General features: G+C 36.7%; 3 protein-coding genes across 4 annotated transcripts in view; all 3 read right to left on the bottom strand.

The window, feature by feature from the left end:
• Window positions 1–3,967: 3,967 nt before the first annotated feature.
• On the bottom strand, window positions 3,968–15,197 carry wdr93 (WD repeat domain 93). Its single transcript, XM_073836490.1, has 15 exons — window positions 14,940–15,197; window positions 14,646–14,847; window positions 14,470–14,534; window positions 14,291–14,369; window positions 14,112–14,185; window positions 13,873–13,957; window positions 13,603–13,792; window positions 11,574–11,644; window positions 11,385–11,465; window positions 11,116–11,247; window positions 10,751–10,958; window positions 9,630–9,690; window positions 9,268–9,424; window positions 8,749–8,938; window positions 3,968–4,043 (listed from the first exon to the last, which is right to left on the bottom strand). Exons 1-15 carry the CDS (start codon window positions 15,195–15,197, stop codon window positions 3,968–3,970), a joined length of 1,929 nt encoding a protein of 642 aa, XP_073692591.1.
• A 1,534-nt stretch (window positions 15,198–16,731) lies between these two features.
• myzap (myocardial zonula adherens protein) lies at window positions 16,732–36,170 on the bottom strand. Of its 2 annotated transcripts, none has more exons than XM_073836976.1 (14): window positions 35,734–36,170; window positions 34,848–34,922; window positions 28,472–28,567; window positions 26,078–26,236; window positions 25,849–25,941; window positions 24,022–24,135; window positions 23,649–23,801; window positions 21,069–21,194; window positions 20,575–20,703; window positions 20,399–20,493; window positions 19,178–19,283; window positions 18,562–18,645; window positions 18,156–18,217; window positions 16,732–18,067 (listed from the first exon to the last, which is right to left on the bottom strand). In XM_073836976.1, exons 1-14 carry the CDS (start codon window positions 35,800–35,802, stop codon window positions 17,719–17,721), a joined length of 1,710 nt encoding a protein of 569 aa, XP_073693077.1. In that variant the 5' UTR covers window positions 35,803–36,170; the 3' UTR covers window positions 16,732–17,718. The 2 variants fall into 2 exon arrangements, with proteins under 2 accessions (XP_073693077.1, XP_073693075.1); XM_073836974.1 differs by having other exon boundaries at window positions 18,156–18,262; window positions 35,734–36,169.
• Window positions 36,171–47,672: 11,502 nt separating this feature from the next.
• Window positions 47,673–64,447, bottom strand: part of cgnl1 (cingulin-like 1) — a 41,622-nt gene continuing 24,847 nt past the window's right edge. The window contains exons 9-19 of the mRNA XM_073836973.1: window positions 61,055–61,261; window positions 60,634–60,738; window positions 59,364–59,516; window positions 58,524–58,694; window positions 55,013–55,171; window positions 54,817–54,906; window positions 51,626–51,709; window positions 51,351–51,475; window positions 51,148–51,256; window positions 50,823–50,986; window positions 47,673–48,927 (exon numbers count right to left, since the gene is read on the bottom strand). Coding sequence (XP_073693074.1) covers window positions 48,777–48,927; window positions 50,823–50,986; window positions 51,148–51,256; window positions 51,351–51,475; window positions 51,626–51,709; window positions 54,817–54,906; window positions 55,013–55,171; window positions 58,524–58,694; window positions 59,364–59,516; window positions 60,634–60,738; window positions 61,055–61,261 — 1,518 coding nt within the window. The 3' untranslated portion in view covers window positions 47,673–48,776. The remainder of the gene's footprint in view (window positions 48,928–50,822; window positions 50,987–51,147; window positions 51,257–51,350; window positions 51,476–51,625; window positions 51,710–54,816; window positions 54,907–55,012; window positions 55,172–58,523; window positions 58,695–59,363; window positions 59,517–60,633; window positions 60,739–61,054; window positions 61,262–64,447) is intronic.

Raw genomic sequence — 64,447 nt, 5'->3', positions numbered from 1 at the left:
TTATTTATTATGCAGCTGCCTTTTAAACTCCCTATATTTTTCAAGACGTCTTGCTTTTCGATTTATTATAAAATTACTAGTATAATAAATTGTAGTACTTTTACCGTCCTTAAGTATATAGCATAGCAAGTGCAGAAAATCATTAAGCTCACACACAAATAGCCTATAAGGGTGAATTATTTAAATACTAATATATAGTTCACTACAAATGCATTAAATAATTGTGGTATAATAATTAAATAATGCACTCAATATGAATCGATAGGAATATGAAATATTTAATAAAATTTAATAACTACATCTTTTAAGTTTTATCTTGAACTGTAAAATCTATTGAATAGCCTATATTTAACCAATACTTTAATAACCATATATATATATATATATTTACTTGTTACCGCTGTAGTTTTGTTACTCTAAATTTAGTCTGACTCATTTAAGCTCTTTTTTTTTTGACATCAGCTTGTCAGATGTTTGTCCGGTTATTACTGCCAATCATAGCAATGAATCGTGCATATTTAGCCGATTTACTCGCCTATTTTTTTAACGGTATACATGGACGTTTGGTCCTCTTAGACAAACAACACTTTTCCTCGATTGTGAGTGGATTATGTAGAGAAAACGAACAAAGTACGCTCATATTACTGCACAGTACAGTTGACCAGAAATGACTTGCTGGCTTGACTAAACAAGGAAGTAATCCGTGCATATGGTCAATTAATAGCGAAATCAGAAGAAATGAAAATATGCTTCAATTTAGTAGATATACTTCGGGAAGGGTCAACAGATTGTTATAGGGTGTTATTTCAATTTCTTAGAGAAATAATGTATTTGAGCACAGAGGACCCAGACTGCTGTTTCGCGTGTCACTATTAGATCGGGAGGGAGAATCAGAAATAACTGTGAACATTATTATTTTAAATAAATAACAGTGACATTCATTCATGTGTCATAAATGTTTGTATTTATAAACAACTCTGATGAAATGTTTTGGCTTCACTTTTCAGGACTCTTACGGCACACTTGGTTCACATTCATTCAGCTATTTTTGGCCCAGAGACATTGTATTAGATGACTTCAAATAGAAGATTACCAGTAATTTACTGGTAATGTTACAATTTATCATACCGGTAAATTGGCAAAAAAAACTAATTTACCGATATTTTTTAAAAGGTCCTGTTCGCACATGATCTCTTAACAGTAATTTACAGATAATTATGTGTGAAAGGGGATGGGTTTTCATAAGTAATGTTTCACAAAAATTTTATTTATTGTAATTAGTAAATTCATATTGGCTAATGAGGTAATTTTTTTGCACGCTAAGCCTTGAGAGGCCATACGATAAAAGTCAATGGGTTCCAGCAATGTTTTGGAGTTTTATTATACAGACTAACAGTATGATTTTTTAAAAATAAATTAATATTTTTTTTAGCAAGGACATGTTAATTAATGTTAATGCAGTAAAACATTTTCATTTTTGCAAATAAATGCTTTTTATGCATCAAAGAATCCTGAAAAAGATGTTCAGTACCTTGCAAAAGTATTCATACCCCTTTATTTTTTCAAGTTTTATGTTGCTGCCTTATGTTAAATTGCTTTAAATTACTTTTTTCCCCACATCAATCTACACTCCATACCTCAAAATGACAAAGCAAAAACGGAATTGTCACTTTGGTAATTTATTAAAAAAATAAAATAAAATAAGTGCATTGCATAAGTATTCATATTCTTAATTAAATTGCTCAGTTTGGCCAGGAGGCCAGCTCTAAGAAGAGTCCAGGTTGTTTCAGACTTCTTCCATGAAGGGTAATGGAGTCTACATGCTTCTCCTTCAATGCAGCAGAATTTTTTCTGAACTCTTCCCCAGATGTGTGGCTTGATGCAATCTTGGTTCTGGGTTCTACAGGCAGTTTTTTTTTTTTCACCTCAGGGCTTGGTTTTTGCTCTGTTATGTATTTTCAACTGTTAGACCTTTTATTTATTAAATCATACCCATTCAATATCATTTGCCACAGGTTAACTTCATTCAAAGTGTAGTAACATCTGCAAGCAGTATGAATGCTCCTGAGCTAAATTTCAACTGCCTAGATAAAGGGTATGAATACTTATGTAATGGAATCATTTAAGTTTTTTTTATTTTTAATACATTTGCAAAGATGTTAAAACCTCTTTTTTGCTTTGCCATCATGGTTTATGCCCAGCAAGCAATAGTCGTCATTTCACCGTCTGGGTTAACTATAAACCCGATATAGTCCGGCTATGTGTAACCCACTTCCAGCCCAAATAACCTTGAATTTGGTTGCATGCCATTTTTTAGCAAAATAACTAGTTAGATATATGAAATTCCATCCTGTAAGCAAACGCAGCAGCGTTTACAAGGTTTTATGGTTTCATTTTTTTTTTTTAAATTGATGACTAGTCTAATATTGGGATATGTTTAGACGTCTATTAAATTTTCACTGACAGCCCAAATACAAACTTGTTTTAGCCTAGACGTCTGGGCTGTTTTTTCATGGCTATTAGACGTCTTTTAGACCAAAAATTGCTTGCTGGGTGCAGTGCAGAATGATTTGAGAAAAAGTCATTTAAAGCAGTTTAACATAAGTCAGCAACACAACAAAGTGTGAAAAAATGAAGGGGTATGAATAATCAAGGTCTCTGTATCCTGGTATCCACAGAAATGTTTCCTGTGCATCAAATCAGCATATTGACGGTATGAAATTCAGCTTTGCCACAGTAATTAATTACATTTTATATACTAACAGTAGACAACTATTTTAAATTGTAATACTATTTCACAGTGTTAGTGTTTTAGTGCATTTTTGATCAAATAAATGCAACCTTGGTGAGCAAAAAATTATACCAAGGTTAAACGTTTTGAAGGTCCTTCTTATTAATTGATATATTTGTATACTTGTGTTTCAATAGTAACCATTTTGAGAAGAGAACAAATATTTCAAAACTTTCTGAAAATACAATATGAGAATTAACTGTACAATTACTAGATGTGTACCTTGGAAATTATACAATTGGCATACATACATTTTTAAGACGTTTCCAACTCTAACTGATACTGAACTAATTCTGTAGAATGGGCCATATACGGAATTGTGTTCACTTGACCATAAGATAACTACTGGAACTGAGCTGTGTTGGTTCAAAATCTTATTAGAGAATCTCCACAAATAAAGACAAATTGAGCAATTGCTATTCAAAGGTTTGTTTCTTGATCAAGATAGGTTCACACTCACACAGAAGCAAAGCCTCCCAAAAGAGAGCCAAAGGAGGGAGGGATTTCCTTCACTTTATATCTCTTTGCACACCCACGGTTACAAACTAAGAACAGCTGGTGTTCACATATAAGGAGAGAAAGACAGAAAAACATCTCTATACATCATACCTTCTAGACATCCTCTGCCTTTATTTTAGGCCCCCCTAAGGCGCCGGATAGTCCCCAATCGCTCCCTACAGGCTCGGAGGCCCCCCTTGCAGAGGAGTCTGATGTTGTTTTTCCACTATCTCTAACATACATTACACAAGTGTATACCATATAAGCATGCAGAAAACCGCCCCCTATGAATTTTCACCAACAGCTGTAAATGGTGAAAAAAAAAATTGCTAAAATCAAGTCATAATAAGCTTAATCAAATGCACAGATTACTCATGCATATGTAAACATACATTAGGACATGTGCATATATAAACACATTTACACTGGCTTGGCTTCATGCAGAAGAGCTCCTTGTGAAAACTGACATAACCTCCTTATAACCCCGAAACTGAAATTAATTTAAAACGTACTTTGTTCAAATTTTTTTTACATCAAAAATAAAAATGTACCGTTTTCTCTGGCTGACTGATGAGTGAATGCAAGCATGCATTTGATCCACATTAACACAGAAAAAAGAAAATGCACTCTCCGTTTGTCAGCATGGCATGTCTGGATCTCTCTGTAGTGGGTGAAGCTTCATTTAATATCTTGCTTCGAAAGCTGCTCCCATTTGAAAGACTGATTTCTGTTCCTCTCTTTCCAAGAGTCAGCTCTGCACACACAAAGACATTACGCATGTAAAGTATACACTGTGTTTTAAGTTACAGGTCATATCAGGGTTTACATGGACACTTCTATCGGAATGAATTAATTCTGTTTGAATCCGAACGTATTTACTTGAACGCTAAATAAAGTGACTGATATGCGCGTTTATATGTCACAAGCTTCTGATCGGGTTTAATCTATTGACATGCGCACACTGGAATGCATATACAGAGTTTCCCGCTGTTGTCGCGTACTGTTTTAAAAAGCACACTTTTCACACATTTATACTTCGGGTCTTAATAGACCTTTTTCACAGAAACCGGAAATACGCAATCGCAGGGTATGCAGACTTCCTGTGTAATGTCAACACAGCAGAAAGCCGGGTAATTTAAAATTAAAATGGAGAGAGTCTACACAACTTCCCTCGCTGATTTGTCAAAGATAACTTTTGCAGACGTGTAGGAAAACTCCGTCACAAAGAGGAACAAATTGGATAAAGGATATACGTTTTTCCACTAAGAGTTTATCCGCGTTTATACACGCTTAACGTACGTAAAAAATGACCAGAAAACCCCAAATTTCTGTCATACCTTACTTGGAACAAACACTAACTACTATCAAAAGAACGAGCCCTTATTCCACAGATAAAGTGCATAATATCACGTTAAGCGTTTTCTCCCCCATAGAAGCCCATTATAAGGAAACAGCTTGGTTTATTAACTTACCTTAACAGCGACCAGGGAAGACCAAACTTCTGTTAAATTTCACTTAAAATAAACACTTGCTGCTCTCAAAAGAACGAGCTCTCATTCAGCATATAAAGTGATCGCGCCCCATAGAAGTCTATTATACAAAAAAAAAAAAGCTTAACGTGGCTTAAAATTTTACTTATAATAAACACTTTCTGCTGTCAAAATAATTAGCTCTTATTGAGCATATAAAGTGAATAATATAAAGTGAATAATATCACGCTTTTCTCCCTATAGAACTCCATTAAGGAAAAAGCTTAACATTGTTTGTTATAATGGACTTCTATGGGGCGCGCACTTTATATGCTGAATAAGAGCTCGTTCTTTTGACAGCAGCAAGTATTTATTATAAGTCAAATTTAACATACGTTTGGTTTTCCCTGGTCGCTGTTGAGGTACGTAAACCACGTTAAGCTGTTTCCTTATAATGGGCTTCTATGGGGGAGAAAACGCTTAACGTGATATTATTCACTTTATATGTGGAATAAGGGCTCGTTCTTTTGATAGTAGTTAATGTTTGTTCCACGTAAGGTCTGACAGAAACTTGCGGTTTCCTGGTCGTTTTTTACATACATTAAGCCACGTTAAGCGTTTTTCACGTTGTTTAACTGGTTACCGGCATACCGGGGCGGAAATGGGTTTACACAGCAATTACGTATTTCCGGCGCAAAATACGGAAGTTGTGAGAAAGGTCTATTAGACGACGACCAGCACATGCACTGTTGTGATGTGCTGCTCACTTCAGAAAGCAAAAGTGCCCCTTTCCGCACCCAAACGTCGTCTGTTGATGAATCCTAAACAAGGACTGGTGGGACGTTGTGCTGCAGAATTTTAGAATGAAACTAATTTTATCAAGTACGACACTTTATTCAACAGGAACTCTTATCATGCACGTCTAGACTAAAATCACTTCACACTCCAGCAGGACTCATGAGGTGGCGATATGCACCTAAAAGCTGGTATGCAAGTCGCCATTAAGCCCAAAGATTTAGAAGGAAGGACAGCTCGTTCCACGCATAGACATATGCGTCGGTTGTTTAGACTAGAAGGTTACTAGAAGGTTATGCTGCGTTCCAGGCAGGTTTTTAAGCTCGTAATTCACGACTTCAAATCACGACTCACGACTTTGTAGCGTTCCAGGCAAGTCACCCCAAACTGCCTGAGCGCATTTATTATTATTACATTATTATTAATTTGTTTGCAACGTTATATTGTTCTAAAGTCTATTTTTTCACTGTGTACCACTTGCATAAACACCGTACCCGTAGGTGCTGACATAGAGGTTTTGCGGGCTATGTCACGTCAGAACTCGGAACTGGGAGTACATCGATTTAGTACGAGTTCACGAGAGGGAAGTCACGGGTTTGACTGCCGTTCGGTTGAACTTTCACGGGTAGGTTGGAAAAACACGAGTAACGGGTTGCCTGGAACGCGGCATTAGACTACAGGTCTGGCTACTGGGCATGCGCACATCAATCTAACGTTTTTTTAAGCTGTATCCCTTCAAGCCACAACCACCCCTACACATTTTTGCTACACTGCACATGCGCAGTACTTTCCAGTTTCGGGTTGCAGTCCGATCAAGCGTTTACAAGTCCACTCGTTTGGATTACAAAAGGAATAAACCACCCCGTATCTGATCGAAATTTCAAACGGAACTGGACAATTCAATCCGACTGACGTGGTTACATGTGTGCAAAGCGGTGAGACTGATTTTGAAATTCCAATTTATATTTTGGATTTTGGGTAAAGTCTTTGATTGCAAGTATGGGATCTGGAAATAGCAAACCTACTGTTTATTTAGACGTTCTGGACAGTCCAATTTATGAAGAAATGAAAAGGAAATATGGGGAAGATATTGTAGATGTGGTACCAGAATGGATAGAAGATCATGGGTTCCCTAAAAGAGGCACATTCAGCGTATTAACCTTAAACAAAGTGAAAGATCGTTTGGAGAAATATGAATGTAGGATGAGAAGTAAGGAAAAGCTGACGAATAAACAGAAAGATGGGTTTCAAAGACATAAGAGAGTTATGAGTCTGTGGTTGGAAGAAGCAGAACGACGGGAAAGAAAACAGCTGTTTAAGGAAATGCCATACAAGGAAGAGAAAGGAACAGGTGATGCTTATCAGAATTCTTCTGCAAATCCTTTTAGAGAACTGCAGAGTGCTAAGGTGTATCACAACCTCGACTCTTGGCCCCACCAACCACCTCCATCGTATAGTCCACCAGAAACACTGCCGCTACGCCAAAACCAAACCCAAGAACTCAGACCTGCAAGTCAGGAAGCAGCAACCATCTCAAACAGCAGCACTCCACTCATAATCACCATGCACTCTTGTAAGATACTACAGGTGGAAAGAGGAACTGAAACAACTCATGAGAGACAAGCCGTGACAACGAGGAAGATAAAGGCAGTACAGAAGATTGAACCAGATGATTTGGATGAGGAAGGCCCAGGGTACGGAGAGGTCCAAGTTGCAAGACCCAACAAATCCATCATGGTGTTCCGCCCATGGCCAGAGGAAGACTTAAAAGAAGCCATGTCTCATCTGACCCACCCCAAAGACTCAGGAGTCAAATTCGCTACTGAATTACTGTTCTTCTGCCAGGAATTCAGCCCCACCATGCAGGAACTCAAACGTCTTCTCTTGCTCAAATTGGGCGCAACAGAGTGGCAAAAAATTAAACCACACTTTCCAGCCATCAATTTTGCCAGAATACATGTGGAATGGGCTCACGATGACAACAGACTATATCGAAACACGGTGGAACTTTTGTGTCAGCATGTTAAAAATGCATTTCCAGTCAAAGTGGACATTGCAAAGATTACCTCTTGCATACAGGGTAAGGATGAGTCTGTGCAGGACTATTTTGAGCGACTGTATGAGACCTTCAGTAAGTACAGCGGAATAGCAGAACCAGCAAATGCTGGTGACCAACCTAGCATTTGGGAATCATACATGCACAGCTATTTTCTGAAGGGACTGAGACCTGAACTGGGTGCTGCAGTAAAATGGAGCTGCATTGGATGGGATGAGGCCAGGCTGGACACCATCAGAAAGCATGCAATCCACGCAGAGGAACAACACATAGAGAAAGAGAAGAAGAAAAAGGAAAAAACTAGGAAAGAATTGCACATTGTCCTGGCCATTTTACAAGCTATGCAGGGGAGTGCAGGCCAACCGAGAGGCAGAGGAACCAACAACAGAGGTCATGGACGCGGACACAGGAGAAGCAGAGGACGTGGAATGCCGAAAACTGATTTGGATATTTGTTTCCACTGTGGAGAGAAAGGACATTGGAGGAATGAATGCCCCAGCTACTGAATAAAGCTGAGGTGACTCTAGTTTCTATATTGTATATTCTCTATTTTCCCTATCTATATGCATAGGCTTTAGTCTTTCCTCTTTGTACATGGCTAAAACTTCTTTAAAACAGCATTCCTTTAACAGGGGAGTGGCTGTGATCGGTTAACTAATCTAAGAAGATACTGTTAAAGACACTGTTACTGTTAGGTCAAGGGCAATCCTTGGACTTATCATTATAAAAGTATGTTTGTACTGATTGTGCTGAAATGCCTTCTGTCTTTCTTACTACAGAGCTTCTGTGTGTTGCATTGATCATTATTCAAGTATTAAAAGGCCAAAGACAAATCCCGACTGGTTTTTCACTCTCTGTCTGACATTTAATAACAGATTTAGAATTTTTCCACAGCAGAAGTAACAACAAATAATGACACAGAGGACCAAATCACTTTCAAATCACATTTTTCCAGCCATTCAGTACAGTTCAACATAAATCTTTTTTAGTCCTATCCTATTTATTAGTCCTAATAATTTAACACTTCATGAACAGCATTTATGTCACATTGGGTCTCATTTACTAAAAACTATGTACAAAAAGATTCTCAAAATTTGTTCTTACTTCTACTGTTAAATACTGAACTACATTTCACCAACCTTTCCTGAAGGTAAAGGTTGCAGGCCTCCTCCAAATCTAAGATTGTGCCTCTGGTCTCTTTTTCACTTACAGCTGAACTTGTGATACGGTATGAATCCATCAATGTGTTTTCTGAAAAGCTGAAGATGAAGAGAGAGCTCTCTTCCTCTTTCCAATCAGTCACCTTCACCAAAGGTGTTTTTCTGTCACCTAAAAAAATCAATTGTGTCACCATAAACACAATCCTTCTCCAGCTGTCACTCAATAAATAACAAATAATAATAAAATTGTGTCACCTTTGATGCATTGCATCACAACTTAAACAGCGTAAGACGTCATTCACACAAAACAATGAAAAAAATTGAATGAAAAATTTTTAAAAAGTATTTTTTTTAATTCTTTTAACTTGAACTCTGGGTTTTTAGAAAATGCTATGTAAAGCATAGTGCAACAGTCAAACATGTCCGTCTGGATGTTAAACAAAACAATAGAAAAGCAGCAAAGTGGAATGCATAAAGGTGCATTTGTCTGAAGTTTACCTGTAATATATAGCTTTTTTTGTACTGGCTCAAGCAGGCACACAGGTTCCCTGAGTGAGCCCAGCACATGAGTTAAAGGCAGATTTAAGGTAAATACTGGAGCTCCATCTTCTGTTTCCCATATGGATACTTCCCCATTTCTCTGCATCAACAAAACCTATAAACAACTTGAGGAATTAGTGATACATTTACATGCATGTTCTTGCCAGTTACTTTTTTTAATAAAGTGATCTTGAACTAAAGCAAACTACAAATGCAAACAAAGTACCTGTTGCAACCATATATGTACAGTACAGATGAAAGCATTTAATCCATAAGGTAACATGTCAGATACAGAATTATGTTGCAAAATTGTACTATACCAGACACTTCAGGAAGGGCACAGGTTCAGCAACAGTGACAGAACTGCCTGGGCCTGCAGGTCTGATTTGAGACAGTTATTGTATTTATTTCAGTCATGTCAGGGTTTAGCATGTTAATGGATATGACAATGTTAACATATTTGGTTGTGGTGGGCAAGATCTAAAATACAGTTGAAGTTGTTGGTGAAAAATCCATAAGGGTGATTTTTCCATACTTATATGTGATATATGTTGTAAGGAGTGGGAAAGACAACAGGTGGTAATGTGCTGAGCAGACTTTTCTGAGGGGGGCCTCCAGGCTGGAAAGTTATTCGTAAGCTTGAGAGGACAGGGCGCTGTATCTGTTTGACTGTGAACATTTCTTGATCAAGAAATAAACCTTTGAAAAATACTTCAGGTCCCAAAAATTCTTTTTTCAGAATTTTTGTGTATTTGATCCTTTTCCAACAATAACTGCATGACTATTACAGAAGGTTCAAATGTTCACTGATGCTCCAGAAGGAAAAAACATGCATTAAGAGCCAGGGGCGTAAACTTTTGAACAGAATGAAAATGTGTACATTTTTCGTATTTTTCCTAAATATTATATTTTTACATTTAGTACTGCCCTTCAGAAGATCTTTAAATCTTCAAAAAATGCTCTTAATGCATTGTGTTTCCTGTGCTGAAAAACCAAAGAATTAATGGGAACTGAAGGATTTTGAAGAAAAACAGCAGGCAGCAACTTCTCAGGACAAACAAGGGACCCATGAACAACTAAATGTATGTAAACCTTTGAATGGAGTCGTTTTCATAAATTCAACTATTATTTTCTCTTGCGGATTATACATAAACATCTTTTGTGTGAAATATCTTATTCAGGTCAATACTAAATAAAAAATAACATGCATTTTGTATGATCCCTCTTATTTTGGTAAAATACTTAACATTTTGCAGATTTTACAAGGTGTATGTAAACTTTTGACTTCAACTGTACATGCCAAAAAATACTACTGTAAGATATGCTGCTGCTATATTCAAAGGCATACACAGTACCAGCTTACAACACACACTGAACTATTAGATATTTATTCACCTAATTCAGTATTTTTAAAACCATTATAACTGTGCTTATTTAGTACCTTTCAATAAGTGCAACAGTGCATGTGTCTCTTCCTCTGCCCACTGTCACACTGTAGCATGTCCCATTTCTGCAAGTGAGCACTAACTGTAGTGAGGGTAAAAAGGGACCCTGAAAGAGCGAAGTGACTGGCAAGTGACTCTGCAAAAGAAGCTTCATCTTGCAAATGGCGCCATCTCCTGGGATCACAATATTGGCATATGGACACCCTGCAACACCAGAAGACAATCAAGGGTAAGATTCTTCACATTGTATTTGGCTATATATCATGATTTATCTATATATCATTATATATCATTATCATCGAGAAACACACAATATTTCATAAATAATATGTTTAATAACTAAATACTAAAGCAAACTTACCAAAACGTCGGTCCCATATAGTAACCTGCTGACCTTCAAGCCCCAGAACAATGAACCGTGTGCAAGTGCTGATGGCAGAGCAGAGGATTTCTTGAGAATTGGGCCACAAAGCATCTGGTCTGGGTTCACTGTCTGATCCAGAAACAGATCAAAAATACAATGAATAATATAATTAATAAAAAAATATAAATATAATTTATAAACATGACTAACAAATGTGTGCTTGTAATGTTAATATACTGTTTTTTCTTTCTTAATGGCAAGAGTACCCTTCTCTTTAGGGGTCTTCAGAAGATACTGTAAGAGATTGTGACTGCCATTCCACCACAGGCACACAGCGATGGGAATATCTTCAAAGATAATTTGAATTAAATTGTGATCACACACCATTACAGGCTATATTTATCACTGAAAAGCATACTGTACATGTGAAATTATCTTTTGAGTTCATGACTCACTTCTAACTGCCTTCGCTTCCCCAGGCATTGAATGAAACCCTTCACGCAGTAAGAAATGACAAGTGCAGTTGCTGTAAGGAAAAAAACGAATTTGTAGTCTGAAAAAAATAACTTCTTAACAAAATATGCTGCACTCTGCACACTTTGCCAAATATTTAAAAATATAATCTGTTCTGCTGCTCCCTGTAACTTGTTAATTCATTTAATAATTTTTGTTAAGACATGGATGCAAATTAACTAAATAAAAAGAAGGCAACGAATTAGTACAAAGTGTATTCTCAGAGGTATTGTTGACACTTTCTGTTGGTTGTAAAAATTGATTTTTTGTTACCTCTATATAATGTGAAGATATTCATATAATTAGTGTTAGTGTGCAGTCGTGGCCAAAAGTTTTGAGAATGACAAATATTAGTTTTCACAAAGTTTGCTGCTAAACTGCTTTTAGATCTTTGTTTCAGTTGTTTCTGTGATGTACTGAAATATAATTACAAGCACTTCATACGTTTCAAAGGCTTTTATCGACAATTACATGACATTTATGCAAAGAGTCAGTATTTGCAGTGTTGGCCCTTCTTTTTCAGGACCTCTGAAATTCGACTGGGCATGCTCTCAATCAACTTCTGGGCCAAATCCTGACGGATAGCAACCCATTCTTTCATAATCACTTCTTGGAGTTTGTCAGAATTAGTGGGTTTTTGTTTGTCCACCCGCCTCTTGAGGATTGACCACAAGTTTTCAATGGGATTAAGATCTGGGGAGTTTCCAGGCCATGGACCCAAAATTTCAACGTTTTGGTCCCCGAGCCACTTAGTTATCACTTTTGCCTTATGGCACGGTGCTCCATCATGCTGGAAAATGCATTGTTCTTTACCAAACTGTTGTTGGATTGTTGGAAGAAGTTGCTGTTGGAGGGTGTTTTGGTACCATTCTTTATTCATGGCTGTGTTTTTGGGCAAAATTGTGAGTGAGCCCACTCCCTTGGATGAGAAGCAACCCCACACATGAATGGTCTCAGGATGCTTTACTGTTGGCATGACACAGGACTGATGTAGCGCTCACCTTTTCTTCTCCGGACAAGCCTTTTTCCAGATGCCCCAAACAATCGGAAAGAGGCTTCATCGGAGAATATGACTTTGCCCCAGTCCTCAGCAGTCCATTCGCCATACTTTTTGCAGAAGATCAATCTGTCCCTGATGTTTTTTTTTTGGAGAGAAGTGGCTTCTTTGATGCCCTTCTTGACACCAGGCCATCTTCCAAAAGTCTTGGCCTCACTGTGCGTGCAGATGCGCTCACACCTGCCTGCTGCCATTCCTGAGCAAGCTCTGCACTGGTGGCACTCCGATCCCGCAGCTGAATCCTTTTTAGGAGACGATCCTGGCACTTGCTGGACTTTCTTGGATGCCCTGAAGCCTTCTTAACAAGAATTGAACCTCTTTCCTTGAAGTTCTTGATGATCCTATAAATTGTTGATTTAGGTGCAATCTTAGTAGCCACAATATCCTTGCCTGTGAAGCCATTTTTATGCAACGCAATGATGGCTGCACGCGTTTCTTTGCAGGTCACCATGGTTAACAATGGGAGAACAATGATTTTAAGCATCTCCTTCCTTTTAACATGTCAAGTCTGCCATTCTAACCCAATCAGCCTGACATAATGATCTCCAGCCTTGTGCTCGTCAACATTCTCACCTGAGTTAACAAGACGATTACTGAAATGATCTCAGCAGGTCCTTTAATGACAGCAATGAAATGCAGTGGAATTTTTTTTTCGGGATTAAGTTAATTTTCATGGCAAAGAAGGACTAGGCAATTCATCTGATCACTCTTCATAACATTCTGGAGTATATGCAAATTGCTATTATAAAAACTTAAGCAGCAACTTTTCCAATTTCCAATATTTATGTAATTCTCAAAACTTTTGTCCACGACTGTAGATAAAGTGCCAAAATACTTCTTGGGATTACTGTACTGTACTACATACCTCCTGAATCAAGTAAAATATGACTTCAAATATTCTTAATCAAGCCTACCTTGGACCTTGTGCTTTTTGCTGTGGGGGTGTCACAGAGCTGGAGCTGAGGTACTTCATAAACATTCTCCTAAATGCTGCATCTTGGTTTTCCCATTGACGACTACTAATGAGGTGATTTTGGCCTGAGCCTATTATAGTGCCTTCCTCCGTCTTCAGTAGGACCTCAGATGGACTTTTCAGAGAGGTTCCTTGACGATAGGACAGTAAACGAAAGTCATAACAAACTTCTAAAACAAACGTTTTAGCAGCATTGTTTTAAACTAGATACCTGAAGGAATTTCTGGAGGTTTGATCTTCATGAGTAAGACTATTGGAGACAATTTGGCTTCTGTGGACTGTGGGGTTTGTGTAGCCTACAGAAAAGATGGCAAAATATGATCATCTCATTACAGTAATTTAGTAAATTGTGAATATTTAAACCATGTTAACATTTGTTTAAAACATAAATACAGGAAACAAGAATATATGGTATGGAGTATATAACTTTTCAACGCAACTAACAGTTACCTGTTTGGTTTCCAGCTCTTTGAGCCACACATCTTGTGGAAAGCGATAAACTTCCAGCCAAACAGAGCCACTAGCTTCAATGAGAATATACAACGATATCATTAATGATTTAGTAGGGCTCACAGCTAATCGTATTTTTAGTTTTATAATACATTTCTATAGTTTAATAGGAAATTTACATGTCATGACTGCAGCTCCAAAGTGCCCATTTCTAGACACTTCAAATTTTGCGCAGATGTTTCTTTGGTTTATATCTTCCTGTGAGAAATGTAACACAATGTAGTTATTTTAACATATATTAACAATAGAAAACCATCTACACATAAAACAAGGTCTTAAAACGGTACTAAGAACTCACAGTTTCATTGATGACTTTTACTAAATAAATATTCTCCATGTGATGCACAAGAAGCCGTGCAATACCTTATGTGACAGAGAAGAAAATTAATATGTATAATAAAATACAGAAAATATAAAATCAGTCGTTTTTCATGTAAATTATCTAAAAATATCTCCCACTCTCTGTAAAATTACCCATGTCATCCACTGTGCATAAGAGGTGTGTGGCATTTCCCAGAGAGGCACAAGAGATGCTGGTAAGCTCCACTCTTTCATCCTGCCACGTTCTTACAGAGGTGAGAGTGGATGTACTGATGACTGACAGACCATGAGTGTGACCCAGAAACAGGTATAGTCCATCATCAGAGCACACAATACTATTAGTTCTACCTGGAAGCTAAAAACAAAAAATCATATGTAAATAAGCATTTTGGACAAATCCATTAAAGGAATATGATGAGGCCAATTGAATGTACGTATTAAACATACCTTCATTTCTTTAGTAGCACTCAGCACAGGAATTTGTTTTGCTGCTTGTTCTTCCCTCTTGATCTTCTCCTGCTCTGATATTACTTCCCATGTACTGTCAACAAGGTTATTTAACAGTTTATTGATCACTTTCGCAGACTCGGGCAGATTATTATCAGGCTGCTGCAGATCTGTAAAATAAGTCACTTCATCGTCTTCACGGCTGCTGTAATCTGAAGGCTCTGGGATCTCCAAACCTCTTCTGACATTTCCAGCCATCTTGTGTTATTTCTGAAGGGGGAAAAAATATGAAACTGAACTGCAGAATTTTTTTGGGCAGACCATATTTATACACACACATATATCTACATATAAATATGTCAGCATATACAAAAAGGACCTGAGAAAAACATGGTGTTGATGGTGGACATATTTTGTAAACTTCCTACCATAAATATATCAAAACTTAATTTTTGATTAGTAATATGCATTGCTAAGAACTTAACTTGGACAACTTTAAAGATGATTTTCTGAGGATTTTGATTTTTCTGCGCCCTCAGATTCCAGATTTTTAAATAGTTGTATCTCGGCCAAATATTGTCCTATCCTAACAAACCATACAATAATGGAAAGTTTTTCAAATTAAAAAAAAAAAAACCTTATGAATGGTTTTGTTGTCCAGGGTCACATATTATGTCCCATAATACCATGATATTGTTGATATTAGATAAACAAAAATGGTGTACTGGTGTAATCAAACAATATCATGTTATATATACAATAAGTGATACACCATGGCATCTCCACATTCACAATATCAACAAAAAATGAATAAAAATCTAGCAGCAAGTACATTTTGCTTTAGTTTCAGGACTTTTTCGGGGACCTTCAGGACCGATTCGGACCTCTTGACCTCCATACAAAAAAAAAAAGGTAATAGAAAGGTTGAAATCTGATGATTTAGGTGGCCAATGAGATATTTTTGTGAATACTTAATATATATTCCTATTTTAACACAACAGCGATCTGAATAGATAACAATATATTATAAACTTTATAAACAAAACCGCTCACCGATGACGCGCTAGTGGAGTTCTTCCGTAATGTTAGGTTGTCATAACAACAAACGTCCACGGTTGCTGTGAGTTTGGGCGGTGCATGCGGACTCTTCCAGTGGGATAAGCACAACCGTTTTTTTAATAGGCCTAATATTGACTGGTTCAGATCTAAAAATAGAAAATAATAAGTATATACCCGAGCATCTTACAAAATACATCTTACATTAAAGTATTGATATATTTTTTTATGTCAGTCTTCATTGAACAAAAATGACATTCGTGTTACTAGTGACAATGAAGTTTCATACACACTGAGCAGCACCCACTCTATATGTCCACCCACCTGCTGATTGATGGAATAGAGCATGTTTTCCCATAGAGCTCCATATTCAGTGTGTTTACTCAACACTGCCTCCAGCACCACGAAATTTACGTAAGAACGGGCGCTGCCATTTGTAAATTGGTTTTAACTGGTCGCAGCTGGTCAGCAGGCTGGTTTTAGATGGGTTTTGGTCACTTAAGCTGGGAGACCAGCTAAGACCAGCCAACCAGCCTATGCTGGTATTAGCTTTTTTTTTTTTTTTTCCAGGTTAGTACATTTAATGTATCAAGCTTCCAGTTTCATCTGCATACAGCTATTTTAGCTGTACAAAGCAGCTCTTTTTGCTGCTTGATATTGCAAACTGGTGTGTCTTACCAAGTTATTTTAATGCTTATCTTTGTAGTGAAAACAGTTTTACCGTTTATCTCACAAGTTGTCGGTTTGGACATTGTATTTTATTGAACAACATACCCAGTTATTTGTAAATACAGTGCTCAGTGAGTGAAAAATATTAATACCAAATGTAGTTTATAAACCTTAATTTGCAGTCATCATAAAAGATGATGTGATTTTGGCAAAAAAAAAAAAAAAAAGTGCATTAACGCTGCGAACAATCCACTGCTTCCTCGCAGAAGTCTTCACTATGTGCATGGGTAATGCACTCTGGTCTAGAACAATGGGGCTTTACCAATATCTTTCTTAACTGGAATTCTGAATGTTTTGTGTCTTAAAAATCAGGTAAACTGGGAGGTGTTTCATAAAACAAGTTTACCAAATAAGCCAGGCTTATTTCAGTTAGTCTGAACTAATTTGGCTCAAAATAAGTCAGACTAACTGAAATAAGCCTGTCTTATTTGGCAAGCTTGTTTTATGAAACACCCCCTGGAGTCTTTGCATCAGTAACTCCAAGGGGAAAAGTGCAAGAGAGAGTATAAGACCACTAATGTCAACAACTCTCTTAGTACAAATAAAAATAAACATTTATACACATGAATACACATAGAAGCAAAAACAACAACAACACAAGTACTGAGCTTTGATCACAGTTACAGCTACCATAATTCCTTTTCTGAAAAAAACAACAACAACAACAACCCTCATATATAGAGCCTATTAAGTTCTTTATATGACAAAATAATATTTGGTGTAATACACTTTAGAAAATAATCTATGGTCTCAGAACATGGAAATATGGTCTCAGAAATGGGAAATATAAATAGATAATAGTAAAATATAGAAAGCTATCAGATAAAATCACTAGGTTTTTGGTAAACAAAGCAAAATAGAGTGCATCAATATATACTACTAAAATAAGTTATTCACAGATCAGTAGGTTATTTACATATACTGTAATGTTACATAAACAACAATACTTTATGTTTCACAAGCTTCTGCCACTGCCATTTCAGGAAAACGTCATTCACTCAATGCTCATTTTAGAGCTCATCTCCATCAGCTTCATAAAAGGAGTGTAGATCTGTGACGGGCTGGTTCTGGCTCTAGGAGTGGTGGTAGAGGACAGTTCTGAGGCTGCTGGAGATTTGGAGTCCCCATCTTCACGGCTGGTCTGAACATAGCTTGAAGATACAGGTGCAGTTTGTGTGGTACTGGTTGTAGTTTCTTGTGTATTCAGTACACTGGAGCGCAACATTGTGCTGTACTGACCAGGACTGTATTTAAGAAGACTATAGTTCAGTCTGCTAGGGGATCTTGGGGTTGATGGGATAGGGCTGGGCTGGACAGGTGCGGCGTACGGCGGCTCCTCAGATCTATGAACACAGGAGACCATGTGGGTAAAGGCATGGCCTCGAAAGCAGTTTTAAATTTCATATGGCAAGGTGATCTTGCACTCATTACCTAATGGGAAGGTCACAGCCAACTCCGATGTCCCTGGTGACTACTTTAGCCTGAGATGCTTTCTGTATAGACATAAAATACTTCAACTTGTCTTCTAACTCATTATTCTAGGAAAAGAAGCAAAAGCAAAGGACAGAGTCAGACCATAGGCATGGGAAATCAAGTAGAGAATTCATTTCACAGACATATAAAGAGGACACTGGACAAAGACGGATTCGGTTTAGGTGTGTGAAAAATCTGAATGACAACCAAAGGGACTCGAAGAGCCCAGCTGACAGAATAGCAATTGATTCAGGAACATCCGCATCCAGCGTGCTTATTCCAACCAATCTGTGGCTTTCTAGATTGGTAAAGATGAAGGCATGCAAAAAATCACATCTTGCTACATGGAAACAGTTGTTCTTACCTCACACTCCACAATGGCAATCCTGTCCAGCAGCTCAGAAATGAACATATCCTTCTGTGCAACTTTTGCTCTCAATGTTTCAACCTGCAGAATTGATTGTTTAGAATTAGAAGGATTAAAGGGATAGTTCACCCAAAAATGAAAATTCTGTCAATAATTACTGACCCCTATGTCATTCCAAACCTGTAATACCTTCGTTCATCTTCAGAACACAAATTAATGTATTTTTGATTAAATCCGAGAGCTTTCTGACCCTATATAGACAGCAACACAGCTACCACGTTCAAGGCCAAGGAGTGCAGTAAGGACATTGTTAAACTAGTCCATGTGACATCAGTGGTTCAACCTTAATTTAATGAAGCTACAACAATACTTTTTGTGCACAAATAACAGTTTCTTCTCTTTACCTTTAGTCTTTGATGCACAAAGGTCTTACGGGTTTCGAACGCCATGAGGGTGGGTAATTAATGACAGAAGTTTAATTTTTGGGTAAACTATCCCTTTAAATTACAATAATCATGTCATGACTTCATGAAAGTACATTTTGGTTTTGGTGTATTTTGTGTACATGGTATTCTCTTCATTAACAAAATGAACAGTCTCTGTAAATCCTCACCTCCTCTATCATGGACTTGACCTTCCTCTGTTGAGAGAACACCATGTCGTTGAGATGCTTTATTCGCTCTCTCAGCTCTGTTGCTTCCGCTTTCAGCTGCTCGGACCTTAGAAAGAACATGTTGCTTAGGAAAGATACAATATATGCAATAAAACACTAAAATACAATTATAGCATAAGTACTACTGGGAGCTTTTTTCTCTGAGGGGACAAAATTAAAACATTTTTAAGAGGGGAAAAACAAACCTAAAATCATGATTAATCATTACTAACAGGAACAATGGTAAACCTAAATATTTTTTCATACCCAATCTCCAAAATAATGTAGAAACAACAAAGACAGTATTTTAAAACCATTTTTTTATTACACTAAATAATATAAATGAAGGCCTGTATTACTGATACTAATACTGATTATTAATTTTTGTATTTTAGTATTATTCTTTTTCTTCCTATAATTAGTAATTGTAATTTTTTAGATTAAAATTAGTAATTATAATTAGTAATTATAACATTTTTTTATTTATCATTTATTAACAATTACATAACATTAAAAACATTGAAACAACTTTACATTTAAATGATTAGTTCACTTCCAGGAAAAAAATCCTAATAATTTAGGATTATTATTACTCAGTCCCATGTCATCTAAGTAGTCATGTCTTTCTTTTTTCAGTCAAAAAGAAATTAAGTTTTCTGAGGGAAAACATTCTAGGATTTACACAATCTAGGCTCTACACAATCCTAGCCAAGGAATAAGGGTTTTGAAACTGCAATTTTGATCTTCAACCCGTTGGCCACCACTGAAGTCCACTATATGGAGAAACATTCCTGAATGTTTTCTTAAAAAACCTTAATTTATTTTCAACCGAAGAAAGAAAGACATGAATATCTTGAATGACATAGGGGTGAGGTAAATTATCAGGGAATTTCCATTCTGGAAGTGAACTAATCCTTTAAGATGAACCTTAAAGAATATTATAAAGAATAATAAATATCACATTTTGCCTTTTATACAGTGTGTTTTGTGATGTTTCTTTCTCTGTCAAATCTCTATACTATTTTTCTTAGCCCTTATTTAACTATTACTATACTGTATTACAGTTATGGTATCTGGTTATTATAGTTCTTTAGCTGTCCACTAAAACTCAAATTAAAGAATCATCTCCACTGGTTTCAGCTGCAAACTTATTATAGTGTAGTTTTCCAATAAATGTCTTACTGTTTGGCCACGGCTTTGTCTGCATGGTCAGTTTCGTCCAAACCACGCAAGCGTTGTTCACATTCACAAAGCTTTTTAATCAGGTCACCCTTCTCCTGTTATAAAGAGAGAAGTGTTGTATAAAAAGTTTCCTTCAGGGGTAACAGGCAAAGGCTGAGCCAACTAATATTATTTACCTGAGCCATACAGCTTAGTAGCCTCTCCACCTCTGTTATTCTTTGGTCCCTTTCAGCGATCTTTGCCTCAGCTATCTGAACGTTCCTCTCTGCCTCCTCAAGCCTCCTTATGTAGTCGTCAAGCTGTGCCTGCAGACATAGAGTTTCAGAACTACAGTCATTCATTTGTTTTGGTCATTGTTCTCTCTGAAATCTTCATTAGTACCACTAGGTGGCAGCTTTACGTAGAAAAAGTAAAGTTTTTCTCTCAACATTTTTCTCTCTTCCCTGGTGAATAGCTACAGATGTTTCCTGTTATGAGACTGGAATCCTTACGCCCTGCTTGTGAAGTATAATATAAATGTAGTTTTTACAATGTGTCTGTAGGAGTTACAATCTTTCAAAAGTCGCACGCATTAAAACGAAGGCATTTATCACATTACCATGCAGTGCAGTTCTTAGTGAACTAGTTGGACAGTAAGGCATTGTGAGTGTCTGTTTGGTAATATCTGTACCTGCAGAGCCTCTATCTCCTCTGTGTACTTCCTCTGCTGTTCCTGCAGCTGTTCCTCATATTCCCTCTGTAGCTTAGCACTCAACTCTTTCAGTGCTTGAGTCTTGGCCTCCTGAGAAGTCTCCACCTACATACAAAAAGTTAATAACCATGCTATTTATGCAAAAAAAAGTGACATTTTTAACTTTAGATCTCAATTCATGCTGGAAAACAAAAGCATCAGGTTTTAGCAAAATTGACATTGTGAAAATGACAACTACCTTTTCAATCAAATTATTGTTCTGGTAACATAACTATTTTAAAGTATGTGTATTTAATAACACAAAAAAACGAATATATAAAAAAAAAAAAAAACTTCCATTCAAAAGTTTGGGATAAGTAAAATTTGTAATGTTTTTTTAAAGAATTCTCTTATGCTCATCAAGGCCGCATTTACTTGATCAAAAATACAGGAAAAATCAGTATATATACATATATGTGACCCTGGACCACAAAACCAGTCTTAAGTCGCTGGGGTATATTTGTAGCAATAGCCAAAAATACATTGCTTGGGTCAAAATTATAGATTTTTCTTTTATGTCAAAAATCATTAGGAAATTAAGTAAAGATCATGTTCCATTAAGATTTTTTGTAAAATTCCTACTGTAAACCTATCAAAATGTAATTTTTGATTAGTAATATGCATTATTAAGAACTTAATTTGGACAACTTTAAAGGTGATTTTCAGTATTTTGATTTTTTTGCACTCTTAGATTCCAGATTTTCAAATAGATGCATCTCGGCCAAATATTGTCCTATCCTAACAAACCATATATCAATAGAAAGCTTATTTATTGAGCTTTCATATGATGTATACATCTCAGTTTTGTAAAATTTAACCTTATGACTGGTTTTGTGGTCCAGGGTCACATATTATTACAGTTTAAAATAAAGGTTTTCTATTTTAATATATATTTATAAATATATCTTATTCATGTGATGCAAAGCTGAATTTTCATCTGTCATTACTCCAGTCTTCAGTGTCACATGATCCTTCAGAACCATTCTAATATACTGATTTATTACTTTGATCAATGTCCTGCTTTGTATTTTTTGGAACCTGTGATTCATTGATGAATAAAAAGTTAAAAAGAACAGCTTTTAGTCAAAATAGAAATGTTTTCTAGCTATATTACTCTTTGTTATCCATTTTTATCAATTTAACACATCCTTGGTAAATAAAAGTATTCATTTCTTTCAAAAGAATAACAACTCAATGGTAGTTTATATTGTTATAAAATACTTCTTTTTTAGCATTTAAAATAAATGCTGTTCTTTTAAATGTTTTATTCATTAAAGAATCCTGAAAAAGTATCACAGGTTCCAAGTTCCAACAAAATAATAAGCAGCACAACTGTTTTCCACACTGAAAGTAAATCAATAAATTATAAGCATAATAGAATGATTTCTGAAGGATCATGTGACACTGCAGACTGCAGTAATGATGCTGGAAATTCAGCTTTGCATCACAGGAATAAATTACATTTTAAAATATATTTACAGTTATTTTACACTGAAATAATATTCCATAATATGACTATTTTTTTCTGTATTTTTAATCAAAAATAAATGCAGTCTTGATGAGCATAAACTCTTAAAAAAAAAAAAAAAAACATTAAAAATCTTACTGATCAAACTTGTGTGTATTATTTATCTTCAGCAGTAAAGTTCACGTAAATAGTCCTATAGAGTATGACAAATTAATTTTTAACTTTTTATGTACTACTTAACTACTATAAACATTAAAGTACACATATTCCGGGTACAGTACACTTCTAAAAATTAAGGTTTCAAAGGAATAATTTTTCTACAGTGATGCCATACACTGCAAAAAAAAGAGGCTTATCTTACTTAGTATTTTTGTCTTGTTTCTAGTCAAAATATCTAAGAAAATTCTTAAATTAAGATGCGTTTACTAGATAAGCAAAAGTACATAAGATATTTAATCTTGTCTCAGGGGAAAAAACGAAATTAAGTGACTAAATTAATTTTGCTTAAAAGAAGCTAAATTATCTGCCAGTACCCCACTGTTTTAAGAATATTTTACTTACCCCACTGGTAGATAATTTTACTTGTTTCCAGGGGGACAAAACGAAATTAAGTGCATTTAGCTTAAAACAAGACTAAACATTTTATGTCATTTTGCTTATCTAGTAAATGCATCTTAATTTAATTATTTTTAGATATTTTGACTAGAAACAAGAAAAAAATACTAAATAAGGTAAGCCTTTTTTTACAGTGTAGAATAACCATTTTGTGTTCCCCAAAGACCCTGTCAGTGACCATTTTTCAAGAACCCATTTTTCTTAGTGTAAAGAACAATTTAATAATCTAAAGCACCATTTCTGCCTTTTTGTGCAATGGAAAGGCTCCATCAACGTTAATGTCTCTTTGTGGAACCAGAGATACCAATAAAGAACCTTTATTATTAATAGCGTAGTCTGGTTGAAAAACTGTATATACAATACTTTTTTACAATGCCTGTAACATGAAGGGTCTGCATGATAATACCAGTGCTGTGTAATAGTTGTTATGTGTGTACCTGATTTTTGAGAGAGCGGTTTTCAGCTTGTGCTGCTGCTAGTTGTCTTTCCGTTTCCTTGAGTTTCTCTTCTGTCTTCTCCAACGAGCTGCGCAGAGTTCTCATCTCATCTCTGTTCCCCACTCGGTTGTGACAGCTTTCCAGCAATGATTTCTAAAACAGACATCAACATCAACAACAGCAACAGCAACAGCACATAAGCATTATATCTATCATATTAACAAATATAAAGTAGTTTCTAAAAACTTAAATGTTTATGCAGGCAGTTTATGCTTTCACTCGTGACACTTAAATGTTGACCAGTCTAAAGCATGCTGACTACAAAAACAATGTCAAGAGTTGGCAGTTGGCAGTGACCACATTGATCGTGTACCTGTAGATCAATGTTTGCTGATATGAGGGAGTTGTTCATCTGGTCAAAGCTGTCCATGGCTGCCGTCCTCGTCTTCACCTCTGACTCAAGGTAACGCTTATGAGAGTTGGCTGCCTGGGACAAACACAGTCAGCACATTGAGAACTTGTCATACCACTATAAAATGCATTTTTAATGAAGTCTGATGAGCTGAGCCTTTGTGGTAGATAATATTGTGAGGTATTATTACACAGCTCTATGGAATACTGATTAGTTAACTGCAACAACCAGGTAACTGAAAAAAGGCCCTGATTTCATGTATCTTGTATTGCTTCATGGACTTGCGTTCTTTCTTTTCATACAAACGTGTGCCTTGTTACTAGGAGCATGACAAATGAAAACAATGTGTTCTAAAATAGCCTCAAAATATTGAACATATATGATATTCTCCAACTGGTCATAGAAGATCATAGAGCTACGAATGTGACCATCATATGTGATTTTCTGTGCAATCTGTCAACTCTGATTTACCAAAATTTGCAGAATAGCTCTGACTTTCGGCAACTACCGTTGACTCCTCCAGACTTCAAATCAGGCCAAATTAATAAGTGCAAAAGTTGTATAGATAACTCAAAACACTTCAGTATTAATATTTCTGTAATATTGTTGCAGAGTTCATCTTATTGCTGATCCAAATGTGTTGTACATTGAAATTAAATAAAACTACTTCATTCATAATTCTAAATATTTTTTTTAATTATTAGTAGTAAATTATTATTTTGAAGAATTCGTTTTATTTATTTTTCATTTATTTATATCACATAAAAGACATTTAGACATATAGTCCACAAGAGAAAATAATAGCTAAATTTATAAAAAAATTATCCTGTTCAAAAGTTTACATACACTGAACATTTAAACTCCCCACTGTTTTTAAGAAAAATCCTTCAGGTCCAACAAATTCTTTGGCTTTTCAGCATTTTTGCATATTTGAACTCTTTCCAATAATAACTGTATGATTTTAAGATCCATCTTTTCACACTGAGGACAACTGAGGGGCTCAGGGAATCAAAATATTCAACTATTACAGAAGGTTCAAACGCTCAATGATGCTCCAGAAGGAAAAACCATGCATTAGGAGCCAGGGGTGTAAACTTTTGAACAGAATGAAGATGTGTACATTCTTATTTTGCCTAAATATCATGATCTTTTCATGTAGTACTGCCCCTTCAGAAGCTACAGATGATACTTATATGTTTCTCAGAAGACAAAATAACTTACATTTACCCTCATCGACAAATTCAAAAAGTTTTCACCCCCCAGCTCTTTATGCTTTGTGTTTGAACCTTCCGCAATCGTTGCATATGAGTTTATATGAATTCATAAAGAATTTGTGGAACCTGAAGGATTTTTCTGAAGAACAGCAGGCAGTTTAAATGTTCAGGACAAACAAGGGACTCATGAAGAATTATCACCAGGTAACAACACAGTATTAAGAATCAAGCATATGTATTTGCATATGCATATGTATAACTTTTGAACAGGGTTATTTTTTATAAATTAAACTGTTATTTGATTATATGTAAACATCTTTTATGTGAAATATCATTCAGGTAAGTACTAAATAAAAAATAACATGCATTTTGTATGATCCCTCTTATTTTGCTAAAACAGATTCTGCAAGGTGTATCTAAACTTTTGACCTTAATTGTATGTAATTTTGATGAATAGCTGTGTGATTTACAATGCCTGCCTTTCATTACAGCAGAATAAACCCCAACAAGATGGTCGGGATGATTAGTACACTATTCCAACCTTAAACATCAGTCATGCTGTGTTTTTGCTCACCTTTAATTCCTGAGTTAATTTTTGCACCGACTGCTGCATCCCTCCAAACTGGCCATACATCCGCTCTCTGACTTTTTCCAAAGAGTCACGCACCTTTGAGAAAAGAAGTATGGTTTTAAGTTGTCTGCTTCTTGAACAGCGTCAAGTATAGCTAATTAGTTAAGCAACAACTAGTCCTCTAGTGGCAAATTACAGTTAGCTAGATACCAAAAGAAAAGTCTGCGCTTACCTCTCTGATGTACCTCATCTCATCCCTCAGGTGATTGACAGACCACTCGCGTGCAATCACTTCCTGTTGGTGACTGGTGCCTGTGCTCTGCACCACGCCATAAACTCTGGGCCCGTGCTGAGCAGGCTGTTCCCGACCGATGCCATTGGTCATGGGGTGCTGGGGGAATAGGAACACAGGGCTCAGATTTCAGCTTGTGAATGTGTTTAAAAGGAGAGTGTGACACTGTTGTGTTTACAGCTGTGAAGACCAATGTCACCGCTGTGTGTCTGAGTGTGTGTACGCCTATTGAAACATCCTGCTTGATAAATAAGAGTGAGACTGATATTTGCAAGCCACATGCTCTGGTATTTTAAGCATTGCTGCTGAGTGTTCACAACAAGAGGCTGGGATGCAGACAGTCAGAATAGTCAGCGAGGGTGTCGTATTTCTGCATGCCAGTCGGAAAGAATTAAAAAAATAAAAATTCTTTCATAACTACAGGTTCACCATGAATATACAAAATGAAACCTGAAATGATGTTGTGTTAACATTTTACAGTGAAAGTACATAGAGAAAATATTTCTTTCTTGACTACGCCAAGGGGAAAGGTAAGTGAAGTGGAAAGGTGCTATAATAGCAAACCCGAGGAGCAACTACAGGTGAGAAGATCTTGGTCAAGGGCACAGTGATGTGGATCAATGGCCTTATAATTTATTCTGATTCTGCTGCAGGTTTCTGGGAGCTTTGTGCACAGGGTCACTTATGTCTCTAGGATTTAGTGTCTAAAGGAGTCATATTTCATGTTTTGCATGGCTTAAGAAAACTCTTTTGTGATATGTTTAATAAGTGAACAAGCATTTTACTGTGCAAAGACAGCCCTAAAGCCATACTGTACAGATACTCTTCAGCTCATGCTTGCTTTGCAAACAATAACGCACTGAACTCAAATATCTTTTGGGAAACTAGCACCTGGTGTTTTAAACTCCATCAGAGATAAAAAGACTCAGATAATATTACCGGGTGACACAAAACCATTTAAACGTATACTAAAACATAGGTAGTCCTTTATTCTCCAAAAGTACAAGACTACATAATGGATCCAGTGGAAAAATACTGTATCTACTATTATTCACAAGTTTAGGTCAGTAAGATTTTTTTATGTTTTTGAAAGAAGTCTCCAAAGTATGGAAGCCCATTTCTGCCACTGAATAAAAAAATAAAAAAAAAGAGAAATAAACTTGCACTTCTGAGTAATAAACTTGCAATTCTGAATTGCAAAATAAAAAGTCACAATTGCGAGTAAAAAGTCTGAATTGCGTCATAAAAACGTGCAATTGTGAGGAAAAAGTCAGAATTGTAAGACAAAAAGTCGCAATTCTGACTTTTTTTTTACAGAATGTCAAGAAATAAAGTCAGAATTGCAAGATAAAAACTCAAATTCACATCTCGCAATACTGACTTTTCTCGCAATTGCCTGATTTAAACTTACAACTGCAAGAAATAAAAATCAGAATTGCAAGACAAAAACTCGCAAATGCGAATTTGTATCTTACAATTCCAACTTTCTCACAATTCTGACTTTTTTTAATCAGAAATGCGATACCTCGCAATTGTATGTTTATAGCTCATACTTCCGACTTTATCCTCACAATTGTGAACTTCCACCACTGAAAAAAGAGAGAGCAATAAACTCGCACTTCTGAGAAATAAACATGCAATTCTGACAAAAAAGTCAGAATTTAAAGATAAAGTCTCAATTGCGAGAAAAAAGTTGCAAAGAATTGCATGATATAAACTTGCTATTGTGAAGTAAAAGTCAAAATTGTAAGAAAGTCGCAATTCTGACTTTTTTTTTACAGAATTGCCAGAAATAAAGTCAGAATTGCAAGATAAAAACTCAAATTCACATCTCGCAATTCTGACTTTTTTATCAGAAATGCGAGAAGATAACTCACAATTGCATGTTTATAGCTTACAATACTTACTTTTTTCTCAAAATTGTAAGATATATATACTCAAAATTGTGACTCAAGTCAGAATTGCGAGATATATATAAACGTACAATTGCAAGAAATAGTCAGAATTGCCAGAAGAAAAAAAAAATCACAATTCTGACATTGTTTCTTGCAGATGTGAATTTGTATCTCGCAATTGCGAGTTATAAAGTTAAATTCTGACTTTTTCTCAAAAACTGCAAGCTTATATCTCACAATTCTAACTTAATTTCTCAGAATTAGTGGCGGAAGCAGGCTTCCATGCTAATGCTAGCCAAGGCTGCATTTTAAAAAAAAAAAAAGCTAATATTGTGAAATATACAGTTTTCTATTTTAACATATTTTCAAATGTATTTAAAGAAAATAATAATGGGTAATAGTAATTTGGGTTTGTCTGTGTTCTCAGAAGCTGACATACCTTGTCTTCCAGTTGAGTTGATTCTCTCCCAGGAGGTCTTTCTCTCTGCATGAGCCCATTTTTCTTTTTCCAGGCACCATTGACCAGTTTCTCACCCTGTGATATAACATATTTTATGTTCATAGGTCTTATCAATTTTTTCAGACATGTTAATGCTTGGGTTGACACTTAGAAAACCAATGTTAAGTTCACAGATTGTTGAGGTGAAGGAATTATCAGAGGTTCTGCCCTTGCCAGACGTCTTTATGCATCACTTCAAATCCTACTTCTAAAAAGCTTTCCTGTTTATGAGAAACCATATTCCATCTCTTACATGTAGGCTATTTTCATATCAAACTGAGGTGAAACAACACTGATGAAGTCCAGCTGTGATCACAGTCTCAGGGTGTGGTATTCCCCGTTTCTCTTCTCAGGACATAGTTTCTCAGAACTGTAATCTCATTCATGTCAAGACCACACCTCCTCAGAGCTCCTCTCCAAAATAAAGCACAGACCTTCAACTCCCTCACTGACAAAGAATGAATTCCGTCTCAAACTTAAGGGCAAATGTGAAAATAACTCTTCATTAGAATATAGAATGAGATGTTGTGAAAACACGATTAATGTTTCCCTCTGATTCTGACTGAAGGGGAGCAATGTGTGGGAGTGGGTGGAGAGAAGACAGAACAATGATGCCAGTGTTGTTCATGGCCTTCTACACTGGACTTCACTGAACTTGACAGATAATCCACAAAAAAACAAAAGCCCATGAGACTACATTTGAGGCAGTCAAACAGGGGAAAACAGGTCCTCCAAGTTTGGCCTTCTGCGTAGTGATATGAGTTATGTGTAGAAATGTTTGTGAATCATTTTGGGGATTTAATTTGGCCTATTAAATCTAACAGAGGGATTAACCTTCTGGGGTGGCCATCCTTATATTACAGTGCAGCATTATTGCTTTTAAAAAATGGTTACATCATAATAATAAAATATTAAAGGGATAGTTTACCCAAAAACGATATTTCATCAATTACTCACACTCTTCTTGCTCCAAAACCATAAAACGTTATTTTGGTCACACTTAATTTTAAAGTCCAATTCTCGCCATTAACAAACCTTATAAATGTAGTAAACTCCTAATTTGCTATTTATTAATAGTTATTTTTAATAGTTTTACGTATTGGGTAGGATTAGGGATGTAGAATATGGTCATGCAGAATATGTACTTTATAAGTACTTATAAACAGCCAATATGTTAATAATAGACATGCTTATAATCCCTATACTAAGGTGTTACGAATATGTTTAGTGAAACCTAAAAGAATTCAGTCCAATTAAGTGAAATTCTATTATGTTAAAATGCTGACGCTTTAAAAATTATAAAATTGTAAAGGCATCATAAAATTCATAAAGACATCATAAAATAAAGACTTCTTCATTTGTGTTTCGAAGATGAACAAAGGTCTTAGAGATTTGAATCAACATGAAGGTGAGTAAAAGAGGACTAACTTTAAATATGAGGTGAACTATATCTTTAAATTAATAATTTAATTAAATAATTATTTAAACATATTTACTAAGCACCATTCTTATGCTAGGAGATACAGCTACTGTTGTAAACAACATGAACTTTTTTTGTCTGCACACTATGTACTTCTACCAAAAGTGCATATAACCAATGACAGACAACTCTAACAAAGTTCAGTTGCATTAAACTTTCATGCTCATTCTGACAATATTTATGTGCACAATATTAATATACTTCCATAGCACTATATATCTGTCATCTTAGACCAAGTAATAAAAGCATGCGTTTTCCCTGTTTCATATTCTACCTTGCTCACGTAACCTTACTGATTGAATCAAACACTATTCAATAAGCTCTATTGTTGTTGTAGATGTGCTGGAGGGTGTAAACTCAAGTCTAGCATCTGTGTTTTACAGAACACTATACTTGTTTGCATGCAGTGGGTGGTGTTGATACAGCTACCCACTCCAGCTTTGCTGAGACCAGTTACGTCGTTGTTTAGCTGCATGCCTTTATGAGAAAAACTTGCCATGGATCAATGTGAATTTCAGGCTTCTTGTAATCCAACAGGTGTAACTCGGGCAATTCAAGCCACAAGTAGACTAGTATCCCATGGAGGATAGGATTACACACACACACACCCATCTTAATTTTGCAGTGGTTTCTTGTCTTGGTTCTTTGTTATGGCAGTAACAGAATATCTCTGTTAAATGAAATATTCTCTAGTCTTCGCACTTAACCATCCAGACTGTCCTTTTTCCTCTTCTCATTTTGTCTTCCTCTGACCTGGTTTCACTTTTGTATAATTACGCCACTAATTACAATGCAAAGGACTAAATATAAAAAGCCTCTATATTCAAACTCAATGCAAAATACCCATGTATACCTGACATCACCCATATACTAGACATCTATACCTGGAAGGTTTTCTAATGCATAGCCAAATAATTAACATAGGCAAAAAAAGAGTTATATTCTCAAATTGTTGACAGTAGCAACATTTGAGGTCAGATGTTTACATACACCTTGCAGAATCTGCAAAATCTTAATTATTTTACCAAAATAAGGGATCTTGAGTCCCTTGTTTGTCCTGAACAGTTAAACTGCCTGCTGTTCTTTAGAAAAATCCTTTGGTTTTTCAGCATCTTTGTGTATTTGAACCCTTTCCAACAATGACTGTATGGTTTTGAGATCCATCTTTTCACACTGAGGACAACTGAGGCACTCATATGCAACTATTACAGAAGATTCAAACGCTCACTGATGCTTACTTAAGGAAACACGATGCATTAAACTTTTTAAATCTGACGATCAGGGTAGATTTATTTTGTCTTCTAGAAAACATGTATCTCATGTAGCCTCTGAAGGGCAATACTAAATGGAAAAATAAATATGATATTCTAGCAAAGTAAGAAAAATTTACACATCTTCTGTTCTGTTCAAAAGCCCCCGGCTCTTAATGCAACTTTTTGCATTCTGAAGCATCAGTGAACGTTTGAACCTTCTGTAATAGTTGCATATGAGTCCCTCAGTTGTGAAAAGATTGATCTCAAAATCACACAGTCATTGTTGGAAAGAGTTCAAATAAACAAAAATGCTGAAAAAACACAGAAATTGTGGGACCTGAAGACCTAAAGAACAGCGGGCTGTTTAGGACAAAAAAAAATTGACTCTTGAACAACTATCACTAAACAAACAAACCAAAAAAACTCGGATCATCCAGGTAATAACACAGTATTAAAAATCAAGTGTCTGTAAACTTTTGAACAGGGTAATTTTTATAAATTTAACTATTATTCACTCTTGTGGACTATATTAAACGTCTTTTATGTGAAATATCGGTAACACTTATAATAAGGTTCTTTAGCTAACATTAGTTAACCACATTAGTTAACATGAACTAATTATGAACTGCACTTATACAGCATTTATTAATCTTTTTAAATGTTAATTTCAACATTTACTAATACATTATTAAAATCTTGTTAACATTAGTTAATGCAGTGTGAACTAACATGAACAAACAATGAACAGCTGTATTTTCGTTAACTAATGTTAATAAAGATTACTAAATACAGTAACAAATGTATTGCTCATGGTTAGTTCATGTTAGTTAGTACATTAACTAACGTTTAACTAATGAACCTTAATGTAAAGTGTTACCGAAATATCTTACTCAGGTCAATACTAAATAAAAAAATATTTTTGAATTTTGTATGATCCATCTTATTTTGGTAAAATAATTAACATTTGTAAGTGTATATAAACCTTTTGACCTGCACTGTATGTTTCCATCACCCTGTTTTTATGCACATTTTGGATTTTGCATTAGAAACGAGTGATGGAAACGCCAAAATTGTGCGAAAAAGAGTTAATGTGAATAATGGGAGATAAAAAAAGAGTTTGCCGAATAAATTCCTGCATGCACATAAAAAACATGCGACTCTGCACGATAGGATGAGATAACTTGACTAACCAGCGGACCTATCTCGTTGCACAGCATCTGAAATGTTTTATGTGATATTCCAGTTTTGTGCCCAAGTAAAATTTGCAAATTTGGATGGAAACATAGCTAGTGAAAGCTCCACTGAAGCTCATATCTTTTGCTAAAGGTGCAGTCACATTAGCAAATTGTGAAAAGGTCCATAGTCCACTGCCAATAATGTAGCAATGTATGAAGTACCACACACATAGAGGTCACTTTCAAGCCCAGTGTGGCAAATTTGTGTGACCAACTTGAATCTGTGTGGGAAAATCTCTCCTCTTACTTGAAATTCCCAATCGCCAAATTCCAGATTGAACTGGCCTTTGGCAGCTCATCAAGCAGGTCTGGGTTTCATGTATTGACACTGCACACTGCAAAATAGCCACAGCTGGCCCTTCCCATGAGACAGACACTGATAAGGCAATCAACAGTTTAATGTTGGCAGAGCTCCTGGATTTTTACCTCTCTTTAGTATCTGGGTTATGAAAGAGCCTGATGTTCCCAAAGCAGCTCCTATCAGAGACCAAACAGGGCGGATATCAGTTCAACTTCAAGGATTAAGAGCTGCAGGGTGCAAGTTCCAGGACAAGGTACAATCAAAACTCTCATGTACATGCAGACACACCTCTTTTGACTTCTTTCTCAGGACACTGCTGTGTGAAAGCTTAGCTACTGTCAAATACACAAATTAATTTGTCACACAGACTTAAATTGTATATGTAAGCAAGCTTAAAATTAACTTTACCTCCCTTGGTAAATAGGTGACTCAATTTCACGAGCTTTGTTTCATGTGACTCCGAACTTTGGGGACAGCTCAAGGATATTTATCTGAATGAAGCCTAACTTGTTTCTAAACATATTGGCTTAGTAAGTAAAGTGACATTTAACTATAAAATCTTTGCATGCTAGTTCCAAGAATGCATGCATATCTGCATGTTTTTATCAGTAAAGGTGTGTGGCATGATACATGCTGGGCAGTTTGGATGTATGACGCACAAACCAAGTGACAGAGCAAAAGGAAGAACATAATCTCTGATTTATCTCTATGAAACACTGACCCAACATTTACAGACAAAACAAGTTGAAAATTTCCTCTTTCTGAAATTCTATCTTTTACATCCTTATAAAGTAAGGCTAAAGGTTGCACTACAGGCGTCCCAACATCGAATCTTGGCTCGAGGACCTTTCCCAATCCCACACAACTCTCTCTCTCACTGCTTCCTGTCTCATCTACACTGTCCTATCAAAATAAAGGCAAAAATGCCAGATTCATCTTTTCACACTGAGGATAGCTGAGGGGCTCATATGCAACTATTACAGAAGGTTAAAATGCTCACTGATGCTTCAGAAGGAAACACAATGCATTAATAATTTAAGAATTTAAAGATCAGGGTAAATTTTAATTATTTTGTCTTCATGTAAATATTTTCTGTAGCTTCTGAAGGGCAGTATAAATTCATTCTGTTCAAAAGTGTTCACCCCCCGGCTCTTTTTCTGTAACCTTCTGTAATAGTTGCATATGAGTCCTTTAGTTGTCCTCAGTGTGAACAGATAGACCTCAAAATCATACAGTCATTGTTGGAAAGGGTTCAAATAAACAATAATGCAGAAAAACCAAAGAATTTGTGGGACCTAAAGGATTTTTCTGAAGAACAGCTGGCAGTTTAACTGTTCAGGACAAACAAGGGACTCATGAACAACTTTCACTAAACAAACAAAAAAAAAAAAAATACAGCTGTGGATCATTCAGTTAACAACACAGTATTAAGAATCAAGTGTATGTAAACTTTTGAACGGGGTAAGTTTTTATAAATTGAACTATTCATTTCTATTGTGGGCTATATGTAAATGTCTTTTATGTGAAATATCGTATTCAGGTCAGTACTAACTAAAAAATAACATGCATTTTGTGTGTTTCTTCTTATTTTGTTAAATTAATTAACATTTAGCAAATTCTGCCAGGTGTATGTAAACTTTTGACTTCGACTGTAAATATCCACAAAAGTTTGCAGCCAGTAAGATTTTTTTCATGTTTTTCACATTTATGCTGATCAAGGCTGCATTTATTTAATCCAAAACAGTACAAATTCTTTAACTGACCCTATGGAGTGCTTTCAGGGACCAAAGATCCCAAGCTAAAAACCTTTGATCGAAAGCATCTCTATCTGATGTGTCATAATCTAAAAACATTCAGTCATTTATATTATCTTGTTGAGCTTATCCTCTTATCAGGTCGTCATGTTATTTGTGTTGCTACCCAACAGATTGAGGACTGAGTGAAGTCAGTGAAAAGAGGAAGTTTGTTATAATGACATAAAGAGATGGCTAGCGCCTATCTGTCTGGCCACAAAAAGTTTATTAAAAGATGCTTAAATGATACTTACGGAGTTGACAGATTCATTCTGAGTTTTTGAACTGTCCTCAGGCCGGAGGGTTAATCGGAGACGCCTGATTCTTCTCTGTTGAACGTCACACACAGCAGGATGCAAAAAGTGAACAGATAAACAAACAAACAACGATTAGCCACAATCTTAGTTTAATTAGGCAGATAATTTGATGATTGCTATCTCAAGATGAAATGGAAGCAATTTCACAGAAACCGAAACAAAAACTTAAAGTCCAGTCAAAGATAATGCTTATCTTTTACGAGAAATGTCACGTATGAAAAGAAAAAAAAAAACACTCCAAGTGATTTATAGCACTGAGAGTGAAAGAATAACAAAATTGTATTAAAATACGACTGTCCGTTAACGCTTCGATGATTAACCACTTCAGACATGACAATTTATTCAATTCAAATCAATATCTAAAACAGTCAAAAAATGTGGTTCTCAGTGGTTTGATGCCCTCTCCGCCAGTTAGCGCCATCTGAGAGGGTGTCAGTTGATTAGCTGTGAGAATGTCTCTGAATGGCAGCTGACCGCAGCAACAGCGGCTGAGCGCCAGGCCCTGATAAAATAAACATGACAGGGCCCTGCCTCCCAGGACAGTGGCTCTTATTACAGGCCCTTCTCTGAACAACACAATGCTGCCTCGCACACGTCAAAAGCGCACGATTAGCCTGGATATGGACGAGCCATTAGGGCACAGTCCAGTGCATGAGTGACAGCCGAGAGACACAGAGGACAGAAACTGAACCAAACGTAACCAAACAAACACTTCACTCACAATCAGCTACAGTCAGACATTCACTGACAATCAGCTACAGTCAGATATTCACAGGGAAACAAAGTTTAAAAGAGCAAGAAAACATGAGTGAGTGTTTCCTACCTCATTGAGGTCTTGTATCTCAGTAGTGGTTGTGGTGCTGATGGCACCAGCCATGCCATTTTTCAGCATGTCTCCTATTCACCGTCCACGCCACACATCCACACAAACACTATCAATGTCTGCGCCCACTACTGCAGGCTACACACCAAAGGAGGGGAAACGTAGTGCGTGTGTGTGTGTGTGTGTGTGTGAGAAAGAGGGGAAGAATGAAAAAAAGTTCCCTTCAACAGCTCTGCCAGAATTCCTTCCCCCGGATGAGACCAGAGAGAGAACGAGAGGGAAAAAAAGAGACTCAGTATTCCAATGTGCAGAGGTCAGTAGAAACACAGCCCTCCAGTGTGCAGACAACTCCAGAGTGACAGCGTCCCATATAGACTCCTCCTGACTGTGAGAGAGAGAGAGTGAGAGAGAGAGAGAGCGAGCTGTCAGTCTTCAGTATCTGTGCTGGCTACGTAAGCTTTGTTTCCCATCAGACCCGTCGAGCAACATTTCACCTGTATGCGTTCTTCAGCTCCCACCTACCTGTAGCTGGCTGCTTTGGTGGGGTGGGGTTGATAGCATTGGGGTGGAGCCCTCTCCATTTCTACACGGGGAAGGAGTCACACCTTAGGCGGGTTACACCACTTTTGACTGTAGTGTGGCTTGTGTTATTATGCTTACAATAGTTCTGGATTTCAATCAGTGACTAACAATGATAAGCAGGAACATAAAGGAAAAGCATAGTATAATTGTAATCGCGTGTCATTATTGTGATTCATGGGGTTATAACTAATATTTGCAAAGAAATTGTTTACCCAAAAACAAATATTCTGTCATCATTTACTCACACTCGTGTCATTCCAAACCTGTTTCGTTCCCCTGTGAAACGTAAAAGATGCTATTTTAAGAAAAGATTGTCTCAAAACAAATGTTTGTAGTCCACACAGTGGAAGTCTACAGTCACTAAAGTGTTTGGTTTTTATTCTTCTTCAAAATGTTCTCATGTTTTCTTCAGAAGAAGAACGTCATACAGGTTTGGAATGACAAGAGCATAAATGAATCTAGCAGGTACTACATTTGGTTTAAAACTTACTTTGTGACCATTAAAGTCAAAAGTTTACACACACCTTGCAGAATGTGCATAATGTTAATTTATTTTGCCAAAGTAAGAGGGATCATATGAAATGCATGTTATTTTTTTTTTTATTTAGTACTGACCTGAATAAGATATTTCACATAAAAGGCATTTACAAATTGTTTGAATTTATAAAATGACCCTGTTCAAAAGTTTGCATACTCCTGTTTCTTAATACTGTGTTGTTACCTGAATGATCCACAGCAGTGTTTTTTTTGTGATATTTGTTCATGAGTCCCTTATTTGTCCTGAACAGTTAAACTGCCCGCTGTTCTTCAGAAAAATCCTTCAGGTCCCACAAATTCTTTGGTTTTCCAACATTTTTGTGTATTTGAACCTTTTCCAACAATGACTCTATGATTCTGAGATCCATCTTTTCAGACTGAGGACAACTGAGAGACTCATATGCAACTATTACAAAAGGTTCAAACGCTCACTGATGCTTCAGAAGGGAAAACAACGCATTAAGAGCCGGGGGGAGAAAACTTTGAGGATCAGGGTAGATTTAAGTGTAATGTAAGTATCTTTTGTAGATTCTGAAGGGGAGTACTAAATAAAAAAATATGATATTTAGGCAAAATAAGACAAATCTACACATCTATTGTTCAAAAGTTTACACCCCTGGCTCCTAATGGATTGTGTTTCCTTCAGGAGCAACTGTGAGCATTTGAACCTTCTGTAGTAATTGCATATGGGTCAAGTTATCCTTAAAGTCATTGTTGAAAAAGGGTTCAAATACACAAAAATGCTGAAAAACCAAATAATTTGTGGGACCTGAAGGATTTTTCTGAAGAACAGCAGGCAGTTTAACTGTTTAGGAAAAACAAAGGACTCATGAACAACTATCACCAAACAAAAAACAAAAACACAGCTGTGGATCATTCAGGTAACACAGTCAGACAAGCTGCACTGCAGACGCCTTGAACTTTGCTTGAAGAAATCTATAATCTGCGTGATTTTGTTTGCATAACATATTTCAAAGTGCGCAAGTTGTAGGTCAACCATTAACCTAGGAAACAGATAGTTTACTACATGACCCAGTGTAATCATTAACCCTCCGTATTTGTGAGATTCACCCCTTGGAAAACAGATACAGGCTATTTGAGTCATTCTGAGGGTCATTTGAGTGACAATCATTTTTTTTGAATATGACAAAGGCCTTGACTATCTAGAAATCCATGAGCATGACGATCAGTTAAAGCAGCACGTGAAAGGTCATAGGGATTATGTTTCAAGCCTTTCATGATGAAAAAACAGGATCCCATTTGGAGAGGTATCCTACTGGAGAAGCTTTACTAGTCCCATTCAATCCAACAGTGCTCAATGAGGCTATAGAGAAGTACTTAACAACCATTCAGCATTGTGTTCATCAGTGTTGCTGCAAGTGAACTGTGAATTCATTTTTGTGGGGTCTATTAAATGAATAAACAAATAAATAAACTGCACATATATCATGATCAGTTAGATATTTAAGGCTAGTAGACACCTAGACAGTACGACCATTGTTGGGGGTAACACATTACAAGTAATGCAAGTTACATAATCAGATTACTTTTTTTAAGTAACTAGTAAAGTAACGCATTACTTTTTAATTTCGGAGAAAATAACTGAGTTACTTTTCCAAATAAGTAACACCAGTTACTTTGTTTTCCCATTTACTGACTGACAGCTGTCCTGTCCCTATGTTGAGAGGTAGTTCTAGATTAAATGTGAACATGAGTCATTGTTTCTCAAAGTTAAATGCAAACTCGAAATATGACACAAACTAAAATAACACACAAAATCAAAAATGTTAAATGTTAAATCCTAATTTATGAACCAATGTCTTTGCGGCTGACTTTAAATAATCAAATTCAGCCATATTAATAAATTAATTTAGATAAACATCACATTTATTTTTTATTGCTAAATTTGCCAAAAATACAGATTTTTATTAAAAAAAACAACAAGCAAGACCAGCCCACTTAAGAAAAAGTAAAGCTAAAGTAATGGAATGCATTACTTTTCATAAAAAAGTAACGCGATTCGGTTTTTAGGAAGTAACACAATATTGTAATGCATTACTTTTAAAAGTAACTTTACCCAACACTGGTTATGACCCAAGTAGCTTCACACATAGGTTATATTCTAGGAAGTTTATTTCTACAACATATAAATATAGATGAGGCATTTCCTTAGTACAAATAAACAAATATTTCTTAGAAAAGGTGAGTCAACATTTGTGCCTAATAAGTAGGAGGATCGATTCTCCTGTTCTCACGCACACCTTTTCTGAGTAGGGTTACATACTTGTCTTTCTATTACATTTTATGTCAGATAGCGTCTTCGAAATTGTTGGCTCGCTTATTAAGGTGTTTTTTGAGTGATGTACTTGAAAACAAGTTTAGAATCATATTCACTCACATGAGATGACTCCAGTCATATCAGCAAACAAACAAACGCTGAATTAGTTTACAGAGTGGGCTGCTCAAGTACGTCGTGGTGGCCGCCGTGTTAAAATGACACGACTAGAATAATATTCATCTTTAACTAAAAACAATGCATTTTGGCAGATAGCGTGCGTGTGCGCTTCTTTAACGCTATCAGAGTAACTAAAAACAATTGTGGAGTGGAATCCAAAAGAGTCGCAAGCTGTTATATCGCAAGCTTCAAGAATCGACTTTGATTCTTTTTCTCTAGTGACTCGTTCTTAAATAGGACGTCGTGATTGGCTAAAATTGTGAATTGGCGTTTCAATAACCAATCACGTGCCTTAAATAGCAACCTCTGGGTGGGACACTCTGTTTATCCCTAAAGTAGTGAAATGTCAGTAATATCTTCAAGTGTTTCTCGATGTTTCTCCTTTATGCTGCTGGCGAATTGTTGCCTAGTTCTTATTTTTGACTATGACGTTATTTTGTGCTCTGACCCAGTCTGTTTCTTTTGACAACTTCCAATAGTGTTTCATTAAAACTATAACTATCCAAATCAGCACAATATAAACAATTTAATATGATCTTTAATGTGGGCCTTAATGGACCTTCAGTATTTATGTTTTATGTTAATAGAGCAATTGTAATAGATATAATTTGGCAAAACAACTGTGTTTACACCACTATGCTTTAATGTCTGAAGGCTTGTAAACAGTGCTCAGGTATTAAAGCACACAGTACCTGCATAAAATTGAATGGCTTTATACAGTAACTACATAAATTATTCAGGGGAGCTATATTGGCTGTTTCAGAGGACACAACACATTACAGCATTTTCCTGGCTGTGGAGTTTTCCATTAATGCTAAAACAGGATGTAACATATGGCAGATGAATTCTCCCCTAGTCTGACCTAAAGATGAATATACACATCTACTTTGTCTTCCTAACCATGTGACATATTAGTCAAGCTCTCATAACACAACATTACCAGTAAACACTATTAGATCCATTTAGTTTACCTCACCTGCAGTTTATGCCTGATTGTTTTCACTACGTATACCCATTGTTTTATTTACAAATTGTCACCTAGCTTACCTGGTCTTACTGGACGGGGTGGATTCCCTGAGGTACAGATCAGACACATTTCTGAGGTGAGGAGTGACAACAGGAAAAAGAAAGAAAAGCAAACAGAGGGATAAACATAATGCAAATGTTTGTTTGGTTATGTATCAGGAAATGGAGTGGACCTAAGAAGTCAGTAACTATCAATAGGCCATTTTATTCAAAGAAAGCCAAATATTAACAAATAAAAAGCATGACAATTTAAATGGTTATATGCTAAAGGTAGAGAAACACTAACAATAAAAAACTATGGCCCGGTTTCACAGACAGGGCTTAGACTAAGCCAGGATTAGGCCATAGTTCAATTAGGACATTTAAATAATTAATAAACCTGCTTAGAAAAAAACATTACTGGTGTGCATCTTGAGACAAAACAAAGGCACTGATATATTTTAAGATCAGTCAGTGCAAGTTTCTTTCAGTCGAAACATTTCAGAGTTACAATTTAGTTTAGGACACAAAAGGGGGGTATGTGTTATGCCATGATTTGACAGTAAGAGGACCAAGTTTAAATATTACAGAAGGAACGATTCTGTTATATTGTGTTGAGGCTGATTCCACCTTTTAGGTTAGGTGTGGGTGCCCCGCGAACATGCCCCTGCAGGGCCCATGCTGGCTTTTTGCGGGCACAGTGGACTAGGGCCAGGCCCCACCAAACTTAAACAGGCCCAGTACGGGCTTGCCCAGGTGGGGCCCACAGCTTTGGGCTCACCACGAGCTCTCTGTGAGCAGCTCACCCTAGCGGACTGCCCACATTAATCCCATGATTAATTCCCGAGCAATTTATGTACCTTTGGGCCCATGCAGGTTTTGTGTAGGCAGCCTGTAATGCAACATAGGAGAATACTGACAACATTGACTGGCCTTTCTTTAGCCACTCATTTGAACTGGAATGGCTCAAACCAAAAGAGACCTTTTCAGAACCTGTTGTTTCATATAGACCAGGGATCCTCAAATCAAGATCCAATTTTCTGCAGTGTTTAGCTCTAACCCTAATCACAGGTGCGTGAGTTTGATCAAAGTTAGAGCTAAACTCTGCAGGAAAGTGGATCTCACGAGCCAGATCTGAGGATCCGTGATATAGGCATATTTGCTTTTCAGAGGCTGGTTGAAAATGCTCCTTTCTGCCAAGTCCTCCTGGTTCTAAAGTTGAGAGTGAGATAAAGGTGTGGTTGTGGAAATCAAGTGGGTGGATGAAAGGAGTGCTACCTCAGTCTGCTGATTTGTTAAGAGACCTCGGGGGAAGAGTGAGCTTTGCCAATGACTTTAGCACAAGTGTTTTCACGTTACGTCATCAATCTGGAAGTTGGCCATTACGCCGGCACTGAATGTAAACAATGCCATTGTTTAAAAAATGAAATATTATGTTATTATTATATTTAGTCTGTGAAAGGCCATTAACAGAGGCCAGAAACAATGAAGATGGACAGAAAGAGAAAATACTGCCGCAGCAGATCAATCTCACTGTTCACGATGCACAAAATATTGAAAGAAACACCTAAAGTATTGGGGGTAGGAGTTTGTATCTCGGAGGGAAACTGTCTGTTTTCAGAAAAGTTTACATGGTGTTTTCCTTTCATCTAGCATCTTTATAATGCAGTATAAAGCAGTCTTATTAAGCATAGCACAGCTTTGTGTACAGCAGTAATCAAGGAAACACTTAAACACTTAGTTGTTTAGATATTATAAATTAGAAGAACAACGTCTTCAGTAGTACATTAACCATGCAATCCATGCTGCTGTTTATATCCACAGCATTGCTCAAAATGACGTAGTTGCAAAACTCATATTATTTTTATATTTGTATAGATCATAGTGCTAAATTATCAGTATTAACCTGAATTTAATGTTTTCTATTTTGTATTTAATAAATCTATTGATTTGAAATCCCTTTGACTACTGTTTTTTTGACAATACAGAATAAAAAAAATTGTTATTTGGTGACTGCATCCATTTCACATGTATAATAACCGTTATTTTCTCAAAGACTTAAGTTATAGTAGCTAAAAAGTATTTATAGTGAAACAGATATATTGTTGTAGATTAAAAGGTGCCAACATTTTGCCAATGAGCAAAGTCTTGTTTGCATGGTGGCCTGTAAGTTGGTTCAGTTTAGTACTATATATATATATATATATATATATATATATATATATATATAGATATATAGATATATATATAGATATATATATATAATATCAAATATCATAGAAGATCCTTTTCAAATTTGGAGGCCCGCAATTTTTGTCCAGTGCGAATGGCACATCCTGTCTGAAACAATGGCAAAAGTGTTTTGCCTTTTTTGTTGTGTTCTCGGTCATGGACTGTGACAATAGCGCATAGCTGGCTGAGCTGTATTATGTAAGCTAAACAAATGTTTGAGTTTTTTATTTTTTTCCCGGCACTGTTTTGAACTTTTCTTAATGCCCTTCTCTGCAAGACACTGCGCTATAATTTTAAAAACTTTTCGTTTCTCTTTGCACCCTCCAGCTGTTGTTGAATTTTTCTTTCTGTCCAAATATCAATATTAGAGCAAATGTTTCATCCACAGACCAAAGTGTCTCAGCCATTTATATTTATATTTACCGTATCTGCTTACTGCGCATCCGCTTAGCCATAGACAGAGCCATAGAGAAACTGGTAGTCAGGCAACAGCGTGGCGACGTCATGCACACGCATTTTACCAGCCCGGTTCAGCACGGTTGTCTAACCGTGCCGAGAATTCCGGGCCGAGAACGGTTTGTAATCGTTCCGTGCCGTACCAGGCTCAGGTGGAAACACAACTGGAACTGTACCCGACCGTTCTAAGAACGGTTCGGCCCGATAGTGGAAAAGCGGCTATAGTTATGTTATGCAAACTGGTACTGCATTCAGTTTCAAAACCACATATATTAAAAAAAGAAAGGATAAAAAAAGTAAACCAAAAACAAATCTTGGAAGGCACCTGAAAGATACCCTGCATACAAACCTGTGCTGGCCCTTGACAAACCTACTTAGGGCTAGCCTAAGGGCCCCCAGCACGTTGTATTTTGACAAACTAAAGTTAATACAGGGCTCAACACTAAGCACCAATAGTGGTTCCACAAAACTACACTATGCTTATTAACACATTTTATAATGCATTATACAGATGCTAGATGAAAAAAAATTACCATGTAAACTTTTATGAAAAAACAGACAGCTCCTCTCAGAGATACATTCATATAAACTCCTACCCCCAATTCATTATTAAGGAGTTTCTTCCAATATTTTGTGCATCGTGAACAGTGAGATTGATCTACTTGCTACAGTATTTTCTCCTCTTTGTGTCCATCATTATGTACAACATAATATTTTCACACAAATTAGATTTTGGAACATGAATGCAGTGCAGTGAATGTATGAGTTGCACCGGGACATAAGGCAGTCCATATCGTCGAGCCCTGTAATACTGCCCTACAAAGCAAAAAGGCAGTAACTACGCCGAGTGCAGAACTGAGAAAAATGACTTTAAAGTTATCCTGTCATCCAGCCTGTTATCCAATGTTAAAACCGTCCCGTGAGGATGCTGCGAAATCACACACATTTGAGATAAGATATTTTGTCACATAACAAAGGATGCCTTGAATGTCATGAAAATGATAATAACTCATTTTTGACCAAAAATGCAGTTACTGCCTTTTTGCTTTGTAGGGCAGAATAGGTGGTAAATATCCATACGATCTGCCTCCTTTGTTGCAGACTGACGACCCGACAATTCTTCCTTCCATTTCTTATCCCAACATAGTGAATTACTTTAGTTTTATTCGTTTTTTCGCAAACTTCCAGATTGATGACGTAATGTGAAAACACTCATTGGCTTTCTTTGGCAAACCTCATTCTTCCCCCAAGGTCTCTCAACGAGTTTGCAGACAGTGGTAGCACTCCTTTCGTCCACCCGTTCTGTCTCTTTAATTCTGCAACCACACCTTTATTTCTCAACTTCAGAATCAGGAGGACTTGGCTAAAAGGAGCTTTTTCAACCAGCCTACATCAGGAAACCTCAAATCTAGCTCGTGAGATACATTTTCCTGCAGAGTTTAGCTCCAACATTGATCAAACTCACCCACCTGTGATTTTCTAATGTTCCTGAAGACATTGATTAGCATGCTTAGGTGTGTTTGACTAGGCTTAGAGCTAAACGATGTTGAAAATTGGACCTTGCATGCCAGATTTGAGGATCCTTGGCCTATATGAAACAACAGATTTTAAAAAAGTCACTTTTGGTTTGAACCATTCAAGTTCAATTGAGTGGCTAAGGAATGGTTAGTATTTTCCTAGTTGCATAGGGCTGCCAAAACCTGCATGGGCCCAAAGGTACATAAATTGCTCTGGGCCTGAATGGGCTGGCCCACACTGGGCCATCATGGGATTAATGTGGGCAGTCCGCTAGTGTGGCCTGCTCACAGAAATCCCATGGTGAGCCCAAAACTGTGGGCCCCACCTGGGCAAGCCCACACTGGGCCTGTTTAGGTTTAGTGTGGACTGGTCCTAGCCCACAAAAAGCCAGCATTGGCCCCGTAGGGAAGTGTTTGCAGGGTGTGCATGATGGCCTGCTGGTGTTATAACCAATAGCGCATACGGTTAAGCCAACAGTGCTGCTGTTTTGGAATAATTGCCTTGTTGTTATTCGTCATGACCCATGCAGCAGGTTCACCTGCGGCTGACAGGTGAGTAATTACAGATGATTGACTCTTTAACAACATCTTACTCTGTGATGATGTCTAAACAGGAGACAAAGAAAGAGCACTGAGAACTGGTTGTTTGACATTTATAAGTCATACTTGGGAATACATTGTCTGTGACTGTAGTGTTAGAGGTAAACACCCACTTGTGTGTTCCGTCAGAGCAGATGTTTTTTGAGTCTACACAGTGAGTTTGACTCGTTTAGTAAGATTTTTTGGAAGAAATGAATAAATGAATGCAAAGATGCATTAAATTAATCAAAAGTGACAGTAAAGACATTTATAATGTTACAAAAGATTTCTATTTCAAACAAATGCTGTTCTTTTGAACTTTCTATATAAAATGGATCACAGTTTCCACAAAAATATTAAAGGTCATATTAGAATGATTTCTAAAGGATCATGTGTTACCAAAGACACCAGAATAAATTGCATTTAATATGTAATTTAATGAAATTTTATATTTTTAACTGTATTTTTGAGCAAATAAATACAGAAATAAATTCTTGGTGACTTGAATTCTTGGTGAGATGGTATTTTACTACAATGAACAGTTTAATCAACTGAGATAAAGGCATGATCAAATGCAATTAAACAAATAAGTCTCCCAGAGAGGGGCTCACAGAGAAAGCAAGATCTTTTACAGAATCACAGATATACCAAAACTTGTTGGTATGCAAATACAAAAATGATAAAATGCTTCTAGATCAATAAGTTAAAGCTAGATAAAGACAATAAATGTGATGGGAGAAAAATTCTGAAAGTGAGAGGAAAATGGAAAACCAAAGACCGAAACAAAGAAAGGGCAAGAGAAAGTCCTGTTTTCCCGTGCTCTGTTTACTCTCTCTTTGTGAATCTCAAGACACAATAAAGACGAGGACATCCCCCAGAATGAGCAAACAGCGGTGTGAATAGATGAGTTTGAAATATAAAACGAGGCAGCTAAACAACTTCCTGTTCTCATTCAGATCAGTGATGGACCAGCCCCTATCAGAGCCAGTCTGCTAGGGGCCACCACACACTATTAGGATTCATTAGTCTGTTCATCATAAATTTTGGCTCTATCTAGGGACAGGACATGCCCCTGATAACTGTTCAACCAAGCATATCTAATTTTGTGTATCTTTAGTCTATTAAATATGTTTGCTTTAGTCTGTTAAATTGAGACGTTTTAATCTAATATTTCCCCCCTCAGTTGCTATTATTTTTTTCTAAAAACTATCTTGAGTATAATGTCAGTGAGCTTTCTGAAAATGCGCAAATCACATTTTAAAAGGCTACAATCTGTGACTAACGATCATAAAAGTTATGTAAGTACTTTGTAAGGTTGACTGACTAACAGATGGTGTCGTTGTAACCCGTTTATCTATTTAAATCAGTTTCTCATTTATACTGTGATTAATGGCCAGGTCATAGTCTGATCAGCGGGGTTGTGAACTTTTTTAATTCACTGCAGGTAATGATGTAAATAATGTATTTATCTAACACTTGTTCTTGTGACAAGAACACTTCGTCACATTATTTACATTATTATCTGCTGCCAAAAATACAAGAAAATAAGTAATAATACTAAAAATTAAAAGTCTGTTATATAAATCTTTGCTTTTGTATAATTCTAAGTTATTATACGCTTCTGTACGGTGCTGACATTGTTTACATGTTCAACCATGCCGTACTAGAAGAGACCGGAAGAGGGCAGTAGAGATCTAGTAAATAGGATAATCTGTAAATCGCCACACTGCAGTGTTCAAAAGCAACATGTTTCTAATATTCTGGACTAAAATAAGAATACTTTGTCATAGTCTATGAAAGAACGTGTTTTGAACACCAAAACACTGTTTGTGTGTTTCTGTGTGTGAGGAAGAGAGAGTTTGTGAGTTGTGAGGAGTGGGTGCGGAATTTGAAGAATCTTGGATCTTCACATAGCCTATATATTCCCGATGTCAGCCCCACCCTGTTGAGTGAAGTTTTTGCCAAGAATCTCTCTGCACAGCAGGCTGAGATGCTCCCCTCACATCAGGAGGTTAGTTTGTTTTGTGCTGCCACAATACAGACCAGATCTCAAGACAACAGCCAAAGGATTTATAATGGGGCTCAGGGCCTCTGCTCCACAGTTCAGATGTATAGACATGCATAGCACACAAATGCAGTCCACTCTAAAAATTGGGGGAGGCTTCTTCTAGAAGAGCTATCAGTTTGGTTTCTCTAGACTTCAACTGGTTCTTCTCAAGATTTTGACAGCAAGACTCTTATCTCTTTCAAAACTGATAATACCTCTGGTACTTTTTGTGTAAAACAAACAAACAAACAAACAAACATATGATGTCCGTTTAATGTTGTACATCTTATTTTTTTAGTGTTTTTAGCACTTAAAAGACTTATTTGGTCCCCCAGTAGCCCCCTAGTTGAGAACAACTGGACTAAAGAAATTACAAAATACTCAAGAGTCAGAAAAAGCTCACGTTATGCACATTATTGACACATGGTTGATGGTGAATTACTTGATGGTGCCTTGAATTGATGGTGACTACTTCTGGTACATTTGACATTTTAATAAGAAAAGCAAGGAAATGACGATAAACAGAGCATCATGGGATTAACTGTGGAGTTTATTTCTCTGTTTTGTTTTTTATGTAGAAGATGTGTACAGAGAGGTAGAGGTAGGTTTCAATATTGAACCTTTAAAAAACACACTAATGACTAATAATAGCGCTTTTGTTCCATTAAACAACATTTAAGCACCGGACACAGAGTTCACTTCAACATACAGTGCAAATCATCACAGTGTTCTCAAAGGGTGATTGTCAAAACAGTAATATACAAGGTTTGCATAAGGAAAAAAAAAAAATACTTTTTTCCCCCCAACTCTGAAACAGTAGGCACACAGATGCTTTCACATTTGTGCAGGTACAGGGTAGCATCCCATGAGTAGCATTAAGGTACAGTGAAACCAGTTATAAATGTTTTTTTTTTTTTAATATATATATATATAATACAACAGGCTCATATGGTTTAATCCATAACACTGTTTTGAGTTTCAGAAAGGAATGAAAAATTCTGAAAATATAAATGAGTCAGTACAATGTAACAGGTCTACAGATGTGCAGCCAGTTGCAACAGAGCATCGCTGAACATTGCCAAGGCGCTGTCTGGAATAAAGCTGAAAATGAATTGAACATTTACAAAAGTGAAAGCAGCTTCATATGAATAGAAAAATAATAACATTAAATCTGCTTGTTCATCTAGTTGGCCGTAACTATGTTTTCCAATATGAAAATTCCCTCATACATACTTCCCTTAATATGTATTGTCTGAATTGTCTTCATATCTGTCAGTCCTTCACATTTCGGACAGTTAAATATCAAATGGAGTTTTTGCTTAATTTAAAGGCTGGTTATGTCAGTGGATTTAGTGGAACTACAGAATTAAAATGTTTAACAGTAAAGAAAGAAAAATAAATGCAGATGACAATCATTGTATTTTACGCAGATATACAGTGCTATACAATATCAATAAGGTTGAACACAAAAGATTACTTGTACAAAAATCTAGCTAAAATATATCATCATAGGAAAAAGGCATTGGGATTGGGCTCATGGTTACATGAAATTGGCAAAGAGTTCATAACTGAGAGCACAAATGCATCTCTCTCATCTTTTTTAATTCCTTTCCAGTTTCCAGTAGTGTTTTTACTAAGAGAATTTGGAAATGATGGCGTCCTGACTGCTGGAGCGTTTGTAGCCGGATGAAGAACTGAAGTAGGTTTCTCCATCAGTGCTGATATCATCATCATCGTCATCATCGTCATCGGCATTCAGGACTTGTGCAGAGTTGTTCTTACGCCTTGTGGATTAACAAACAAAAAAAAAAAGTTAATTTTTAGTTACACTGAAGTCTTTTTTTTAAAGGCACTGGTGCAATTAGTATTTAATTCTTAAAGGGATAGCTCACCCAAAAATGAAAATTCTGTCATTAATTACTCACCCTCATGTTGTTCCGAACCTGTAAGACTTTCGCTCATCTTCGAAACATAAATTCTGAGAGCTTTCTGACCCTCCATAGACAGCAAGGGTCCTACCACGTTCAAGGCCCAGGAAGGTACCAAGAACATCAACAAAATAGTCCATGTGACAGTGGTTCAACTGTAATTTTATAAAGCTACGAGAATACTTTTTGTGTGCAAAAAAAAACTAAAATAAAGACTACCACGGTAAGTCAGAAAGCTCTCAGATTTCATCCAAAATATCTTAATTTGTGTTCTGAAGTTGAACGAAGGTCTTATGGTGTTTTCACACCAAACGCAAAGTGAATATGCACATCGCCACACTCATTCTAGATTACTCATGGGATGTTTTTCGCGTCACTCCACAACCATAGTGGAAGGCCCAAATATATCATAAATTTTAGGATACAATAATGCTTTCTTCCATTTTCTGATACAACCAGACATATAAATAAGCCATTCACTGATTAGCTTGCGCAAGAATGTGTCATGCGAATTTTTTAGCTTGAGTTAAAATTTTTCAACTTGAGCAGATGAGGCGATTGAGGCGAATATTGCGCGTTTGCGGCAAACACATTACGCATTTCATGTCGCCCGGCACAAATTAAACTCTATTTGGGTCTTTGCATTGACTTTGTATGTTATCTACTCGCATTAATAATTAAATTTGTGTTTAGAGTGAACACACCATTATGGGATTGGAATGACATGAGGGTGAGTCATTAAAGGGATAGTTCACCCAAAAATGAAAATTTGATGTTTATCTGCTTACCCCCAGGGCATCCAAGATGTAGGGGACTTTGTTTCTTCAGCAGAACACAAACTAAGATTTTTAACGAAAACCGGTGCAGTCTGCCAGCCAAATAATGGAAGTGGATGGGGACCAGACCTTTAAAAGTAAAAAAAAAAATGTTTTACCTTTGATACACAGCCACGTCCATCTGTCCTGAGCACGAGCTCATCTTCCGGTGAAAAGTCCCGGATGAGTTTGCGCAAGCAAATGTAATCTTTTAGCTTTAAATCGGTTTGAACAATCAGGATAAGCACAAGTAATAACCATTTTGAATAGCCACTATACCCACAATCTCTGTGCACTGTGTAAACAATGAGTGTTGTATACACACGACAGATCGCTTCCGGCGTTTGCGTATTCTACGCCAGAGCGCGTACACATGTAACTAGCCGGATGCTAAACTCGTGCTCATGACAGATGGACGTGGCTGTGTATCAAAGTTAAAAAAAATATATGAATACTGTTCAGTTTTTGTTCGATCGTTTCGTGTATCGTCACAAGCCGCAGGGTGTAATTTGGATTTGTCTGTGCATGTTTTTTTTACTTTTAAAGGTCTGGTGCCCATCCACTCCCATTATTTGGCTGGCAGACTTTTTGTTAAAAATCTTTGTTTGTGTTCTGCTGAAGAAACAAAGTCACCTACATCTTGGATGCCCTGGGGGTAAGCAGATAAACATCAAATTTTCATTTTTGGGTGAACTATCCCTTTAAGGACAGAATTTTCATTTTTGGGTGAACTATCCCTTTAAGATTTTTTGATTACACATTGTGTCATGTATACTCGGACAGAGAAGATGAACAGTATAGCTTGATTTTAACTGCACATACTGTGAGACAACATTCCATCAGTGGTAATGAACTGTTTCAGCTGACATCTAGGTGCTCAGAGTTGAACCCAGGTCAGCAGTAATGCATTTATCTCAGTAGCGTTCACATAGTTACCTCATCTCACTGCGCAGTGCTTTGAGCTGACTCTGGAGTTGTTCATTGGCCTCCTGCTGCTCCTCTAGGTCTCTCTGCAGTTTCTTCTTGTTGTGTTCCAGTCGGTCGATCTCTTCCTCCGCCTCATCCATCTGCCTCTTCAGAGCCTTCAGACGCAGGTTCAGCTACACACATACAGCACCACATCAGATAAGGACACTACTGACTACACATTCATCACAATTCAGCACTGTTGCAACAGTGTTGCAACATAGCGAAAACAACCCATTACAAACCATTTCCAAAATTGAGTTGTTTTCCTCTCAGAGGAAGGATGTTAACTGACCTGATCTTTCTGATCCTGCAGTGAATGATGCTCTTCATCCACTTGCATCATCATTTCCTTCACTTTGCGCTCTAGTCGACGATTCGCCAGCTGCAGGTTACCTCTTTCCCTGTTAATATCAGACATATTAATGTTAGACATTTAACAATATTCCAATGATGTGATATCTAGGATGTACCAAGTGCATTAGTTTTCTCATTTACCTCTCTTCTGCTTCCAGTCTTTCCTCTAGCTCCTGGATGCGGCTCTCCAGCTGGACCACCAATCCCTCTTTACTTGGCTTGTGAGATCCCTCCAGATATGCAATCCTACTTTTCAGGTCTTTATTCTTAACACAGAAAAGGGAAACCATGTATAATTATATATAAAGGAAGTTATAGGTGAAGAGTTTTGCTAGTTTGAGAGGTCAGGAGCTATAGTAGCAGATGATGGTTGGTTTAAGGCATCGATCAGAGTCAGACGGGTTTTTTTTTTTTACCTGTCTCTCAAGGGAGATCTTGTCACACTCCACATCCTGTCTGCCGGCTCTTTCCTGCATCAGCTCATTCCTCATCTGCTCCAACTGTCACACAAACACAGCGATACGAACATTAATAGCAAACCTCCGTAACGCAACACACCAACAATAACAAAACACTCCTCGCTACAACTAAAAACATGCTAGCATGTGAAAACTCCTCGGTCTTGTCTGCTATTTACATTTTGCTTCACACCACCGCTAAAAGGAGCCATAAAGTCATTATTCATAATTGTCACATAGTCACTTTTTCTGAATGAAATCTCTTATGCTTTTATTGACTATATTTCTTTAATCAAAAATACTGTAAAAAGGCTTATTGTAAAATATTACAATTTAAAATAAGTTTTCTATTTCAATATGTTTTGAAATTAGGAGACAAGGGAGGCAGTGATTCTCAAAATATTCAATGAGAAAAAAATAGTACAAAAATAAAACCACACCAATATTACAAATATAGACTATAAACTATATAACTATAATATAGCAAATAAACTGTGATAATGTGAGAAGGTGTCTCAAATTTTGGTTTGACTGTAAATGTTCACATTTTTCTATCATTTCACAGAACCATTTACAAAGCACTGGCCTGAAATTCTCAGAACCAAAAATATTTCTCACGGACATCAGTCATTCAAAGCATGAAATGCACAAAAGATGTTAAAAATGTAGCAAGAACTTGCCTTAAGACAGTGGCAGTGAAGACAGATATGGAAGAAGGAATAAAAATTGAAAAGGAGAAATAGCGATCGATAGAGAGAAGATGGCTCTTTTTGTCTGCTGCCAGGCGCTAAGAGTGGATGATATTTTATGCCAATTAGCATGTGACAGCGGGGCTCAGGGATCAGGGATGAGGGATGGGCCGCGTGTGCCGCTCTACCCTGCAGGGCGCTGCGTCAGCAGAGCAGAAAACACACTGAAACTAATCAAAGCACAAGAGCGAGCGAGAGCGATACAGACAGAGAGAGAAAGAGAGAGCCAGAGAGCATGTGAGCAAAGAGCGGGAGATTACTCTCATTTAGACAGCCGCTCATGCACCTGCTGCCACGGACGCAGGTGTGCCCATCCTGACACCACCCCCCACTTCTGTAACCCACCCCGTCTCCACAGAGCCCTCTACTGTTTCTACAGAAACTCACCTCGGCCTTAGCGTAACACTATTGTGTCATTATATTCGCCTCCATTCTCTATTTCGAGACAATTAAAAAAAGCTCACACGCTCCACTCCTTCATAATCTATTAATCACATCTTCAGCCCTGATCTAGATTTGTCGCTTTTTTAGGGGTCTAAATGTGGTGCGACAGGTGCAATCGGACCAATGCGGCAGATTAGCTTTTGCAAACAATAAACCGGGGGGAAATTTGGGCTACTTGCGGAGAAAGTTTCAAAGGTCCAAGTTCAAGAAGTCATAGGTCCAACCAAATGATGTATGATCCTAAAATGGCTTGTTTCAAAAAATAAACTAAAAGTTTGTTTTGCCTCCCATAAAAAAAGCAATGAACCAACACTTCAAGACATTGTACAAAGCAGGCCTTGTTTCTCAGGAAACATGTATCATCCATGCCTGAGATTGCAAAATGTTCCCTTTACTGGAATTATTGTTTAGGAAGGAAGAATTCTCTCCGGCCTCTTGCTTTAAACCTCTACTTGGGCGATTCTGAATGTTTCGCTAAAATGCTTTAGGAGTAAGCTTTGCCACTGCCTGGCCGCTTGCATATTTTGGCCAAAGTGGAGCTTTAGAGAAAGCGTTTAATTGATGCCTGAAATTCGGACAGGCACTCTTTCACCAAGAGGCAGGCTGCCAAAGAGAACGATTACGCAAGCTCCTCCGAACAATGCACTCCCTCTCACACTCCATCTTTCTCTTGCTCTGGTGTGAATTAACTCTGAATCTCGAGTGCAACTTTTCAAAGAAAAACCCAACTGTGGATCAAGCATTCAAGTTCAATTCCATCACTTGTATTTCACCAGGAATGAAAAATTGTGTGTGGCTGGTAACAAAGTACTCATGGAGAAGGACGTCTTAAAAAAATACTACATTTTGAGAGGCACAGACATGATTCGAAAATTGTGTATTCATTTAGTTTTAATATAAATGGAAAAGCCTGTAGGCTGTACATCTTTAGAACACAAATTAAGATATTTTTGATGAAATCCGAGAGCTTTCTGACCCTGCATAGACAGCAACGCTACTGACACGTTCAAGATCCAGAAAGGTAGTAAGGACATCATTAAAATAGTCCATCCATGTGACATCAGTGGTTCACCCTTAATTATATGAAGCTACGAGAATACTTTGTGTGCAAAGAAAACAAAAATAACACCTTTATTCAACAATTTCATCAATTGTCTTCAATTTCCAACCTGATCTCATGAAGAAAATGCACCTGTAGGAACTTTCCCATGACGCGTAATACGTACTGCCATGTACGTTTTCGTGACATATTCGATGTGAAATGTCCACTAAAAGAGTGTTTGTTTTGTTAATGCTCTGTGACGTTTTAAAATAACATATAATCTGCACTACACCTAAACCTATCTGATAGTATGAACAAAAACAAATGTGGTGTAAAAACGTAATCGCAAACATGCCGTTTTAGCTCATTTCTCGATCTTTCAGATCTTTCATTGAGAGTCGTGTTTTTTCACGGGATTCTTACCCAAGGATTCCGCATGCTAAGTCCAATTCCATGTAAAACATGTAGATATGTAATCATAACTGTGTATGAAAACGATTACAAGTGCTCACTGTTTTACTGCCTACAGTGTTAATTTATGTACTTATTGGTACGTATTTCGCACCTTGTGAAAAAGTTCCCACAGGTACGTTTTTGTCATGGGATCAGGAAACGAATTTCTTTGAGCACAAAACAGTTTTGTAGCTTCTTAAAATTAACAGTTGAACCACTGATGTCACATGAACTATTTTAACATTGTCATCACTACCTTTCTGGGCCTCGAACGTTCAGTTGCGTGTTGGTCAGAAAACGCTCGGATTTCATCAAAAATATCTTAATTTGTGTTCTGAAGATGAACGAAGGTCGTCGGGTTTGGAACAAAATGAGGGTGAATACTTGACAGGATTTTCATTTTTGGGTGAACTATCCCTATAAGTTTTGTTTACTACATAATTTGCACAAGAGGATCTCACCTGTTCTCTTCCTCTGTCTATTCTCTCCAACAGCAAGTCTCCATTCTGTCTCTCCTCCTCCAACTCCATCTGTACTGTAGACAGGCGGTCCTGTTGATAGATAAAAGAATTTTAGAACAAATTTACATTACAACATAGTCAACAGTTCAACATTTGATGACAGTGAAAAGAAGACATGTCTCTATTAGTACTGCACCTCCAAGAGTTTGGCTTGTCTGGTTTTGTCGTTTGAATGGGCTTTGGTCTCGGTCTCGACCTCTAGTTCAAAAACCTTCTGCTCCAAGTCCTTCACTCTCTGCAGCGCTTCATCTCTGTCTTTCTGACACTGCCGCAAATCCTCCTGCACACGAGCCAGCTGAAACACACAAACAGATTCACATTTTAGTCTCTGAGAACACTTTTACATCCAGTTTCAGCACTGATTTTAGAATTCTGTAGTGGATTTGGATTCGGTAAAATGTGTTCAGATCAGACAGTACTATACTCTTATTAGTATCTGAAAGCATAATTACATCAGCCAATAAACATATAGAAATAATAAAAACATTAATCTTGACTTAAGACTTTGAAAGCAGTCTCTAATGCTCACCAAGGCTGCATTTGTTTGATCAAAATACAGTAAAAACAGTAATATTATGAAATGTTATTACAATTTAAAGTAACTGTTTTCTATATGATTATATTTTAAAATGTCATTTATTCCGGTGACGGCAAAGCTGAATTTTCAGCAGCCATTACTCCAGTCTTCAGTGTCACACGATCCTTCAGAAATCATTCCAATATGCTGACTTGTTGCTCAAACAACAATGCTGAAAACAGCTGTGCTGCTTAATGTTTTTTTGTGGAAACCACATTACATTTTTTCAGGATTTTCTGATAAAAAGAAAGTTTTAAAGGAACAGCATTTATTTGGAATAGAAATCTTTTGTAACATCAGAAATGTCTTCACTGTCACTTTTTCAATTTATTGCATCTTTGCTGAATAAAAGTACTCTTTTTCAAAAAGAAAAGAAAAAAAAAAAAATCTTACAAACCCCAAACTTTTGAACCATAGTGTAAGTGATGATGGATTTATAATATAAAATATTTTATATATCTTGCAACCCCACGGAGAACAAGCGTTGTGCTAAATAAATATTTTCATAATGTTATGTATGATTTAAAATATCCACCATTAAATTTTGTCCCTCTAAATATCATTACCATTTCATTTGTACTATGATAATCATTCTGTGCTACAAGTGTGAAATGAATCTCTCTTGAACATTTCAACATACTGCTGTTCTGTTCCTGCAGTTACATTTTCAGCCACAAGATGCTGCCTTTGTCAAGAGCAACTCCTGAACACACTTCAAAACGAACAAATGATTTAGCTTTACATGTAATTTTAAAAAAGAAACTGCATAAGAACTATTCAGGAAAGAATGATAAAATGTCTATAATGCATGTAAGGAGCATACAGAGGTGTATCGCTCCAGAGGAAACAGCTGTGTGAGTGCGGTCATGATCTGTATGAGGAGAGTGTGTCAGAGAGGAGAACATGTGTAAGATGGAATTCTGGGAGGATGAGGTGTCAGCAGGTCATCGCTCAGACCCAACACTCCCCACAGGAACACAGCATCCTTCCCTTCCTTCACACACAGCTGTGCAGAGGAGGATGTCTCACTGTTCTATCTCTTTTGTTCTTTTTACGGTTTGTTTTTCTTTGTATCTTTCTTCCTGACACTCACACTCACGAACATATATTTCACAGGCAGCCGTGCAGAATTACAGTCAGTCAGTGAGCGTTAAAAGCGAGCCAGATTACACTGTTGTTCTCAGCTCATAAAGTGTTAATGAGACTGGGGGAGGGGATGGGTCCGGTCCCCACTATTCCACAGGACCTCATTCACTTGGCTGACCAATAATGCCTGATTCCCATATCAAACAATAACATTCTTCAAATGCCACAGTGGTGACAGGGTTAAACCGCATAACAGCAGAGGTCAAAGGTCAGTCCCACTTGGGGTTGTTGAGTATATAAACTGAAGGGTTGGATAGAGACTACAAATAAGAGCTGGAGTGATTGAAAAATCTGATCTGCCAAAAGAATGTCGGCCGATGATTAATGGCGGCGAGGAACATTCCAGAGGTTTATTTAACACTGAGAGAGCTAATATGGTGATATTCATCTCCACATAGAGAAACAGATCAGCTGAATAACATGGAAGTTATGCAAATTATGTTTAACGTGGCATTCAGTGGAGTTTACACTGAAATAGATCTCTAGACAACTCTCGTGCTTCTTCAGAAACACACACGTAGTACATCTTTTTAAGAAATGCAAGTTTCACTTTGGCTAGATACACTTCCCATATTTACATGGTTTTTTTGTGCTGTTGGATAAATAAAGCATAAAATCTGAAGATAAGGGCTTGAACACTGACAGGATTCTCTGCTTCACTTTCAAATGTTTACCTCAGATGATCCTCCTAATAAAATGTGATTTTCCTATCTGTATTCCAAGCTAAACAAACTGCATAATGGAACTTTTGGACAGCTATCATGGTAATACCAGTTTTGGGCATTTTTTTTTTTTTTTTTTTTTTTAGGTAAATGAAAATGCTAACCACTTCCCTTATAAAAATTAACTATGGATTTATAATATTGTAGTAAAAATGTACTACAAATACCATAGTTAAGCATTTGAAGTCGCATGTGCCTAACCTACACTACCAGTCAAACGGTTTCAAAACCGGATCAAACTGTTTTCTGTTTGAATATAATTTAAAATGTAATTTATTCCTGTGACTTCAAAGCTGAATTTTTAGCATCATTACTCCAGTCACACGATCCTTCAGAAATCATTCTATTATTCTGATTTCCTGCTCAAAAATACATTTATTATAATTTTTATTATTATGTTGAAAACAGTGGAGCAACATTTTTAATGTTTCTTTGATGAACAGAAAGTTCAGAAAAACAGCATTTATCTAAATCAGAAATCTTTTGTAACATTATAAATGTCTTTATCATCACGTTTGATCAAGTTAAAGCATCCCTGCTTAATGAAAGTATTCATTTCTATAATGTCTTCTATAATTTCTGACTCCAAGCTTTTGAATGGTATAGTGTACAATGTTACAAAAGCTTTTTATTTTAGATAAATGCTGATCTTTGGATCTTTCTATTCAAAGAATCCTGAAAAAAAAAAGTACTCAACTGTCTTAAATATTAATAATAATAAAAAGAAATCTTGAACAGCAAATCAGCATATTAGAATGATTTCTCAAGGATCATGTGACACTGAAAACTGGAGTAATGATGCTGAAAATTTAGCTTTGATCACAGGAATAAATTACAAATTTCAAAATGTATTCAAATAGAAAGCGGTTATTTTAAATAGTAAAAATATTCCGCAATATTGCTGTTTTTGCTGTATTTTAAATCAAATAAATGCAGGCTTGGTGAGAATTCTTTAAAACTATTATTTAAAATCTGAAAAACTTTTGACTGGCAGTGTAATGTTATTGTGGGTTATGATTACAGTAATCTATATTGGTATCATTCTTGGTGTGAATAGGCCTTAATAAAGCAGCTGCATCTCAGACCAGCTGGTTCTTAGTCTAGTCAAGTTTGTGAACTTGTGCATTTCAGGATTTAGAAATGATTTACTTGATAGGTTGGCGAGTTTTGTAAAATTGTTGAAATAACAGCACTCCACCCACCTCCGCATGAAGGGTCTTGGCGGTAAGACGTGATTTCTCCAGCTCCAGTCCTCCTTCCCTGAGCTGTTTCTGCAGCTCTGTCATTTCCCTCCGGTTCTTCTCCTTATACATGTCTATCTGCTCCTGAAGCTCCTGAGTTGAGCTCTGAGACGCCTCCACTATCTCATACATCTATACAGACAGAAACAGATATTGAAAAACCAGTAGGACAGGGGAAAATAAAAACTTGCCAATTCTTCAGACATTTATTGGCTTCAGCCCAGGTGTCTGCTACATAAATCATGCTAGTTAACCAGCCCAGGTTGTGCTCATCAGTGAATTCAAAAGCATGTACAGAAAGAAAGATGAAAACGTACTAATAAGCTTATTAAAACCTTCACATGATTAAAAAAAAAGCATTTGTGACCCTGGACCACAAAACTAGTCTTAAGTAGTATGGGTATATTTGTAGCTATAGCCAATACATTGTATGAGTCAAAATGATACATTTTTCTTTTATGCCAAAAATCATTAGGATATTAACTAAAGATCGTGTTCCATGAAGATATTTTGTAAATTTTCTAGCGTTAACTTAATTTTTTATTTGTAATATGCATTGCTAAGAATTATATTTGGACAACTTTAAAGACGATTTTCTCAATATTTAGATTTTTTTACACCCTCAGATTCCAGATACTTGTATCTCGGCCAAATATTGTCTTATCCTAACAAATCGTACATCAATGACACATACTTATTTATTCAGCTTTCAGATTATGTATAAATTTCAATTTCAAAAATTGACCATTATGACTGGTTTTGTGGTCCAGGGTCACATATTGTCACTCCAGTCTCTCTCACCTCCCGTTGCAGTTTTTCCACAGTTCGGTCTAGCAGTCTCCTCTCATCTTCAATCTCATTCTTGGTGTTTTTAAACTGTTCTTTCTGATTCTTCTCCTCCTTTAGTCGCTCCTGCAGCTCATGGTGCTCTTGAGTCATTTTGGTCAAGTTTCTCTATGGATGGGAAAATATTTAACACAATAAAACATTAGTTCCTTTAGGCCAATTATTGAAATAGTAAAGCTGCATCAAATTATAGTTAAGACGTGTGACCTAGATGAAACATCATATAAATATGTGAAGATGTAAAAAAAAAAAAAAGAAAAAAAAAAAGAAATGACATTATTATTCAGGAATTTGATTGTTCCACATCTAATTTAGACTTTTACACCACCATTCAAAAGTAATGGTCAAATATTCTTTTGAAAGAAATCAATACTTTTATTCTTCAATAACAGATTGAAGTAACAGTTTTGTTTCAAAAATAAAATTGAAGGACTAATATGCAACTGAAGGACTAATATGCAACTATTACAGAAGGTTCGAACACTCACTGATGCTTCAGAAGGAAAATGATATATTAAGAGCTGAGGGTGAAAACTTTTTAAATTTGAATATCAGGGTAAATTTAACTTATTTTGTCTTCTGGGAAGCATGTAACTGTCTTCTGTAGCTTCTGAACTCGGTAATAAATGGAAAAAATATAATATTTAGGCATAATATGAAAAATGAATGAATGAATCTTCATTCGGTTCAAAAGTTTTCACCCCCTGCTCTTAATGCATACTTTTTCTTCTGGAGCATTGCATGGAGTGTTTGAATCTTTGTAATAGTTGCATATGAGTCCCTCAGTTGTCCTCAGTGTGAAAAGATGGATTTCAAAATCATACAGTCATTGTTGGAAAGTGCTCAAATGCAGAAAAATGCTGAAATAAACAAAGAATTTGTGGCACCGATTGAACAGGGTAATTTTTATAAATTCAACTATTATTTCATTTTTGTGCACTATATGTATTTAATGTGAAATATGTTATTTATGTCATTACTAAGTAAAAATAACATGCATTTTGTATGATCCCTCTCATTTTTGAAAAATAATTAACATTTTGCAAATTCCACAAGGTTTATGTAAACTTTTGACCTCAACTGTAAATGCGGTCTTGGTGAACTTCTTTCAAAAAATATAGCTTTCTGACCAAACTTTTGAATGCAAAAAATTCATAGTAACTAAACCAAACATGATTTTTTTGCTGTCTTAGCTCCAGCTGAAGTTGGGTTTCCCAGGTCTCACCTGCACATCCTCTAGGCGAGTGGTAAGAGCCCGGTTTGCACGGGTCATTTCCTCTTCCTGTTCCCTGACCTCAGCGAGAGACTCCTCCAACTGCCTTTTCTCTTTCTATTCACAAACAAACACATTACAGATGTTTTACATCTCTGTGTCTGGATTTCTAGACACAGATTAAAGCTTTTCCCCAGACTAAAAGGAAAGAGTTAATGAGAATTCAGTGCTGATGGAATTCAAGACAAGACAATCGTAATCTTTGTCTGGGGAAACCACCACATGTTGATGAAATCATTAGAATGTAATATAAAACTAAGTGACAGAAAATCTCAGCACATGAGAAGATCATGTATCCTTCGTTTTAGGGTTGTGAGTATAAATATAAGTGTTTCTTTTTCACACAATCCAAAAGAGGGATGAAGGGCTGTACCTCTAGACGGACAGCTCGCTCCCCAATTCTGCTCTCCTGCAGCTTGGCTTCATCAATGATGCGGTTGAGTTTGGCAACCTCATTCTCCAGCTCCTGTGCCCTCTTGCGCAGTTTCTCCACCTCCTGAGACAGACGGCCTGCCTGGCCCTCAGATGCCTTTCGTGCCGCCTCCACTTCCTCCTTCTCCTTACTGGCTGTTACATTGTTCTAGAGAGAGAAGACAAAATAGAAAAACAAAATGTTACATACAATTACAGTTTCAGCCAGGCTTCAAAATTAACACTACATACAGGCAAAACTAGCTTTGTGGTGAAATAAAAGTAGCAGTTACGCATCCAAACACTGGTTCCCACCGAACTGTAAGAACAATAGACCTGTTTTAAAAAAAAGATTCTTGGTCATATACACTACCAGTCAAAAGTTTTTGAACAGTAAGACTATTGTTTGTTGAAGAAGCCTCTTCTGCTCACCAAGCCTGTATTTATTCGATCCAAAGTACAGCAGAAACAGTAAAATTTACAAATATCTTTAATATTTAAAATAACCATTTTCTGTTTGAATACATTATAAAATGTAATTTATTCCTGTGATCCAAGCTACATTTTCAGCATCATTACTCTAGTCTTCGTGTCACATGATTCTTCAGAAATCATTCTAATATGCTGATTTGCCATTCAAGAAACATTTATTAGTATCCAAAGATCAGCATTTATCTGAAACAAAAAGCTAGTGTAACATTATACACTATAACATTCATAAGCCTGAAGAAATTATAGAAATTAACACTTTTATTTATTTATAACGTTACAAAATATTTCTATTTTTTTCTGAACTTTCTATTCATCAAAGAAACCTGAAAAAAATTCTACTCAACAATAATAATAATAATAAATGTTTTTTGAGCAGCAAATCAGAATATTAGAATGATTTCTAAAGGATTATGTGACTGGAGTAATAATGCTAAAAAGTCCGCTTTGAAATCACAGTAAAATCACAATAAATTACATTTAAAGAAAATTCAAAAAGAAAACGGTTATTTTAAATAGTAAAAAATATTTAAATTTGACTGTTTTCTCTGTACTTTGGATCAAATAAATGCAGGCTTGATGAGCAGAAGAGACTTCTTTAAAAAACATTAAAAATCTTTTGACAGGTATTTATGAAAAGAATGCAAAATACAGCTTTGTTAGACAGTTATAAACATTTACACATGGTTGTTAGTTTACTTACTAGTACATTTTTGAATTATAAAAGCTGGTTTTAAGTTAAAATTTAGACTTTAGTGATGGAGTTGAAGTACACATCAATGAACTACAACAACTTGTCTAATTGAAAAGTAAGTGTGGGACTAGGCCTCTGACCTTTGACCTCCCTTAAATGATGTGGGCCAATATAAATGCAGTGAATCAGAGGCAACAGTGGTGAGGTTAAACTGAACGACCCTGTACGATTTATTAGCACCGTCCATTTAGAGTCAGCTAAGCATGTCTCCTTCAGTTTCTCAATGACTCAACCTGACACATTATACAGTTTCCTGATTCCTTAAGCCTTTTGACGAGTTACGGCTTCAGCAGCCGTTTCAGAACGTGAGCGAATTCCTTAATTAGGTTGAGCTCTGTTGGTGGCGGCCTCTTTGTCTGCTTTTGGCTTTAGCTCAGCCAGTATTACAGAGCGCTCGTCGTTCTTCTTCGCCAACTTTTATGAATAAGCGAGACTGTCCTGTAGAGCTTCTGTACGTGTAAAATGCATTGTGTCATTCCAAACTCATCCTGCTATTTAGACAGTTAAGGACACAGACAGGGTTCGAATTACGGGGGAGCTAAGGGGAGCTCGGCTCCCCTGAAAAGAACCTGGGCTCCCCTGAAAGCCTACTTTGAGACATTTAGGGGGAGCTCTAAAACACTTTCCATTTTTTGTGTCGCATATAGATTTTGATTTTCTGTACATTAAGGTTCCTGAAATAAATGATATTAAAAATGCGTCAATGTTGTGTGTTTATTCGCTCATTACATTACTATTTCCGAACACTATTTTCCGCTGTCTCCTGCTGTGACCATCCATGCGTGGCGGCGCTGCACTGAAATTACTACGTTTACGTCACCACTTGAACTTCTTTAAGGTATAATCATGGAATTACTTACTTGATCTGTGCGTTTGTGAGGATTGGCCCTAATCCTATTTAATATTGATGTATTTTTTTTATGATTGTTATGTGAGTTATTCTGTTTTCATCATGATTTGCATGATGTAGGCCTAAGCGCGGTTGATTCAGAACCGTGGACAGAGCTGTTTGCCCTAACACTGACAACACTGACTGACGCTTGCGTTTTGAAATAAACGGTTTACTAAGTAAACAATAGGTTTACTGTAAACCTATTGTTTTAAATGCCCGAACATGCATCAAAAGCGTTAAAGTCAGTCAGGGAGGATCGGAAAATAGGGCTCCCCCGAAAGCCACTTTGTAATTCGAACCCTGGACACAGACACCTCAAACAACACGTACAAAACTCCTTGTGAGGTTTTCGCTAACAAACCGTGCAGCTGTCATGCAACGAAGGACTCTTTATCCTGGTGATGACAGCTCAAAGATTACACACAACACGGATGGCCTAGAACCGGACAAGCAGGTAGATCGTTTGCAATGCATGAGGGAATGTTGCCTAACTGGTTTAACCATCCGCTGTGCACAACTGTAGACAAAGACAATCCTCGAATTATAGCTAAACAAAAAGCTACTACTGAGCAAAATCGGTTCTGTCTGTTGAATGCCATTTGCAGTGCTTTTTAAAATTCACAAGATAATAGGTAACAGGTAAGACTGTTTAGACTGTGTCTGAAATACCTGTGCCCTAATGGAGTGGAACTACAATTGCAAAACCTGTGATCAATGAACATCCGGACGACGGCACAACTCTTTGTGTGTGTGTTCATGTAAAGTCATTCCAAGCCTAACACAGCAGTGACTCATTAGCAGACTGGGGTGGATTTATGTCAGTCCTGCTTAGAGTTCAAAGTCCTGAAGCCCCTCTATGAATCTCTCCATCTCTCTTTCTCTCTGCTGCCCTCAACGGTCAGTAATGCTTTACTCATTAACCACAACACCACCCAAAATAACCATGACCAGCAGCCCCAAAACAAACCCAAACATCTGTTACGACACACCACCACCTCTAAAGAACAGCAGCCAGGAGGCTGTGCCTCGCTAATATGTACCTAACATACTATATGCTTGCAAAACTGTAGAAGATAACAAAAGGTTGACAACGTTTAGTGAGGAATGACCTTTAAAAATGTTAAATATCACTGCTTTTGTCTTCAGAAAAGCTGCGGCATCACGTGAGGTGGCTTATCATGATGTCTGTGTCCTTCAGAGAAGGTTACCATGGTTTAATT

This window comes from Garra rufa, chromosome 3 (assembly GCF_049309525.1).
Source record: "Garra rufa chromosome 3, GarRuf1.0, whole genome shotgun sequence".
Taxonomy (NCBI): domain Eukaryota; kingdom Metazoa; phylum Chordata; class Actinopteri; order Cypriniformes; family Cyprinidae; genus Garra; species Garra rufa.
The sequence above is the reverse complement of the archived record's forward strand: the minus strand, read 5'-3'. Positions and strand labels throughout refer to the sequence as shown.

What these genes read in the sequence shown, in the direction of transcription:
- wdr93 (XM_073836490.1), bottom strand. Translation starts at nt 15,197, where the DNA reads ATGGCTGGAAATGTCAGAAGAGGTTTGGAGATCCCAGAGCCTTCAGAT. An exon ending in ATGCACAGTGGATGACATGG is followed by an intron (nt 14,535 to 14,645) that starts GTAATTTTACAG and finishes CTGTCACATAAG; the next exon opens with GTATTGCACGGCTTCTTGTG. An exon ending in GGAAGCGAAGGCAGTTAGAA is followed by an intron (nt 11,466 to 11,573) that starts GTGAGTCATGAA and finishes TTATCTTTGAAG; the next exon opens with ATATTCCCATCGCTGTGTGC.
- myzap (XM_073836974.1), bottom strand. Translation starts at nt 35,802, where the DNA reads ATGCTGAAAAATGGCATGGCTGGTGCCATCAGCACCACAACCACTACT. An exon ending in AGATGAGGTACATCAGAGAG is followed by an intron (nt 25,942 to 26,077) that starts GTAAGCGCAGAC and finishes CTTTTCTCAAAG; the next exon opens with GTGCGTGACTCTTTGGAAAA. An exon ending in TCAAGTCCATGATAGAGGAG is followed by an intron (nt 18,646 to 19,177) that starts GTGAGGATTTAC and finishes TCAATTCTGCAG; the next exon opens with GTTGAAACATTGAGAGCAAA.